This window comes from Ooceraea biroi, chromosome 12, assembly GCF_003672135.1.
Source record: "Ooceraea biroi isolate clonal line C1 chromosome 12, Obir_v5.4, whole genome shotgun sequence".
NCBI classification, from domain to species: domain Eukaryota; kingdom Metazoa; phylum Arthropoda; class Insecta; order Hymenoptera; family Formicidae; genus Ooceraea; species Ooceraea biroi.
In genome coordinates, this window is record NC_039517.1 from 3,307,662 (window position 1) to 3,378,365 (window position 70,704).

The 70,704-nt window shown below is 46.4% G+C and overlaps 5 protein-coding genes and 1 long non-coding RNA gene across 16 annotated transcripts in view; 2 read left to right on the forward strand and 4 right to left on the reverse strand.

Moving 5' to 3' along the window:
- Positions 1-10,934, reverse strand: part of LOC105280521 (nesprin-1) — a 92,841-nt gene extending 81,907 nt beyond the window's left edge. For 4 of the 11 annotated variants that reach the window (XM_026974429.1, XM_026974433.1, XM_026974432.1 and 1 more), the window contains exons 1-10: positions 9,726-10,925; positions 2,993-3,054; positions 2,115-2,210; positions 1,951-2,034; positions 1,782-1,874; positions 1,325-1,348; positions 956-1,134; positions 477-879; positions 158-304; positions 1-70 (exon numbers count right to left, since the gene is read on the reverse strand). The exon at positions 1-70 is cut by the window's left edge and continues 471 nt beyond it. In XM_026974429.1, the coding sequence (XP_026830230.1) occupies positions 1-70; positions 158-304; positions 477-879; positions 956-1,134; positions 1,325-1,348; positions 1,782-1,874; positions 1,951-2,034; positions 2,115-2,210; positions 2,993-3,054; positions 9,726-10,419 (1,852 nt within the window). In that variant the 5' untranslated portion in view covers positions 10,420-10,925. Of the gene's footprint in view, positions 71-157; positions 305-476; positions 880-955; positions 1,135-1,324; positions 1,349-1,781; positions 1,875-1,950; positions 2,035-2,114; positions 2,211-2,992; positions 3,055-9,725 lie in introns of all 11 variants that reach the window. The other 7 variants (XM_026974434.1, XM_026974431.1, XM_026974437.1 and 4 more) reach the window with 5 other exon arrangements.
- Positions 10,935-14,507: 3,573 nt separating this feature from the next.
- LOC113563154 (proline-rich protein HaeIII subfamily 1-like) lies at positions 14,508-18,669 on the reverse strand. Its single transcript, XM_026974441.1, has 2 exons — positions 17,796-18,669; positions 14,508-15,112 (listed from the first exon to the last, which is right to left on the reverse strand). Exon 2 carries the CDS (start codon positions 15,057-15,059, stop codon positions 14,640-14,642), a length of 420 nt encoding a protein of 139 aa, XP_026830242.1. The 5' UTR covers positions 15,060-15,112; positions 17,796-18,669; the 3' UTR covers positions 14,508-14,639.
- LOC105280519 lies at positions 15,013-15,778 on the forward strand. Its single transcript, XR_894136.1, has 2 exons — positions 15,013-15,102; positions 15,370-15,778. It is a non-coding gene; the product is annotated as an uncharacterized LOC105280519 (long non-coding RNA).
- On the reverse strand, positions 18,670-25,067 carry LOC105280518. Its single transcript, XM_026974440.1, has 12 exons — positions 24,123-25,067; positions 23,483-23,763; positions 23,196-23,399; positions 22,544-23,104; positions 22,286-22,461; positions 22,121-22,199; positions 21,729-22,052; positions 21,137-21,645; positions 20,829-21,061; positions 19,585-20,720; positions 18,996-19,082; positions 18,670-18,797 (listed from the first exon to the last, which is right to left on the reverse strand). The coding sequence occupies exons 2-10, from the start codon at positions 23,687-23,689 to the stop codon at positions 20,467-20,469; spliced, it is 2,547 nt and encodes an 848-aa protein (XP_026830241.1). The 5' UTR covers positions 23,690-23,763; positions 24,123-25,067; the 3' UTR covers positions 18,670-18,797; positions 18,996-19,082; positions 19,585-20,466.
- A 103-nt stretch (positions 25,068-25,170) lies between these two features.
- On the reverse strand, positions 25,171-27,451 carry LOC105280523 (mannose-1-phosphate guanyltransferase alpha). The gene is made up of 5 exons (XM_011341130.2): positions 27,127-27,451; positions 26,351-26,927; positions 25,997-26,273; positions 25,660-25,924; positions 25,171-25,586 (listed from the first exon to the last, which is right to left on the reverse strand). Exons 1-5 carry the CDS (start codon positions 27,164-27,166, stop codon positions 25,486-25,488), a joined length of 1,260 nt encoding a protein of 419 aa, XP_011339432.1. The 5' UTR covers positions 27,167-27,451; the 3' UTR covers positions 25,171-25,485.
- A 531-nt stretch (positions 27,452-27,982) lies between these two features.
- LOC105280524 lies at positions 27,983-43,765 on the forward strand. The gene is made up of 8 exons (XM_026974439.1): positions 27,983-28,710; positions 35,224-35,256; positions 35,690-35,755; positions 36,956-37,203; positions 37,403-37,658; positions 37,953-38,334; positions 38,458-38,661; positions 40,355-43,765. The coding sequence occupies exons 1-8, from the start codon at positions 28,633-28,635 to the stop codon at positions 42,265-42,267; spliced, it is 3,180 nt and encodes a 1,059-aa protein (XP_026830240.1). The 5' UTR covers positions 27,983-28,632; the 3' UTR covers positions 42,268-43,765.
- The last annotated feature ends 26,939 nt before the right edge of the window (positions 43,766-70,704 follow it).

A 70,704-nucleotide genomic window follows, 5' to 3' on the forward strand; every position in this document is an offset into this window, starting at 1 on the left:
CCAACCATCTGCCAACTTCTCCCAATTCACCTGGTAACATCGAGTCCAACAACCAAAGCCAATGCAGCATCTAGAAGAAAATGATATTTCCTGTAAAAAATTTCTTATAACGGCACAAAGTTTCTCTTCGTTCATTTATCCTTGCTGGAAGACTTACAAAGAGTTCCATTTTCTGCCACAACATTTGTATGTGTCTCCAAGAATCCCGTGTGATACTTATCATGCTGGGTGTATCGACCAAACTTTGCATTTTCTTGTATATAATTGATTTCTCATCAGTCTCCGCTCTAAATAGCATATATTCCTGAAAGAGAAATTATATCATATAATAAAATGATAAAAAATAAAAACCTGTCATAATATAATTAATTAGAAGAATTTCTACATCCATTTTTCCAGTAATCCAAATAATAATATTAAAAGCTTCATCAAATTTGTAAAATCTATTAAAGATTAGCGTCTGATTATAAAATTACTGGGTAGCTTGGCGGATACGCGTTGGCTCTGTCAAGTTGTTCAAGATGCCTGACTCTCGCGTTTAACCACTTAAGAAGAGCGTCATATTCCTCTTGTACAGCCGCGAAAGAATCGGGAGCCGTGTTTCCCGGTTCCGGATACTTGTGCAAAAACTGGGCGACGTATGTCATGATCGATTTCTCGTCAGGCTGCGGCACGTCTACGTCCTCAGGATCCAACAGCCGTGCGATGCCCAATTCAACCTCGGCCACCTGGAAGGCTGTCTCCAACCGAGCTTTGTTCGATGCTTCTCTCATAGCTGCTATGTTCACCAGGTTTGCTTTGATGGCGTCGATGATGGCTAAGAAGGCATTTCCGTCTCTCCAGCTTTCGCCGAAGTCTCGGACTTGAATGCCAACATCCCTGGGTAATATAACAAACGTTACGAACAATTCCGATTGGACCTACCGTGCAAAATGCGACGCGACGAGACACTCACTTGGGCAGAGCATTGGTGACCCATTGCAGCAGAGTTTTCCGTGCCCCTTGTTTCCACTTTTCGCTGCTGATGCGTTTTCTTTCGCTCGCCGCCGAACCCTGAGTGCCGAGGCTTTCGAGGCTGCTCTGGCTGCCCCAAGTATGACCAAGATACTCGAGGGCTCTTGTGTTCTCCTCGATCTAAGAAAAATGATCAGTCAAGATCGAGCGCGATCCTGGGACGTTTTTATCGTATGTAGAGCTAGAATTTCGATATAACGTGCGTAATAACGGAATGCGCAACATGCAAGTGCACTTTGCTCGTTCTCTTAGAGCGATCGAGATCATTCGCTGCACGGTTCACGATCTTTTTGCTACTGTCGCTACTCACCCGCTTGCGATCCTTCGATCGTAGCTTGTTCATTGGAATACATACGGTTAGCAGAGTGATATAATTGATTTTACTCCCGAGAATTAATTTTACGTGCGATCACGACTCGCAAAGCAAGACGATACCGATCTTCGCCGATTAGAATTGGCATTTGAACTTATTCCTATCACGATCAGAACATTAGCTTTTCCTTTATCAAATCTCGAGACGAGATAACACGTGAGCCGCGTGAGCTCAGCGCCTTCGAATTTTGAGCAGACGTGAAACGCTGTATAAATTAATCCTCGTTGTGTTAGAAAAATGTGATGCTGCTGCCTATTTGTTAAAGTACTCTTTGTTACGTGATACGAGCGCTATATTTAAGCAGCTACCGCATTCTAGGGTACATAATGGTGCTCTTTTGCATAATTATCATTTACGTACAAACTGAAATATCTGAAAACGTGACAGTAGTTACCTGGAAATACAGAATGATAGTCCATATTAGGCCCAACACTACAGGCGGTCGTCCATCGACCAAATCGGATGAATTTATATTCACTAATTTGATCTGCGAAAGTTATAGAGCAGGAATTAACCATCAATTTCTCAGGGGAAAACCTGCTAGTAGTATAGAAGATACTCACTTTTTTGCTCTGTAAAAATTGTAGCGCGGTATTGGCGTTACTGAGGAAATGCGGTCTCTTTAAGTTACGACCTCGCTCCACCGGCTGAAAGATTACACGCAATTTAGGAAACGACTTGTTCGAACAGTACTCGTTTCAGCTTGACAGCGTAAATATCTCATTACCAGTTTCTCCCCCGAAAGAACTTCGAGTAGCGCAAGGAGGCGCGTGCCATCCTTCAGGTCCTCGATTAGATCATCGATACGGAGCGGCGAGACTCTCTGGTAAAAGAATCAATGGAGTAAGTCCGATAATTCGTATACTAATGCAGCAATAAAAGTTCGATATAAATATGAGAGAGAAAGAGAGAGCCTGCTGATAGAAAAAATAATAATAATAATAAAAACAGTTCAGGGCTTTAAAATTCGAATTAATTACATTTCGATTTATATGTAATATTAAATTCGACTTTAAATTTATCTTGCTCATGATTTTCCAAAGTCTTTGAGACAGTTCACGTGAGGATTTACATGTTTCTCGCTTCTCGGTTCAATGTTTGAGATGGGCCGTGCGTATTCACGTCGACCTGTTTTCTTTGTTTGAGGAAAATATAGATTCGCCCCTTATTATTCCTGTGCCTTCGCCGGTATTCGATGCAGCAAGACTTAACGACTTTACTGCTTTCGATGCATGCATGTCACGACGAGTGGAGGTTCCATGATCGAGCCAAGTTCTGAAGGATCCGGAAGTAAGGGGAGCATCGAAACTCGAGAGCCAGGCACGAGCTAGATCAGCGGCCGTTCAAGTTTCGGTGGCATGACACGATATCGTCCGCGTTTTATTACGCGTCACGTAAGGGTCGAGACTGTTACGTAACCACGTGAAAAAGAAAAATGCAGAGAAACCGGAGCCAGCCGTCGAGACTTCTCGTATCGCATTATCGTTATCGGGCACCTGCCGGCGTAACAAAGCGCGGTGTCACGACGCGATTTGTCGCGCACTCGTGCAAAATTATTTCATCGGCCGTTGCCGAACATGATGAGATGTTTCTAGGCATACTCACTTTCGACAGATGCGAGTTGATCCAGTTTATGAAGGTCTTCTTCTGCACACGTTCCTGCTCGTCTGAAAGAGAAGACGACAAAGTAGATCGCGATCTCTGCGCTGTGATAAAACGAAAAAGAAAAAGAAATAAAATTCTCGCATCGCGTTCTGTTTATTCTGACGAAATTAAGGAGCTATAATCCTTGAGATCGGGATACGTAAATTTTTCAAGAGGTGCATGAATAATTATTTAAATGCGTGGATGATGTCTTGAGGCATAGAAGGCTGCTGGAAGCAGTTTTTCGTGGTCTCCTATGTGCAAATCGTCGAAATCGATACAAGGATTGCGCTGGCGTTGGCGAAACACATTAGCGTCGTTTTATTTTTAAATCTGTCGTCACTTTTACCACCTGCCCCTCCAGCTATGGCCTGCGTATACGTTATATACCGCGAGGCATACGCGCGATAATGAATGTGCAGCCGGCACATGTGAGCTGCACGAGCGGAAGGCAAACAAAAAGTATCACATAAATTATTTACGCCATATGCCGGCTTATTCTTTATCTTTAATACGATCTGGCTCCAGAAAAGAAATCAATTATGCAAATCGACGGACGGGGAAAACCCATCGACGAATTGCGCTCCTGCTGTAGCACGGAAGCGCTTTTAAATTCAACTGCTGTACAAAGTGAGAAAAATTAACGCTTGGCGTTTTGCACGTACGTTTTGACTTGTCATCTATTCTCGGTGACACGTATTTATTTTATTTATTGTCGCCTGAAGAAGTAGCCTTCATCTTAATTATAATCGGTGTCATTTGAGAGGTTCCGTGAACCCTGTTTTTGATATACCCAATTTGTACCGGGAGATTCGTCCTGAGTGGCGTTTTACGAAACGGTGTTGCGATGATTCTTGGAAGCAAAAATCCACGATCCCGAAATAAAACGGCGTTTGATGTCACCAAGAGGCATCTGCACCGTTGCGCTGGGACAGTGCTCCTTTTCATCGAATCTCATCCATGATCTCATCTCGACACGGTTGTTACTTTGTCGCGAATTTCTCTTTCACACGGATTTTTAATTAAACAAATTGAAGAATTAAAATATTAGAAAAGCTCTCGCTCAACTGCGGTACTGCGTTCCACGATTCATGCTCGTCTTGATAAGATTAATGAGGACATATATTCTCAAACTCGTACGCACATGCAAAGATAAGGAACGAGGTGATTGAAGGCGACCCACATACATGTGCACACATACGAGGACACAAGGAAGCTAGAAATAGCGTTATAAAAATAATTTCAGTGGATTATCATGATAGATCGACAGTGTTTACATATCTCGTGAAGATGACCAAAAGATCGTTAACTATTCTGCATTCTCGCACACTGCAAATATTTATTATAAAAATGAGCGATGACGCATTTTATGGAGAGAATTTATAGAACATAGCGATACGCGATAGCGACATCGCTAGATGTGAAACACTGACCTATTGAACCTCCGCGATACGCCTGGGAAATTTGTAAGAAATTACTCTCGTTCTTTTATCTTCGCTTTATTCGCGAGAGAGCGAGAGATTGAGAGTGAAAGAGAGAGAGAGAGAGAGAGAGAGAGAGAGAGAGAGAGAGCGAGAATTTGATCGTGAGCATGGGCGAAACTTCCAAGATCACATCGCGTTATGGTGCAGCGTTACGGTAACATTGAAAAGGAAGGCAGGATATTCCCACGCGTTCTCATTATCATGCATCACGAGTGTCATGGTTACGGGAAATTGTTCCACCAGCAAACACAAGCGGTGTGCCTGCGATGTGCTCGATCACGCCATTTTCGAGAGTCCTTCGGAGCTGCGTTACGTTAATTGCGTTTCTAAAAATACAAAATTTGCAGAGAAAAGACTCGGGAATGCCGAGAGCGACAATACTCAGCTGTCAATGATCAGCACTTCTTGAAGAAAGCTCTCGCTACGAATAAAGTGAGTCATTGATAAATATAATTTTTCCGACACTTCCCAGCACGTTTCGAAGTCTGAAAGTATTATAGTTTCATAGAGAGACAACTACACGTTGTTAAAAATTTTTGATTATTTGCAAGGTATTTATGCTTACGACATCTCTAATTTTAGTCCGACGGACCAAGTGTGGTACGCGCAAAAAAGTCACCAAGCGCGCGCGCACGTTCTCTCTTGCATACGAAACATCTAAAATTGCATCGCGTGAAATGCACTTTGCATAATGTTTGTTGCGCGTTTGCGTTCACCACATCCAAAATAAATACCGGTTTAAACGAGCGAGAACGTTATTTTGCAAAACGAGCGCGTTCCGAGAGCATGCAGGAGTTTCAGATAAGATAATCACAATTATTATCGGTCTTGAAAATTGTCATCCGCGTAAACATCGGACTGACACACAGCTTTGTTTATGTTTTTTCTATTAAATTTCACGTAATAACTTATCCAATTACTGCGATCGAGATGTATCGATATCGAAGGATAATATTTGAATAAGAAATAACATCTGACCCGTTCGAAAAAAACTCGTTTTTTGTATTTAACATTGAAGGTGCGTGAACACATGTACGCAACAAAGATACAATCAACTGCGAGACTTCGTTACATTACAAAAGAATAAGAAAACAGAAGCAGCGGCTCACACGTCTCTGAACACGTCTCTTGAGAAAGAGCTTCAAGAGACTCTTGGAACAATTTATTCAATTTGGTAAACATATCATAACAAAGCGCAAATTTATTTTTATGGTAATCAGTTGAAACTAGTAATATAGGAAACAATGAACTTGGACGTAGAAAAGATTCACTTCGTGTAATTCTCATTATTGCATAAGAAGGCGCGTCGTGAGATAATTTCGCGATTATGTGATTATCGGACAATACTAGAAGACCACGCAGAGTAGCAGCGTTTGAGATGTCTGGTTTCCATAGGAGAGGAGAAAAGGGAAATCAGTAAAGTAGGACAAGGTCTCCTTGGACGAGACGGGATGAATTATGAAAAAGATGAAACTGGAAAGAAACAGTCGGACGATTCCTACGATTTGCTATTTTTTTTCTTACGTCAGCGTTTTATATCGCTGGATTCCTCATCAAAATCGATTTATTAATACGTTCAAGACGCCGATCGTAATCGTGAACATGAATTATTCCTACCGGTCTTTCTTGACAGTCGGTCACGAAATTATGTAATTATATAATAATGATTATATTGGGTTGGCCAAAAAGTAATTGCGTTTTTTTTTATATAAATAAAAGGCGAATTTTTCATGGGAAACAAAAACTTTATTAAACAATATATTGTCCATTTTGTTTGATTATCTTTTGCCATTTTTCAGGCAACTTCAAGATTCCGCGCTCAAAAAAGTTCTTATCTTTTTCAGCAAAAAACAATTCCAAGAACGATTTGATATCCTCATCAGCAGTCAAGGTTTTACCATTCAAGGCGTTTTGCAAAGAACGAAACAAATGGTAATCTGATGGTGCCAGGTCTGGCGAATATGGTGGATGTGGTAACATCATGGTAACACATCCCATCCAAGCTGCAACAATTTTTCACGAGTGACCAAACTTGTACGTGGTCTAGCGTTATCATGGTGAAACACAACACCTTTGCGATTCACCAATTCTCGACGTTTCTGTTTGATGGCATCATTTAATTTATCCAGTTGACGACAGTATACGTCTGAATTAATGGTTTGATTCCTTGCAAGCAGCTCAAAATACACAATGCCTTTAAAGTCCCACCAGACTGACAGCATAATCTTTCTTTGATGAATATCTGCTTTTCAAGTGCTTTCAGCAGGTTCATCACGCTTGCTCCACGATCTTTTTCGTTTGACGTTGTTGTAGACGATCCATTTTTCGTCGCCTGTTATCATACGTTTCAAAAATGGATCATTTTCCTCACGTTTCAAAAGAGAATCGCAGATGTCAGTACGCTTAGTGAGATGAATTTCTTTGAGCTCATGTGGTACCGAAATATCGAGCTTACTAATGTATCCAAGTCGTTTTAAATGGTTTTCAACACTCGATTTCGATATGTTAAGATTCTCAGCAATCTCTCGTGTCGTTAAACGCCGATTCGAATCGATCAGTGCCTTTATTTTGTCATCATCAATTTCGATTGGACTTCCTGAGCGTGGTGCATCTTTCACATTAAAATCTGCAGATCGAAATTTAGTAAACGAATTTTGACACTGCCGCAGTTTTAAAGCATCTTCGCCATATACATCAGATAACTTTTTATGAGCTTGCACAGCGTTTTTCCCTTTTCGGAAGTAATAAAACAAAATATGAGGAAAATGTTCTTTTTGATTTTCAATTTTGAAATCGACGGCAAAGAAACAATTGTTAACGAAATCGTGTACTTTCTTTTTCTAAAACAAGCTTGAACCGTGAGTTGTTAACCTACATAATGAATTTGCGGTTTAGAATGAAGTTAGTTACATTTCAAGACATGTATGTCCATCTGTTGGAAAAAAACGCAATTACTTTTTGGCCAACCCAATATAATTAAATAATTGTAATTGTGGTAATCTTTCATCTCAGGCATGAATGCCTGCTTCCAAGCTTCGTTTTTGACCATTCGCAACCACGATAGCTTCCTAAACGCCAGACGTTCTGGTGAAATCCTGTTCTTTTAAATTAATGACCCCGTAAACATTGCCATAAAAGCTAACACAGCCGATAAATTTTAACTGCCAGGAGGGAATAAAAAAGAGGAAGTTATTAAAGTTTTAGTATAATTCCACTGTGCCACGCATAAAACTCCGAAGACATTTGTTAAACGCTAGGATATCGATGTAATAACACAGACACACACGTGAACGTTACACGTGCCGTTGGAGTTCTCGAAGCAACCTTCGGTAAAAGGCAGAGTTCGGCCGACTGCACAAGATTGTTCTCATTATTTGAAGTGTATGTGGGATATGTTACATCATTACGGCAAGGAAGCCTTTTGCCCGACAATCTGATCCAGCCACGTCTGATCACCAACCACTGACCTACTTCGCGTTGACCAGTAGAGCGGTTTTAACGACTCCGTGAACCAATCAAAAAGGTAGCCCTGAGAGGAGAGATAGCTGCGCACGGCCTTGACATTCATCGCACGATAACTCACCGGCGATTTATCAGACATGCGAATAGATATTTGTAACTCTTTATGGAAAGGTGCTGTCTTATCGTAGCATTTAATACAAAACCTGGCGTGTCGAACGTTCATCGATCGTCACATGATACCGTAAATAAGATTAATGAGTATCTTCGTGATGAAAGCGAAATTTATAACGTACGTGTGGAAATGTAGAATTGATAGAACAAATTCGTAAAAATGGAAACTTGCGAGCAAGCTTGAAACGGATGTAGAATCGGCTTATCTTGGATCAGCATAGATCTAGAGCCTCAATTAATTGAACTTTTACAATTTTGACATCAGATCTCGTAGCATCAATCTGAAATACAAACTTCGTCGGCGCGGAATCACGGTTTCCGGGATTAAGTCGAGGATCGCGTTACTAGTGGAACATCCGCTATTTAAAATCGAAATTCATTAGTGCGGTCGTATCACTCTCCATTAGCCTCGCGGGCTCTATATTTGCACGCGCGAAATTGTTTCTTAATTACTTGATAATTGCCGTTTCACGAGTGATGAGGTAAGCTCGCATGTTACGGAGCACGTTACGCGCACGTGGCTTGTCAGGCTAAATGCAGAAGTTGCGGCATGCGAGAGCGCTCGCAGAAATCCTCGTTTTCCGTGATTAAAGAGCTGGACAACCTTTCGCTGCATGCGTGGGCGCGATGTGTCTCTTCGTTAATGAGTCCGTTTCGCGAAATTTGGCTCGCTTGATTAATTTGTCACCGGCAACAGTCAATGTGACGACAGAATCCCCCTCGTTTTGGTGTCTCGCCGCCGCGTGCGCGAGAAGTAATGAACGTATGAGAATCATGTTGAATCACACCTTCAACGGGCGCATTTAGCATTAAACGTGCCTGTGCGATCTTGAATTTTGGGTGTGCGTTTATAATTGAGAGTACTTGAATGTCTCGTGATGTTGCGACCGTTGGATGCTTCCTCGGATTTCTCTTTAAAGCGTTTTAGGAATAGGAGAATGGATGAGACGTCACGATGGACCAAGATGAACGGGCAACCTTGAACCGACGGTCGTGCGAGCGTCATCGTTAACTGTTATATGAGCACGCATTACGACGCGCATTACGCTTCATATACGCAACTCGTCGTTAAATCAATACGAATGGCAATGTTACGCACGTGGAAAGCTACGCGATAGTCCCAGAAATAATTATCGTCTCGTAGATTTCGTGTCGATTGTTGGTAGAATCAAAAAGATTTTCTCATTTAAAGGAATGAGTTGAAACAAAATTTATTTCGGTGCCTCCTATACTTTCTCCTGAGAGGAAGATATCGTTGCTGATCGATCCCGTGCCTCATAATTCCAGATATACTAACGATCCCTTCCTGATCAGGCACAGAAGATGTTGCAGAGATAATCGATATCCGCAACTGGAATGTTTTGCAGCAACCTAACAGCAGCCATTCGCAGAATGTCCACTTATCCTTACTTATCAGAGGTGCCTGGCGCAGGTATCATGAGAATTGAGAGATTATCGAGGGAATCTCGCCGGTTGATCCTGGCCGTACAAACGTGGACGGACGTAGATGGACAACAGATGGAGAGTTCAGCAGCACCTCAGAGATTCTTGATCATCAAATCAAGTGACAGCTGTACCTTTGATCTCGGCGATGTGTGCGTCGTACTCGCTCCTGCTGCGCACGTAGTCGATCCTCGCGGCGACATTCTGGAAGCTCTGATTGCGGTACTCGGCATACCATTCCGAGGGTGGCCGATCATCCGGACCCAGTTGTTGAGCCCGAGGGCTGCTGCATCTCCTCTGTGACAGACTCTCCTCCGAGGGAAACCTCGTGAACGACGTGGCCGAGCTGGACTTGCTACCGTGGCTGTGCACACCGTGGCTGTGACTTTGATAGGCCGAATCCTCGAGGGCGTGCTCCTCGCTGGGAGTCCTGCTGGACTCCGTCAAGGTGCGTTGCTGGGCGAGGACGGTGTCGCTGTTGCTACTGATTTCTCGCACGCTTTTCCTCACGGTGATCTTCTCGAACTTCACGACCTTGGCGCCATTCAGCTCACCCTCCTCCACCAGTCGCTCGAAGCTCTCCTCGAACGAGGAGTCACTCGCCCTGGAGGACGATCGCCGGTGCGTCGGCGACCGGAAGGATGATCTGCGTGCATCCGCGTTAGCTAGAAGGTCCTCGGCACTGGGACTGCGTCCGGTAGACCAGACTTGCTCGAAGAAGCTCACCCGGTCCCGCAGCCGGTCACCACGTGGCGTCCTCGGACTGCCACCGGGGCTGTCCACCCTCGGCGGAGTAGGACTCCCTCTAGGCGGGGTTGCCCGTGACATACTCGAGGAACAGTCCTAGCTCATCGTCCCTATCTAGGCATCATCAGCCAACACGTTCCGCTCATCGAGTTCGCGCGACAGCCCCGTTTCTCCCTTTTCCTCCGTCTTAATTTCACGTCCGAGGACTCCGTTACGTCGACACCTGTTCCCCCGACACCACACCCCATACACCAAGCTGCATATGCCGCGTTACCGTTTCTACGTCGCCCGGCGGCGGCCCGTTTCGATGAGTATCAGCGCGCAGGACTAATGACGGTTGCGCCGACTCGTCCTTATTAAACGTGGCGTGCGAGATACAACCCTTCGGAGAGAAGCAGACGTCTCTGCCAGCACCCACGTACAGTTTGCGTCGGAGGAAAACGCGCGCGCGCGAGCCGGTACTGTACAACAGACTGTATAATATATATACAGAGCGCATGCATGGAATGCACGAATACGGAATGTACGCGGTGCCGTGCGCGACGGCCGCCGGTTCGATACTGGTAGTAACCAGCCTGTCGAGGCCTCCTCCGTTGCTCCACTTTGTACCGCCGTTCCCACCCGACGATGACGACGACGACGGCGACGCGATTATCCCCCTCCGGGGAACCCGTGACTCTTGTCCTCCTGGCGTTCTCCTACTCCTTCGTCCGATCAATTCCCTTCATCCTGCTTCTTTCTCCTGGCCCTCGGCTATCCGGTCTAGGTGCGATGCCGGCCGGCAGGTCGACTGCCGGTGCGGTCGCTCTGGATGTCGGTTCTTTCACAGCAGGCTCAGATCATTCATGATTGATCAATGATTAATGCAGTTAAATGTTTTTGTATTGCATCATGGCACATGCGATTTGATGCAGAAAGAAATAAATGTTTTTAATGTAAAATCTTATAGTGTGAAAAAAGGAGAACTGAAGTGCAAACGTAGACATGTATGCATCCCTCGCTGCAGTTGAAATACTGCATTCTGTCTTCTTATTGTGTTGCTAATGTATTTCGAATTATCTAATGAAGTTAGGATAATGTTATCTTAACTATGTGTGAGTGGTACACTCCTCTCACTTTCCCTCTCTCTTTCTCTCGGTATTTAATTGATAGCTATGCGAACTGAAAGAATTATCGTCTAATTGTCCATAGTAATTACTGCCAACAAGTGATCAATACCACAATTATCTTCATTGAACTCTTTTTCTTTGCCAGTAGCGAGCGATACGAATGTAATCTCTTTAACCGATTAAAAGACAGACCGTTAACGCCGTACGCTATTCATCAGCTTCATTCATACGAGCATCATGCTGACACGCTGCAATCTGCAGCGGAGCGTAATTACAGAGCCTCTCGCGTCTTAATGGAGCACACGATATCCAGCTTGGGATCGGCTCGGAAACTGATTAACCTGACATCGGATCTAATCGACCGGCGCGATGTCAATTTCATGCCTATTTATTTGCCTGAATCGTGACCCGCTCGCGCTGCACACTATAGCTGCGAGATTTATTAAGCACGCACGAGCGAGTACGCGCCACGGATTTTAATGAACGCGATCTATTAATAGCTAAATCCCGATTGACATCATTCTGTCATGCTTAAAAATTGGTTTCGCCTTAAGGGGGGAGCCTGCTTTAGAACGCTGAAAATAAGGTATATTTTACGAATTGTTTTTGGAGAAACTATACAGCGGATCATTATAAAACTTTGATGCATTTATTAGTACATGCTTAAACATAAAAAAAATTATTTTTTTATTTGAATATATCGCTCGTAGAGGTCGTCCTGGAGAAATCTTAGTGCAGCCGCGTCGCCGGCATTGCAAATTGGTGAGCATTCTCCTGCCTCCAAATTTCGTCCAAACTGAAAAATTGAAATATCTTCTCGTTATTTATGAATTCCCATCGTCGATGAACCAAAGAGAGAAGAAAAAAGTTGAAAAGTGCCAAAATGGTGGAGCTTAGAACACAAAAGTACGATTTTTAGGCGAAGTTGTTGAACTTTTTCATGCAAAAGTAATTGTTTAACTTAATGTTTTTATGAATATTAAAGGTTCATCGACGATGGGAATTCATAAATAACGAGAAAATATTTCAATTTTTCAGTTTGGATGAAATTTGGAGGCAGGAGAATGCTCGCCAATTTACAATGCCGGCTGCACTAAGATGCCTCCAGGACGACCTCTACAGGCGATATATTCAAATCAAAAAATAATTTTTTTTATCTTTAAACATGTACTAATAAATGCATCAAAGTTTTATAATGATCCGCTGTATAGTTTCTCCAAAAACAATTCGTAAAATATACCTTATTTTCAGCGTTCTAAAGCAGGCTCCCCCCTTAATGCCACCGTTCGAAACGCGTTAAGGGGGGAGCCTGCTTTAGAACGCTGAAAATAAGGTATAATTTTACGAACTTTTTTGGAGAAACTATACAGCGGATCATTATAAAACTTTGATGCATTTATTAGTACATGTTTAAAGATAAAAAAATTATTTTTTGATTTGAATATATCGCCTGTAGAGGTCGTCCTGGAGGCATTGTAAATTGGTGAGCATTCTCCTGCCTCCAAATTTCGTCTAAACTGAAAAATTGAAATATCTTCTCGTTATTTATGAATTCCCATCGTCGATGAACCAAAGAGAGAAGAAAAAAGTTGAAAAGTGCCAAAATGGTGGAGTTTAGAACACAAAAGTACGATTTTTAGGCAAAGTTGTTGAACTTTTTCATGCAAAAGTAATTGTTTAACTTAATGTTTTTATGAATATTAAAGGTTCATCGACGATGGGAATTCATAAATAACGAGAAAATATTTCAATTTTTCAGTTTGGATGAAATTTGGAGGCAGGAGAATGCTCGCCAATTTACAATGCCGGCTGCACTAAGATGCCTCCAGGACGACCTCTACAGGCGATATATTCAAATAAAAAATAATTTTTTTTATCTTTAAACATGTACTAATAAATGCATCAAAGTTTTATAATGATCCGCTGTATAGTTTCTCCAAAAAAAAATTCGTAAAATTATACCTTATTTTCAACGTTCTAAAGCAGGCTCCCCCCTTAATGGCACGGAGTATTTTGTTTTCGCAGAGTTAACAAGCACGCGTCGTTATGTAATCTAAGATATAGATATACCGAGTGAATATATCGTGAAATGCGCTAGCGGAACTAGGAAAGTTGAAGCAGCGCCGACACGTTATCGCACTCTGATAAAGACAGTTTACGTTCCCTTCATCAGATTCATGCCAAGAAAGAGTCGGTGGTCACGTTTGCCAAGGAACCACCCGAGAGAAATCTTGAGGCATAACTTCTCAAACATGTTGCAGAGATCAAAGTTGGTCTCCCAACATCCGTCGTATCGGTCTATCGGTGAACTGATCATCTATCCGGCGACCGACAACCGAGCGATCAGGAAAAGCGAACGTAACGATTGCGAACAACGCGGCAGGTGTTCGTCATGTCTATTTATAACTTGTTCACGTCTCCGTAGATTCTATCCTATTTCCCCTGCACCACAGTTTGATTCGATGAGCATGCGGTGCGACGCACGACGCGACGCAAGTAGGAGCCCGTTACGCAAGATGTGCAAATTACGATTCTGCGAATGCACGTTGCAGTTGTGTAAAACGTAGCAACGACATATCCTCCTTACACTTTCCTCTTTACTTTCCCGCGATATATTCAGAAGTGCGAACATAGAGCCTGCGTCTAAGTAATTCAGACATTTGCCCATTTTTCAATGTAAACTTGAAACCCTTTGTAATTAGTAAAAATCGTGAAAAACTCGATATCGCACAATTCTCATCTTTTTGTAGAAAAAATGATATGACTCGTCAGATTCCATCATGTGATTGAGACGAATTGATCTTGTTGGATTTCATCAAACTCACCCTGCAATTGTTGAATAGTGGCTTGATACTCGGCCAGCTTCTCATCTATGTAATCCTGACTCTGATTAGCGATGATCTCTGCCGTGCTAGGACCACTGCTCTCTTCGTCGGTTTGCGTATGGTCTAAGGGTACGCCGATGTACTCGTAATCCCCAGCTCTGTAAGGCGCGATCAGATATTCCGGCGGCGCGCATGGTATCGGCGACGCCGAATCACTTCTGAAGGAACTCTAAAGATCGAAGAAACAGTTTCTCGTGCAGACACATTGTATCAATGCCCATGAAAAATCTTTATCATTAAGTTAGCAAAGGATTGATCATTCTCACATTAAAATCTGAAGTTATTCTGTTACTTCTGAAGTTACTTATTAATGTTTATCATTCTTTGCAGATGCGGAAATGAGTACCTGCAACGGTATGAACGGCCTCGGTGCTGGACTGCTTGTAGGAATCGGCGAAGGCCACCGTGGCCTTGGACATTGGATGTAACCGGAAGTGGGGCAGCCGAAGACGGGCGACATTCCGGGAGAGATGGGCATCCCGATCGGTACCGGGCTCATCGGGTGCATCATTATTCCGGGATACGTGAGCGGTGACATAGGTCGAGCAGCCGGATGGACCGGCGTCGGGGGTCCACGGAGGGCCCGTCCTTGCGGATGCGGCGATGACGAGGGCGTGTAGGGCGAGGCAGGTCTAAAAGGACTCGGTGCACTCGCGTTAGCTCGTCCTGACCAGCCTCCCGGAGGCCCGTGGCCCCCAGGTGGCCTCGATGGATGCTGTTGTGACATTTCGGGCTACTTCGAACTGCTTTTCACTCCGCCTCGGTCACAGGTGAGCATTGCTGTAAAGAGGAGCGATCAGATAGACGAGGGAATAATTTAAGGAACTGCTTTCTGTCGGATCTCGATTATTGCATCACTGTTTAATTATTTCATTAAAGAAATGGACATTCTTGGCTAATCTGTTACCTTGGACATTAAATCTTAATTAGATTTCAGTTGCGACGAGGCACGCAAAAGTGTTTCGAAAAACAGAACCGCATATTGATAAACAGGATGAAAATGTAACGCGATTGCAAAATATTATATTTGTTGACAGATTTATTACGTTCACGTAGCAAGCGGCATGAAGTAATAATGCTGTAAATTGAATGCCAAGAACGAACCATGTCTGGAACGAGGCGCAATCTAACGTTTGATTGACAGCGGTGAAAGATATTTTCAGAGAAACCTTTCTACGGATGAACTTAAAGACATTAACCGTACTTTGGGTCGCATAATAGCGTTTGCTATTCAACGTTTGGCACACGGCCAAAAGTCTCTCGAAATAGGTGACTACCATACGATGCATATGCATGTACTTATGAACTTTTGCACATTGATGCAGAAAAGAAGATGTATATTTGCACATAATCGTCAACATATTAAACATTATAAAATGACGACAGGCAAGATAGCACGGCAGGCAATATACATACAGCAGCATCTGAAATAAAATCTCGGCAGCAGATTTCTCGTTTCTCATAATTCTTTTAATGTCCCATTACTTCATTAGCTTCAACAACAGGCTTACTCAAGCATCGCTGTGCTCTGCATTCTCGGAGATATATCGGGAAGCATTTCGAAAGATTTCGGCCGTGCTAGAGTTCGTTGATACCAGAGATCTTGGCAACTGGAAACGACAGTGTGCGTCTACGGACCTATTTAATTTCGGTGATGCATCAAGGCGACCTTCAATCGTAATCCTCGCATTTATCATATTCAGAGAGTCGCGGCAAACGATATTAGGTTCGAGACCGACTACAATGTCTCGCCAGGTAATTTTACGCATCGTAAAATCGAAAGAGGAAGCGCGTCGCGCCCCGAATGCCCGCAGACCGAAAAGTTTTAAGCTTTTTAGCCGGATACCGAGTGTAGGCCGGCTAAATATAGCGCTATTTCTATTTTCGACCAGCGCGCCGTTTATACACGGTCGTCCGACAGACTGGCAGGTACATTCGCAATAATCGCGTCCGGTATTTCGGAAACTGACACGGATATTAATGACTCGTAGTCGTCTCGCAAGTTACTCGTCCGTGCACACGTGGAGCATGGATCGTGGAGTGCGGGATGATCATCCGATGAACGTAAGCGCAGAAGCATTATCGAAACGTCGCGGTTGACATAGTCAGAAGATACAAATCTTGAAAAGTCCCGCAATTTCCCTTTGAATCGCGATCTGTTGTCATCCGAGGAAAATCTCCAGCTCGTGCTTCGACATCGACATAAAAGCGCGCACGAATTAGCGGCGGACTTTAAAATGTTAATTTAAACGCAGGATCGCATAATACCAATGTCTATTGTCACTCTCACTGCAAAACCAGCACTAACTGGCGTGGTTCGTAAGTAAATTTATGTCGTTCCATGAGAATACGAGGGGATTCGTGGAGACATCGTTCTCTACTATCTGTCAGTTAGAATACATTTACAACAATTAAGACGCGTGAAGCCAACGGGACGGCATCATTGAATCTTTGACTTCTGAGAATAATCATTTTAATTGCAAAACTATTAGTTTCAAGATTCAAGATGCTGCAATAACGGAGCATTTTGTTTGCCAAATGAAACACCGGAATCTTGATCTCGCTCAAGGGACGAAAAGCTAGGACTCGGACAGACCGCTGGAATATTTAGCGCGAGGAGGGATCATCCGTAGACGTTACAGTGAGACGTTAGCGTTTCGCTGGATCCTGGACCTCGGATGCTGCGTCCAAAAATAAGATCTCTCTGCCGAATTGATGATCAGAAATAGTCGGTGTTCGGAATGGATGTCGCTGACAGAATCGTTCGCACCGACTCGCCGGTCAGCAATTATTATTGGAGCTCACCCTGTCGACCCTACGACATAATATCACCGGTGTCACGCTGTAAATGCAGAAGCTGCACATTGTTGAACGAATTTTGCAATGACTCAACTTTAAGAGCTCATTTGTCGCAATCGACTTTGATATTTCGAACCGATTCGCTGCTGATAAAGAATATATTTTAGATCCCTCCCCGTGCTGATCTAATGCTAATCAATGTAACGCTAGCAAGGATGTTACAACACTTACCGTGATAATGTATCATGTTAAATTAATAAGATTCTTATAAATTACGCAACAGTCCGTAACTATTGCACACGCGCAAGCAAACAACCACCCACACGAGTCATAAAATACATGACGTTCCAAGATCTCCGGTCGCAACTTGAACTATTAATTCTTTTTGCTTTGAATATTAATTCTGTAGGGCTCCAAGTTAAAAAGCTTTCTGAAAAGATCGTTCAATCCTTACAATGCACCTTGGCAATTATTAGTATCCTGACACCGTAGAAAACATTTATTTAAAATCTGAGAAGAACTTGTATCGCAAAGTTATGATGGAGTACCTCGGAGTCGGTACCTCCGACACGAACGATCGATAAATCCAGGTTCTTCTCGACAAGATTAAGCAATCTCGATGTCCGATTGATCTTATACGCACGAGAACGTGAACTGATCGTACCTCCGTACTCCTTCGCACTTTTTTCGCTCGTTTCCCCTTTTGCCGGGGATTCGCTGCGGAACTCGCGATTGGTGATGAACCGATCGCTCGTGAGGAACTTGATTGATTGATTATCGGGGTGTGATTCGGGGGTGGCGAGAGACAGAGGGAGGGTGATCTCTGTACCGGATCGCGACGCGGATCACGGAGAGACTGGCCCCGGTGCTGGATCATCGATCCAGGATGGGGCGTCGCGACGCTCTCTCTCGCCGCCCGCATTTATATTTAACTTTGGCATCACTCGACATTCGACTTAGCAGCGCTGCTCGTCCTCTGCATCTCGCCCTCGTTCTCATCCCTTCTCTTCTTTCGCCGGTCCGTTTCTTTTTGCTCGTTCGCGCCTCGCACGTCAGGGAACGTGCGCGCGAGGGATGGTGTACCGTTGCCACCATCCGTTACGCTATTATCACCGATGAGCCAGCGGTGGTCGCTCATCGATAATTTTGGTCGGTCATTACGAAAATGCGTCCAATGACGCGCGACTGAGTGACGGTCCGACGCGTTCCTCGCGAATGTGATTTCGCGGGGCGACGACCCGATCGCGCATTCCCTTTCGTTGAGATGTAGCAAAGGTACCACTTTTCGTTACATACGATCCGGGTAGCGTTTGCTATCTAATATTTTGAATAGCATCAGTTAAATTGTACGATATAGCGATGCATGTATGTATCATGTCTCATATTGATGAATCTTGATATCTCAGATTGATGATTGATAGGTTTCTTAAAGAAAAAGAATTTTGGGTATTTAATGTTTATTTAATTCGATATTAATTGGAGCTCTTCACTCTCATTTTCATTTCACATTTTTAACTATTGTTTTTAATCATTGTTAATTTGGATATCCTGGAGGAAAAGGTCCATCTCCAATAGGTCTGTCATCATTCGAAATTTTACCGGGAATACATTTAGCCAGATATGTCAAGCATACCAAGTTACGACAGCAGTCGTCAGTCAGGTGGCACTGTAAGTATAAGAATTTATTATATACTAAAATCATTCAAGTTGAAAATGACATGTACATATATGTACATGTTATGAATGTGATATTATAATCATAAATGAGGGTCTAAACATATTTTCTTTTTGTAAAAGGGATCTCAGGGACACTAACATGTACTTTTATTTTCAATTGTACTTACAAGCCCCAGCCAAGGCTTACATTTATCAGAAGCAGCTGTTACGGCATTAACAGCGAGCATTGCAATTAAAACAATCACTAGACACTTCATTTTAACGAGAAAATATACTGCAACAGAATTAGACAACAATTAGATAAATAATGAATCATGTAACATAATGTAATAAACACTGGATTATATAAAATAACTTAATATAAGTAATATTGTAGTAAATACCAGAGATTCTCAGGATTTAAAAAACGTTAGTGACTGCTTAAAGAAATCAACTCGACTACAATTATCTGACGTTTTCCCGTGCATTTATAGAACAATCGCGATAATCTTATTTGAAAAATCAAGCCTAACGACAATTGATAATGTTTTAATCATCGGCACATTTTCTCTCGGGAATTATATTAGTATCAGTTGCGATATCTTGACACAGATACGAATCTGATAATTTACTCAATCTTATTAATACTTATTATTTGCGCAGAAACATTTCGCTAGCGTGAAATGTTACAAAATACGTTTCCAATTAGAATCTGTTCACACAAGTCTCAACACTAATTTTATAAAATACAAAAATCAATGTGTGCAAGGAGAAATTGTGCAGATAAAGTAACTTACTATTTTCGCGGAAAGTAACAAGATGTTCGCAAAGTAGGACGTTAATAATGTTCTGAATCAGTCCCGGAAAATGCGTCCTATTTATACAAATCGCAAGAAGCGAATATCATGCATAAAGGTATTTATAATGCACATAAAACTATTTATAACATATTTTATGCATATGTGTCAAAACAACACGATAAGCGTACACGCGTTACAATTGATCATGCCACAATATCCATAAAATACTTCAAGGTAAAGAATAAAAAATTCAGAAAAAAGAAAAATAAAAATAAATTGTAAGGAAAATAGAAAGAACGCAGAAGAAATATCGGAAGATTGTATATTTACAAATGTATAACAAAATATGAATATATCTCTTTAAATAGCTTATCATAATACCTTAAATTCGTTATTGCGAATTTTTATTGTTGCGTATGCGTTGTATAAGTACGAGAGCAAGAAGTGTACGCGCGATTTCTAGTATATTCAGGTAACTTTATGTGTCATGTAAAACATTCACGTCGTACACTAATTTTATTAAAATAAGGCACTTATTACTTATCCCCTATATGTCTTCTTCTCTAAAATTTATCTAGACATATTCGATCGATCGTGATATTGCATATTTGCACAATTGCGCGACATCACGACGAAATAAGATTATTAAATTAAGTTTTCTATTGCGAGTAAAGTATCGTATTGCAAGCAGGCATACACTCCCAGCAAAAGAGATGCTTTTAAATATACGTTTACGTGTGAGCGTATTACAAATTATATATTTACACGTCTCGAGGCAACGGCTTTTCAATACTTAAAACATCGAATTTTTGAAGAGATTTTTCAACGCTAGGCGTGCGTGTCATGGCGAAATTTATAATTATGCGTTACAATAAAAGTTCAAAGTTTCGTTTCATGTTTCACTCGAGTTCTAAGCAACTGATTCGGTCGTAAGGCACCGTGAGAATTATTTGGATAACAATTATTGGACGCGCCGCATTCCGGATTAGTATCGAGAACGTTGTTCCCTTCGTTGTTTTCGTAGATGTGACGCCTCTGCAAGGCCTCATCGTGATTATGAGCGTGACTGGCCTTCGTTCGAATTTGCGCTTCCGAATCCGTCTCATCCTCGTTATCGGCACTATCTACATCACCTGAGAACGATACAATCAGCGTTAAGAGAAGCATAATCCGTATCTGATTAGCTTGAGTTGTGTATGAAGATAGATGTACATGAAACTTTTATGATATTAAATACTCACCATCAGAGCTATTAGTGGACGGCAAATAAAAGCGTGAAGGTGGCACTTTATTATTTCCCGCGCGACGCTCTCGTTCCCTCACGGCGTTGCTGGGATGATTATACTTAAATTCGCGGGGAAGCGTGTAACTTCTGGGTAACGAGACCTGACTACCCTCCATATCGCTGACCTCCGCCTCCCCCTCGCCTTCGCCCTTGGAACTTTCCTCAGCTCCATTTTGATTCGTGTGCAGTCTGCCGGAGAAAATTCGATCCAATTAATTCGTCCAGATTTTTTTTCTCAGTAGATTTTGATGGATTTTTCATTACCTATGACTGAGATGTCCAGGCGGAGACCAATGAGGATAATGATGCGGAAGGCATCGCGGTGCCAGCAGTATCTCCGGCGTGTCTGCTCGCTCTCGTTGAGGCGCCACTCTCCATGGATTCGAGGGGTGTGGATTGTGATAGTACGGGGAGGAGGGCGGCGGCGGTAAGAGGCAGTGCATCTTCACGGGTGGCCAGGACGACAACGCGCCACCGCCGTTCTGCTCAGAGAACGACGGCGGGGACGTGAATAACGGTGAACTCGGAGAGGTATGCAGCTTCGTGTTCGGCGGTGGTTGCTGGTTCGAGGCGGAGGGGGAGGACGAGAAGGAGGATGTCGATGCGGACGGAGGTGGGAACAATTTGCCCTCCTTGATCTCCTCTTGTATGGCCCGCAGTTCGCGCAGTTGCTGCTGCTTCTTCTCTTTCAATTTTTCCCGTATTAAGGTGACGTTTAACGAACCACTGATCGCTACGTCAGTTTCGCTTTTCCGCTCATGGGAACCGTCGTTCTGAAAAATTAATTGCGTTGTAATTATTATGCTAACGCAATGTAGAGTACGTAAATCTAAAACTTCATCGCAAATGTCTATACCTGCACTATGTTAGTCGACAGCGGTTTCTTCCAAAATGGGATCAATTGCCGCGATCCATTGCCCACGTTCAGCCACTGCTTCGGTTCTCCCATTGCCGTCACGGAATTCATCACCGTGCCCGTTTGCGGCTGCGGCGGCGGCGGAGGTACGAAGGTGGTCGGCTTCTTCTTCTTGCGATTCGGATTCACAGCCGTTGGATTCGCGAAACGACAATTGAATACGCCTGGTATACCACCGTTGCTCAATTTCACTTTTCTCATGCCGATGCTGATGTTGACCTTCTTCTCTTCGTTGTAATCTACTTGCTTCTCTTCCGCATTGTCCTAAGCAATTAGAAGATGCGTAACAGTGCTTTTCAGAAAATAGGACTGAAATCTACCGCATGTTATACCTGATTGGACAACGTCGTGAGATTCGAGCCTGTCATCCTTCCGCCAGCTTCGTACCTTAATCTTCTCACGTGAAAAAATCTATAAGCAAATTTTTAATTAAAATTGTAACATTGGAAAGTTAAAGCTCAATTGGCGTCAAGTTCGTTCCTGTAAAACTCACTCACCTGTAATAGAGACCCATGAAAAACATGCCACCGAAAAATAAAGCTAGAAGAGTCAGTGCTAGAGTAAGTGGATGTAAATGCTGCTGCTGAGGCAAAACGTCAGCGCGGTTAACACCGGTCATCCACACGCCGATGAGCAAACTGTTTTCCAAGAACATCACGGTGTAAAATATCACCTGCACAGACATCCAATAGATATAATGAGCTAGCTAGACCTACTAATCGCAAGATTTTTCCGTGTGCTACGCGTGTACTAACCATTTTCTGACGATGATTTGTTTCATGTAGATTAACGTATGCAAATATGTACACGAAGGCGAGGAGAGAGGCGAGAAAAGTCTTCCTAAGGAGAGGCAGGCGCTCGCCGCCGTGGAAGAGTCCATCCGGCGTGAGCAGTAGCCACGTCAACATGGTCAACCAGTGTAGGGCCATGACGATCAACAACCATTGTCCACCGTACAGCGAAGCGTATGCAACCAGTGCTCCGACACGAGCGCTCACGGTTCCCAGACGCCAGAATAGCTGCGCCAGCACCCCCAGCCACGTCAGCACTAGGCGTTCTAGATTGCGTAGGCGCGCGGCACCTTTGCTGAAACTGGCCACCGCCCAGCACACGCTCCACAAGGAGAACCCTGCCGACACCAGCGTCAACTTGGCCAATTTACTGACGTCCTTGTCCTCGCTTTCCTTTGGTTTCCCGGCCTCTATCTCACCGCCGTCAGTGGTGTCGATGGATAGATAGAGATACAGCTGCAGCAGCAGCATCGGGGCGGCCTCGCAAAACGCGTGTATCAGCCGTAACACACAGAGTTCCCTCACCTGCGGAATAAAATAATAAAATTTGCATAAGACGGGAGACCGAGTGGAGACTTCTTTCTTGATGCGTGAGTAATCTGAAATTCCTTCGTACCTCATGCTTCACATAAGTTAAATTGACTGGGATAAATAACTTGAAATATCTCCATAGCACACCAATTTGGGTAGAATGGAGCAAGAGAACGTAGCCTACAGCCCAGTTGCCAATTTTCTTCACTGGATTCACGTCGCAGTCGGACGCATTGCTGTTTGTTAGTTTACCCCTGGCTCCCCAGAGATACCACCGTAAGCTGACAATCTGCAAAGATCATAAAGACATGAGTTAGCAGGTATAAAGACCTTTTTCTTTTTAAATGCTTGCTTGCTCGTTTAGATACTAACTTGAGAGATCAACAAAGAAGTAGCTATGAAAGTGATGCTCAGTGGAAAAAGCACGGGTGGTGCTATTGCTTGATGGGCGAGAGAGTATATCATCGCAAAGTCAAAGACAACATCGCAAAAGTAGGATGCTAAAGAAATAATGTTGAATAGGACGTCGCACAGGGGCAAAAATTCGTGCTGATGTTGTGATTGATGACACTGGGCCATAATGGGCTTTTATCGCCCATTTGGAATGCCTAGCAATCTTTTTATGTTGCTTTTATCAATCCACTCTTCACTTCCTGCGAACAAAATATCGCATTAAATTATGCAATACAATTATTAACATTACTATATAGATACTTATATAGATAAGAAACAAAATATTTTAATTTAAAAAAGTTTTTTGCACGACATTAGTTTCTTACCAAGAAAAATATTGATTTCAGTCGCAACATTCAAGTTAATATGTAAGCATTGATAATAATGCTTACATATTTTTATATTTTTCCTACGTTTATTATTTACTATTCTAAATTTTATGAAACAGATCACACATTCTTCTCTGAATTATTATTAAAAATAAATATATTTCTATGATTTTTGACATATAAAATTAAAAAATGCATTGTTCCAGCGTCGAAAATACAGTTGAAATTACCAGAAGAAATTTGGCAGAGAGGATTATAAATATGCAACAATGTTCAGTGTCACGAGGAGCGGGATCATTTGTCCGTTATGCACCGGGACGAAACGCACATCGCTCTAACGACGTCGACGAGTCTCGCGTTCGTTCTGCGCCGCATTCGAAATTCTCGCGCACTCTCGCACTTCACTGTCGCGTCCGGACGATTTTTAAATGGCCCAGCGTAACGAGGCGGACGCGCAACAATGTCGGCGCGTACAGCGCAGCGTGGGATCGCGCGCTCGCTCAGCGCATTCCGCGCGTGTCATTGACGAGAGCGGCGATCACAAAAATCACTCTCCCGATGCGGCCGCCGCGCCGCTCGCGGGGAAGCTGGACCAGCGGCGTTGGTATGCGCGGAATCCGCCCGTGCGCGAGCGAGCACGCGAGTTTAGAGAACGCGCGTCTCCACCCGGAGCGCCGCTCCCTCCCGCTGTCCGTCGGCTGCCGATCTCAAGTCGCCCCCTAAGACTCGTCGTCGTCCTCGCCGCGGTGGCGTGTCGTTGCGATGCTCGCTCGCGCACTGCATCTTTCGCAGGGACCCGCGGCGAATCCCGGCGCTACGAGAGACCGTGCCGCGCACGACGTCCCACGCATACCGACCCGCCGATCTACCTGTTGATTCAGCGCGATCCAACGCGGCTATTTTACGCGCGCGCTGCGCACTCGCTCTCTCGCTCGCTCGCACACGGCCGCGGCCGAAAACACCTGGCGCCGCCGGTGAGGAACGCAGGAGCGAGCCTCACCTTAGGCGGCCTGGCCGTGCGATGCTCCGTCAGGATTTTTTCCGGTTATCCTTCCTCCCGCGTACCGATCGCCTCGATACGCGGCTGCTGGTGCTAACGTGTGCGAGTTTGCCGCACCGTACCCTCGCGCGATCGCACATCCTTGGACGTGCATGCGTGTTTCGAGTAACGTTCCGGGATAAATTGTTAAATGAAATGATTTTCTGACGTACTTTTTGACGCTAGACTAAAATATCAGAGTAACGATATATATATATATGTCTATACATATATGTATATTTCATAATATATAACATGTACATAGGCAATTATATAATATATACAATATAAGCGTCTATAAGATATGCCTTAAAAAGGTTTTGTGCTTCGCCACACTGCTCCTATGTACAAAATTTCCATTTGTAATCATGCATACACAATGTACATAAATATCTTACGTCAATCTTACAAAATTATTCCAAAAATTATTACAAGATTATCGAAACCCTTTATAAATCTAATTTAACGTAAAAATCTTTCGAAAAGTATATTGTACTTAATGCTTTATCATTTGTGCAGCTTGTGTGTTAGTCTCAGTTGTAACGGACAGATGATTAAAGAATTATTTCATTCTTATAGTTTCTCGTGAGTTCCTTGTGGGGCAGAACAATCGAGTTCAGTAGTATTTTCTCGGCAGCCAAACTCACGCTGGTGCCTGAAATCAAATGTGCAATTGCAAACAGCGGACCATTATTAGGGGGCACGTTGCAAGTATCTTATTTCTTTACCAAGTATCGTGATGGAAGGATTCAGCTTGCCATTCGCATTGAATAGCGGCAAATTGTCCATTTTCGCGAACGGCTTGTTAGGATTGGGATCGCAAGGAGTCCCTTCAACGCGTGCCCATTCACCCACGTTGGTGCCGGTTCCTATGATGCTATGCAGGATAAGAGAATGTGCCTGTATGTGCGCATTGGCCAGTACAATCGACTCTCTAATTCTCACACCGGGCCCGATAGTCGTGTTCGGACCCACGCTCACGTTTGGACCCAGCTGTAAGAAACGGGAGTTCAGTAGGTCACGCGGATGATCCTACAGACCGCAGCGAGAGATTTATCCTCGTACCGTGGAAGTCGGATGTATAGTAGCTGATGGATGAATGTATACGTCCCCTATAATGTTACAGGAAGCGTTATTCGTGGAAGCAAGGCGGTCCGGCTGCTTCTGCTTGTGGACAGCCAAGTAATGGCGATTGGCGTATATCGCGGAGCCCGCGGTCTTCACCTGCGACCACCATCTGAACACGGGAAGTGCGAACAACCTTCCAGAGCCTGCCAAACGTGTAAGTATGTCCTGCTCGAACGCGATGTGCGCTGGATCTCTGCCGTTGCAACATAACTGCCTGCGATGCGATGACACAATTAAGAGAGGTAGATAATTCATGAAACTTACTCGAGGCAGACACTTTGAGAACTTTACATCATGTGATCCTGCTGCTGGTTCGCATAAAACACATCCGCCATTGTTTGGAAAATGTCCGGAGAGGCAAGGTACACTCCGCAGTTGATCAGGGTCGACACGAAGGTCGAAGGCTTTTCTACGTAATGCGCCACTTCGCCCTCTCTTCCCAAAACCATGCACCCGTAATTCAAGGATTGCTGACGTGTCGCCTCGGTGGCCATAATCGTGAGCAGCGCCTGTTTGCCGCTGTGAAAATCTAACATCTCCAGGAGGGGAAAGTCAGCACAGACGTCTCCGTTCATTATAAAAAAATATGTCGGGCTGCCTGAACGGATCTGGTCACGGAAGTGGTACATGCCTCCCGCCGTTCCAAGGGGAGTAAATTCCTGCAGGTATCTGATAATGATGCCATAAGTGCTCGACATCTCCTGCACAAACTGAGCTAAATCATTCTTTGGGTACGCGCCAATTATCAGCACTTCGTTGAGCCCAGGCACTTTGGCACATGCCTCGATGTGGTGTTGTATCATAGGCAATCCAGCTACTGGGAACAACGGCTTTGGAATATCCAAAGACAGAGGCCTAAATCGCGTTCCTACAGGATAACAATAATATAAGTTATTATAAATATATTAATATAGATAATAATATAAATATAAATTATATACATCAAATCTTGATATGCATACAATTGGGTATACAATACAGATATACAATCACACCGTTACAATTAAGGTGATGCTCGATTTAATTGAAGTTTCACAATTTGAACTGGCTTCGATGATGATACAAACCCTTCAAGGGACTGCCGATGAGAATAACAGCCTTCAACATGACGGTACGAGTTGATAAATGTTCTTCCTTACGAAATAATTTTTCGTTTTCGTGCGACGATGACAGTCATTGAACGAATCGTCCAAGGTAGCGAGAAGTTTAACGATAATTATACCACGTAGATTTATTCCTACACTCGAGACGTGGACAGACGTGTCATTGTAACGTTATCGTAAAGTATTCAAGTTTCGATGAATCGATTACGCGTTAGCAGACGACGCGCAGTCGAGAAATATCCACCTTCGACTGTCACCGGCTAAAAAGAATTTCAACGTCACTGATATTATATTTACTAGAAGAAAACTCGCTGAAACTGTCGGCATAGTAACTTCTAGTAATATAGTTCACTAGAAAGAACCCAAGACGTAGCGTGCAATGCTAGTGAGACACTAAGGAATAAATGCGCGATTCACGCGGCAGCCAATCGATAGCCCGCTTTTCTCGCAGCAGCGGTACGCGTGCAAGACTATTGGCTGCCGCGTTGTTTTCCGGTGTGCGGCAAACTTCACCGCGTCTTGTCCACCGAAGCCATTCGGGTATACGTCCTTGTCGCGATACGTGCAGTGCGGCGGCGGTGGGGAGGAAGAACGCGAGAAGAAAGAGTAGAATAAGAGATCGCGGGATCTCGTCACGAAGCGAGGCAAATTGAACCGAGATCTCGCACGCTCGCTGCGAGAACTCGCATCTTCCGCCCGGCCGCGGTTCCGCCGGCCGCCGGAGGACGCCGATTAAAAAAAAGTCGAGAAAAGCAGGAACGCGCGCGCGACCAACTTGGCGCGGCTGGCCGTGCGCACTGCGGTGCGCACTCGGGCGAAGTCGGGGACCAGCGCAGCGCGCCGATGGCAGCGTAAAGCGCTCGCGTGCCGCCGCTGTGCCGGACAACTCGAGCGAAGGGCTTTTACTTCTGGTGCGTGATCCGTACATCGACGCGGCGTACGCGAGCGAACTACGAAGTGCAAGGGAAAGTGCGAAAGGGCCGTACTACGCGCACCCCCTCTCTCTCTCGCGGCAAGCACGGCAATTCGTACTTGGGCGAGCTGTGCGCGAGAGAAAGAGGCAGGCGAGAGAGACAGGCGCACGGGGTGCAGGGGAGGGGCAAAGGACGGAGGGAGGAAGCGTAGGAACGAGCGAGACGGAGAGACGCGATTGTGGCGCGTTCGCGACGAGGCGCAGCGTCGCACGGCTCCGCAGAGAGGAAGCGGCCGAAGTTCGGAGTGGACGGGGAGGCAGACAGACGGACGGACGGGACGAGACGCGCCGCCGCCGCCGCCGCCGCCGCCGTTGTTGCTTGTCGCGCGTTGCGGAGTCGAATTCGCCGATTCGGCAAAGCGTGCGAGAAGTCGGTTCTCTCGCCGCGCGTCCTCGCTCGTCCGCTTCCGTCCGACACGTCGGGGTTGCCGCTTGCCATTTACTGCTCTGATCCCCCGAAGACGAAGCTGCGAGGACGGACCACCTGCCGGGAAGATATGGAGATATCGAAGAGCCTGCAGGAGGAGATTATCGCCGTGCAAAACAAACTGCAGAACGCGATACTCGAGCACCAGGTAAGAGAGAGAGAGAGAGAGAGAGACGGAACGAGAATACGATGCTGCGTGGGTATGTGTGCGTGTGCACGCGTGTGTGTCGATAGCGATCGAGAGACGGGCCGTGGAGGGTTAAAAGGGAGCGAGGAGGCACGATGGAAGGACCCGCGAGAAGTTTCCTGTGATCGGTTGTCCTTTTCCACCGGAAGATGCATTTTGCAGTGGCGCGGCGGAAGGTTGTCCATCCGTTTACTCCGAGCAGACACGGCTCGTCCGTTCTCCCAGTTCCGGCCAACTTGCGATAGATCGATCGTTCGAGAAACTCGAACGTGGATAGATCCGCCAGCGTCTTCTGCGGATAATTTTAAGCGCGCGTGTCACTCGCGCGAGCAATTAGGGAATCGCCGACGCGCGAGGTGAAGGACGGCGTGCGGAAAGTGGATCTACACCGAAACTTTCATTTAAGTAATATAGTAAATAGCATCCGTGTTCCTCATGTACGTTTGTACGTTTCCATGCGCCCTCTCTCTGTCTCTGTCTCTGTCTCGTTCTCTCTCCCCCCTCTCTCTCTTTTGTCTCTGTCCCTCTTGGTGCGTGCGTATCTTATACGCGCGTCGCCGCTCGCTCGTTACGAGTGCTCGAGCCGAGAATTTCCCCCCAATGTCGACGCGTTTCGCGAGCGACTCGATCGATCGCTCGCGGCGGATCGCCGCTCGTCTTCGAAAACTTGTTGATCGCCCTCATCCGACGAGATCGTCGACGGACGAGAGCTCGTCGCGGAGTCTCCCGCGTCCGCACGCCTCCATCTTTCCGCGTAAATATATCGATATGCACGGGAAGAAATCCCGCCACCATTTGCACCGCCGCTCCGCTACCACCACCAGCTCGCTCTCGCTGGCAGTTCGCGGTAACCTCGTCGCGCGCGGTGACGATAGTGCATCGATACGAGCACATAGGGGAATTGCGATCGCGGTCGCCGAAATTCCCCCGGTTCGAGTTCCTGAAAAATCAGCTTCGACTGCGATCGCGCTCAACGGCCCTGAAGTCGTTGGCGCATTTGGTCGAACGGTCGCCCGAAGAAGTTCGCGAGCGACTTCTCGACGGACGATCGATACCTCCAGCGCGATCCAGCGCGCATTGCTTTTTAATCTTCTCTCTCTCTCTTTCTCGTGCAAGGACGAAGATTATCTCGGCGATACAGCACATTTAACGGATTGAAACCAGCAAAATGGCCAGCGAAGCTGCTCGTCACCTCGATGCGAGGTATCGATAAACGATACCGTCGATCCTTGTCTTTCTCGCTTCGTTATCTCGCGTTTTTCCTGCGCGGGGATCGCGAGCGGGTGTATAAAATGGTCGTGCAGCTTTTGTGGGACGCGTCAGCGTGCGGCACGAAGCAACGCTCGGCGTCGCGTCGCGCCGCGCTGTTTCGTAATCGTTTCGGACGCGATTTATATAATCAAAGTTCGACTTATTTCGTTGGAGAGTTGCGGGCGGGCGGGGGGAGGAGAGGGGGAGTCAGGTGCAGTCGATACTTGCTTCCACCGAGGAGGAGCTTCCCGAGTCGTCGTCGAGTCACGCTTTTGCAGCGAGAACGCGCGTACATGCCGAGCGCGCCCCGTGCAGCTTCGATTGATCCGTTATTTGCCGAGTCCCGCCGAATTGTACGCAAACTGACAGATCGGCGAATTGTCCGCGATGACTGCACGATAAAGCGTTCGCACTCGGTTCTCGTGTGTCGCGTGACGAGAATCAGCGTTTCCCGTTCTCGGAGAAATCACTTTGGGATTTAAGTAGAATACAAGGTAATAACGCAAAGTTCCGTAAAGCCCGGTGTCTACGATGCTAGAAATCGGTCCGAGTTCTCGTTATTGCATCTATTGCTATAATGCTACTAAATGTCATGGATAATGTCAAGACTGTAAGAAACAACAGTTATCGAAAACAGCTATTGGAACAAACTAGACACTAGCCATCCGTTGCAAAACCCTCAAAACTAAATCACACTCGTAATAGAACTAAAATTTCGACTCGGGCAGTCAAGCCCGGTGTCCACGATGCTAGAAATCGGTCCGAGTTCTCGTTATTGCATCTATTGCTATAATGCTACTAAATGTCATGGATAATGTCAAGACTGTAAGAAACAACAGTTATCGAAAACAGCTATTGGAACAAACTAGACACTAGCCATCCGTTGCAAAACCCTCAAAACTAAATCACACTCGTAATAGAACTAAAATTTCGACTCGGGCAGTCAAGCCCGGTGTCCACGATGCTAGAAATCGGTCCGAGTTCTCGTTATTGCATCTATTGCTATAATGCTACTAAATGTCATGGATAATGTCAAGACTGTGAGAAACAACAGTTATCGAAAACAGCTATTGGAACAAACTAGACACTAGCCATCCGTTGCAAAACCCTCAAAACTAAATCACACTCGTAATAGAACTAAAATTTCGACTCGGGCAGTCAAGCCCGGTGTCCACGATGCTAGAAATCGGTCCGAGTTCTCGTTATTGCATCTATTGCTATAATGCTACTAAATGTCATGGATAATGTCAAGACTGTAAGAAACAACAGTTATCGAAAACAGCTATTGGAACAAACTAGACACTACAGCCATCCGTTGCAAAACCCTCAAAACTAAATCACACTCGTAATAGAACTAAAATTTCGACTCGGGCAGTCAAGCCCGGTGTCCACGATGCTAGAAATCGGTCCGAGTTCTCGTTATTGCATCTATTGCTATAATGCTACTAAATGTCATGGATAATGTCAAGACTGTAAGAAACAACAGTTATCGAAAACAGCTATTGGAACAAACTAGACACTAGCCATCCGTTGCAAAACCCTCAAAACTAAATCACACTCGTAATAGAACTAAAATTTCGACTCGGGCAGTCAAGCCCGGTGTCCACGATGCTAGAAATCGGTCCGAGTTCTCGTTATTGCATCTATTGCTATAATGCTACTAAATGTCATGGATAATGTCAAGACTGTAAGAAACAACAGTTATCGAAAACAGCTATTGGAACAAACTAGACACTAGCCATCCGTTGCAAAACCCTCAAAACTAAATCACACTCGTAATAGAACTAAAATTTCGACTCGGGCAGTCAAGCCCGGTGTCCACGATGCTAGAAATCGGTCCGAGTTCTCGTTATTGCATCTATTGCTATAATGCTACTAAATGTCATGGATAATGTCAAGACTGTAAGAAACAACAGTTATCGAAAACAGCTATTGGAACAAACTAGACACTAGCCATCCGTTGCAAAACCCTCAAAACTAAATCACACTCGTAATAGAACTAAAATTTCGACTCGGGCAGTCAAGCCCGGTGTCCACGATGCTAGAAATCGGTCCGAGTTCTCGTTATTGCATCTATTGCTATAATGCTACTAAATGTCATGGATAATGTCAAGACTGTAAGAAACAACAGTTATCGAAAACAGCTATTGGAACAAACTAGACACTAGCCATCCGTTGCAAAACCCTCAAAACTAAATCACACTCGTAATAGAACTAAAATTTCGACTCGGGCAGTCAAGCCCGGTGTCCACGATGCTAGAAATCGGTCCGAGTTCTCGTTATTGCATCTATTGCTATAATGCTACTAAATGTCATGGATAATGTCAAGACTGTAAGAAACAACAGTTATCGAAAACAGCTATTGGAACAAACTAGACACTAGCCATCCGTTGCAAAACCCTCAAAACTAAATCACACTCGTAATAGAACTAAAATTTCGACTCGGGCAGTCAAGCCCGGTGTCCACGATGCTAGAAATCGGTCCGAGTTCTCGTTATTGCATCTATTGCTATAATGCTACTAAATGTCATGGATAATGTCAAGACTGTAAGAAACAACAGTTATCGAAAACAGCTATTGGAACAAACTAGACACTAGCCATCCGTTGCAAAACCCTCAAAACTAAATCACACTCGTAATAGAACTAAAATTTCGACTCGGGCAGTCAAGCCCGGTGTCCACGATGCTAGAAATCGGTCCGAGTTCTCGTTATTGCATCTATTGCTATAATGCTACTAAATGTCATGGATAATGTCAAGACTGTAAGAAACAACAGTTATCGAAAACAGCTATTGGAACAAACTAGACACTAGCCATCCGTTGCAAAACCCTCAAAACTAAATCACACTCGTAATAGAACTAAAATTTCGACTCGGGCAGTCAAGCCCGGTGTCCACGATGCTAGAAATCGGTCCGAGTTCTCGTTATTGCATCTATTGCTATAATGCTACTAAATGTCATGGATAATGTCAAGACTGTAAGAAACAACAGTTATCGAAAACAGCTATTGGAACAAACTACACACTAGCCATCCGTTGCAAAACCCTCAAAACTAAATCACACTCGTAATAGAACTAAAATTTCGACTCGGGCAGTCAAGCCCGGTGTCCACGATGCTAGAAATCGGTTCGAGATCTCGGTCCGAGAAATATGTAGCCAATCAACTTGCGGCTTTTCCGTAAAAGTGCAAGTTGATTGGCTACATATTTCTCGGACCGAGATCTCGAACCGATTTCTAGCATCGTGGACACCGGGCTTGACTGCCCGAGTCGAAATTTTAGTTCTATTACGAGTGTGATTTAGTTTTGAGGGTTTTGCAACGGATGGCTGTAGTGTCAGTTTGTTCCAATAGCTGTTTCCGATAACTGTTGTTTCTTACAGTCTTGACATTATCCATGACATTTAGTAGCATTATAGCAATCGTGTTTATATCATCGTAAAAATGCAACTTCCGAAACAGCATTTTCGACATGCGTTGCTTTTGTTTTTTAATCAAAAGAAAACTGCCGCTGACGGTTATAGAATTCTTGTGGAAACTTATGGTGATTCTGCCCCATCAATTAAGACGTGTCAATACTGGTTTAGACGCTTTAAAAGTGGTCATACTGATGTGAAGGACAAAGAACGCTCGGAACAACGAAGAAAGCTTGAAAATGCAGATTTGCAAGCATTATTGGACGAAAATCCAACACGATCCACTTCAGAACTTGCCAGAGCATTAAATGTTGATCGTACAACAGTTACGAAACATTTACATGAAATGGGAAAAATTCAGAAAGAAGGGAAATGGGTTCGACATGAATTATCGGAAAGTGCCATTGCGAACCGGTTGAACATTTGCATTTCGTTGATCGCCAGGCAAAAAAAGAAGAGTCTTGTCTCGGATTGTTACTGGGGGTGAAAAGTGGATCTATTTTGATAATCCGAAACGCAGAAAATCATGGGTGGATCCAGGCGAACCATCAACATCCACTCCGAGACGCAATATTCACGGTTGAAAAGTAATGCTCTGTATTTGGTGGGATAGTGTACTATGAGCTGTTAAATCCGCATGAGACTGTCGCGGCTGATCGTTATCGACACCAATTGTACAAGTTGAAGCAAGCGTTGGACCAAAAACGACCACCAATTGCGAGTAAACGACGGAAAGTGATTCTTCTTCGTGACAACGCTCGACCTGACGTTGCGTTATCAGTGAAACAAACACTGTTAGAGCTTGAATGGCAAGTCTTACCGCACCCCGCGTATTCTCCATGCGATTATTATTTGTTCCGGTCGATGCGACACGCTTTAGAGGATACACACTTTCATAATTTGGAAGAAGTGCGAAAATTCGTCGACGAATGGATGAACTGAAAAGAAGAATGATTTTATCGTGGTGGAATCGATCTCTTGCCAGAAAGATGGGAAAAAGTTATAGAAAACGAAGGAAAATATTTTGATTAAGGTATTCATTCATTATCATATTTAAATACATGCGTTTTTGAGCAAAAAAACCCTCAAAACTAAATCACACCCCTAATACATTGAACCTCGAATTCTTCATTTGAAGCGTTATTCAGCGTCTATTTAGCTACTACTTTAACACTAAAATATGTCCGAAATTTCCTTTTTTGCCGCTAGAGCGTCAAAGCAGGTTACGATCAAGGTTACAGCCGAATGTTGCAGGGTCAAAATAGCATCTTAACATCTGTTTGTAGGAGTTTGAGTTTCAATGTAAGAGTTTTAGGTTCTATTTTCCTAAAAGTAGGTTCGCACGACTGCTAAAAGCATGAAAGTAGGCGCAAAATTTCGACTCGGGTGTTGCTATTGTTCAAGGGATACCTTGTCGCTTGAGATGTAATAAAAGACCTCGAGATAATCGCGGATCATGTTTGCTGTTAACAACAAAATGTTAACTTGGAATAATTCGACGGCGTTGTCAGAGTTGTTTTCTGCGAAACGGCGATCGGATATAATTTACGGTGGCTCGGCTCGGCGAACGTCAAGTACGAAATGTAAATTTATGTCCTCTTATTAATTAATAGCGATATTAATGGACTTAAGAGCGTAATGGGGCGTAATGGCGCATCGTGCTCCATTTGGTCATGTACGCGGGTAGCCTTCACCGAAAATCAGCGGAATTATTTATCTCGCTCGATTCTGCCGCGTTCTAGCTGAATTCTGTTAAACGCATAATTTTTTCTTGTTAATACTAATCACGCTTGTTTCGTAACGTTGCAGATTCACGTGGGGAGATTGAAGGATGATCCAAATGTAAGTATTTTTAATTATTATATAATTATTATCATCCAAAAAGCGCTTTCCTCTTTGTTATTAATGTTTTATAAGTATAACGTGAAAACGGATCTTTCGAAATAAATTTAAATATATATATATATATAAAATTATATAAATTTATATATTGTGTCAAATATGAATGATTTACTAGATCTTTTCGTCCAATATAGTTCTTCCTTTGTAAATTTTATCATAATGCTAGTAAGAAGGTTCTTTTGATAAGAATAACTTATCAAAACTTTATGTGACTTCTTCGTATGTGTGTTTTTCTAATTTCACATAACTATTTCCACATAGATCTCAAGCCACATCTGTTGTCTTAACTGTCTTAACGTCCTAATTCTGAAAGTTGCATAGTTTCTGTTTGAGCTATTGGAACTCCGTGTAATCGTGATGCACTTTGTTACAGAACACAGATATTCTCGGCCAGATACAAAAGATTCAGGTGCACATCGTTTCCTTGGGAAGATGCCAGGTAAGAGGACAATGATTGATTTTCTTTCACGTCGCGTGCAAGTGGCAGTTCGCCATGTATCTATGTATTTTTCTTTTTCAAGTTCTCTTACTACAAGTCTTTGCAATGAGACCTTGAACGCGAAAATGGCTTGAATTTACCTCTAACCAAAGAGTAGATTAGACGCCTTTTCTGTGAAAATTGAGACAATACGTGAAAACGTTTTTTAATACATATATTTATACTATATTAATAACAATAAAGTTGCAAAAAGCTAATGAGAAAACGCGAAATAGATTTGAATCGCAGTTGCAAAATTCACAGTCGAGTTGGCCTCATTATTTCCAGATTAAACTTTATTTTCATTATGTTCAGACGAACCGAGCACGATGGTAATGTTTATCAGTCGTTTGTGAACGCAGTTGTACTCGCTCGTCCCTTTTTAACGCTCCAGTGCGAGCCTCTTTTTTTGCTTCGATCAACACGACGTCGTTGATAAGAAGCGAGATAAACAGTTGGGATGCAGTGCGTGAGGATGGATAGATAGTACATAGAGCTCGTGTATGGAAGTGAGGGGGGGGGGTGTGCAATCGCGCGGGGGTATGCGGAGGTGAGCGGATGAGGCAGGGAGTCGGGGAGGAAAGCGACAATTCCGAAAGAAAAAGCGAGAGCAAGTCGGAGCGAAGGAGAAGCCAAGAGGCAGGCGGAGAGACGGAGGGGCTCAAAATCAATAAAATGTCCTGCGGAAACGTTTCGGCTCTTTATAAAATTTCCGCGTCTTCTCCATCCGTTTATACCTATTCCCAAGGTTTCGTGCCGCTCGCAGCTTTACGAGCTCCTCTCCTATTTATTCCGTTTCAAGTTCTTTCTTTCGCGAACAATTATCTCGTTCCCGCTTACCTCGAGAGTAGTGACAACTTCTTGCAGAAGTCGGCTTTTAAATGTGAAATAAACGCGTTTGTCTCGTAACTTCAATCTCGTGATTCACGTTTCGACGTCCAGTTTCTCATCGCGTCGCGTTACAATGTATATTTGTCCGAATGTTTATCCGTGCACGCGTTGTATCTCGTTGAGGCGCATTGAAGTTGCGCCTAGTTTAATGCTTGTACGCACGGGCTGCTTCTAAAGTTTTTTTTAGAAATTACCGATAGTTAAGCGTTGCACCGTGTGTGTGTATATATATATATATATATATATGTATCCCTGCTTGTTCATACACAGAAGCAGATCGTGCAGCGACTGCGCAAAGAGGTGGAAGCGTTCAAGGCGGATAACGCGAACGGGTCGAAAGTTTCCATACCATCTTTCCTGGGCCTGAATAACAACAATCATATTACGAATAACAACGAGACGAAGCGCGAAGCGGCTGCCAATGGTTTCGAGACGAAGCCATCGAAGGAGGATTACGAGGAGGTTGTCAGAAATGGCGATGTTCATCATTCGTCGCCGCGAGATAACGATTGCGCAAAGTAAGCTCGTGAGATAGACAATCAGTTGATTGAAAAGTTCGATTTATCTTGCTGTAAAATTTTTATCGTTACATACTAGCAACATGTTGTGAATTTTGTCGAGAATTAATGTAAAATTATATTTTACGAGACAACGTTTACCGTTGAGACACGTTTAACGGAGGTTCTGGAATTCTTTCAATTGGAAGTTTCTTTGCAGGATACGTCCGAGCTCGGTGGAAACTATTTCCGGCGAAGATGACATCGTCGAAGTGTCAATGGACGAAAACTCGTGCGAGAAGCAGGAGGCGCAAGAGGAACGCAACGCCGAATCACCGGAGAAGCAGAACTTCCTGTATGCCCTCGGGCTTATTACCAAGTCCAAATGCATGGAGCTCCAGAACAGGAGAGTGGAAAGGAAACGGCGCAGTACGGCAAACCCGCAATTCGTGTACTCCATGCTCGAACAGCCATCTGTAAGTGTATATTAAATATATTGTTGCTCTACGAACACTTCTTCCAAGTGCGTGTGTATCGCGCACACTAATGCATGTGCAAATGTGTTCCGTAATATACAAGATAAGCGATACAGTTATAGCTTTTCATATCTAGAAATACAAGTTATTCAAGCAGTAAAGTTGCAACGTCCTTGCCTTTTTCCGCAGTTAATTTTTTTTTTTAATGGATTCAAGGTTTAGAGGTGGATTTTTCATGTACAAAATCGGCGTCGAGGATATTTATTAACTCTGACACTCCGGTGCATGTTTCAGAAGCGTAAGAGGCATTCGTATTTGCAATCTGGAAACGCGCCTCATACTCGACAGACGACCGCCCGGTTGAACGGACCATCGCCACCGCCTAGCAAAGCTCAGCCAACGAAATCAATCTCGCCGCCGGTTCAAACGATAACAAAGTCGTTGATTCCGGTCCAGAAGTCCACCACGAGGCCGAATATCCTGCGAAACGCGGACAGCAAGGTCTTCGTGAACAAAAGCAAGATCGAAGACAACCAAATGCGGTCGTCCGTGTCTAGTGCCAAATCCATTCAATCGATAGGCAACAAGGCGGTCCATATACCCGGATTACCGTCTAGTTTGACTATTGAGAGGATCGGGAATGATTCTGTAGTGTGTATCTGTTGTAGAAACCCAGGTGAGTAAAATCACGTCGCTCTCAGATTAATTATGAATTTTTTAACAGTTTGTTTCTTGGAAAAGAAGTTTTTTTTCTAAAACGGGAAGAATCGATTGCGAATAATGGTTTTATCATTCGTAGGGTCGTTAACGATATGCAAGAATTGCTCAAGTAACTATCACGTCTCGTGCCACAGTCGATCGCCGGCTCCATTCAGGACTTGTCCAAAGTGCGTTCTAGCAATGGACGAGGAAGACGACATGGAAAAGGACGAGGAAGCGGAGGTCAAGGGCCAAGCGGAAGGGGAGCGCAAATTGGCGCGTTACAGAAAGGATGAGAAGCTCGGTAAATCGTCCTCGGTTACTCAATGGAGAAATCCTCTTCCTACAATAGCGCTAAGCGTGTGATTGACAAAAAAGTTCTTGTTCCCACAAGCCTAGTTGCGGGATGTTCGCGGTAGGCTTATTCTCTTATTGCGCGGCAGCAAACTCGGTCGAGAATCGTTGACGTTTTCCGATTGTGTGGGGTGGGAGGGGAATCGGCAACTTTTCTTGCTCAGTTGGCAGATCAAGTAGAGTAAATGGCGAGGCGCAAAGCGCGTACGTCGAGAAAACTTGGCCGAGATAGAGGCACAAGGGACCGATAAACCGGCGCAGGCACACTATTCTAAATAAGCACAGAGGAATTTGTATAACATGAGTCCATAACTTCTAGATTTAACATACAACGAGGTATCGCAGCGTTGCCGCAGACTTAATTGAGCGTAAGCACGCACGCACTGCGAATAAACGGGAGAGGCAGCCCGCCGGAAGAAGTGTCCGCGTGTGAGAGACCGGCTTCTCGAATACGGCCGAAGAATTTGCAATTAAGAAGAACTTTTTGGTCGATCGTCCACGATAGGGCACAAAAAACAACCTGTGTATTGAACGCAAAATATCTTGCAGAGGAGAAAGAGAGAGAAAGATATGAGCTGCGCGAGCGAAACTCGGATCTGAGATTGCAGGTTTATGAGTTGGAAAAACGCTCACAACTACTCGGCCAGTCACTCCAGGTTCGTCCTGTGGCCTGCGTAGAGACGAGTTGTACATTACAAAGTTCACTTTCATTTTGGAATGTCTTTAAGTTGGCCGGATTATAAATTGCAAACGATTTTCGTCCTTTTGTTTTATCCGAACGAACCTGCAAGATCTCTGCGTTTTCGTTGTCCCTTTCTCGTTTCTTCCTTTTTTTTAAATTACACGGTGCTTTAAGGATCGACCAATCTTTAATGTTTTATCAGCTACTTGTTATTGTCGCATATACATATACGTACGTATATTAATTTCGTTTCCCTAGTCGTCAATCTTCTTCGTTGCATTAGTGATTTGTTCACTATATTTAGAAGGATGTAGACTGCATGATTATCCAGATATAATATCTGTGCTTTATTGTTGATACTGTTGAGAAAAGCCGAGAATTCTTTGTATGGTATCTTTTCATTTATTTATCAATTTTATAGTAGAAAATCACATTCGAAAAGCGTCCGATTACTGCATCACGTATTGTTGGATCGTGCCATATGAAATGTTGGATTTCGAAAATCAGCTCTCTGGATTATTCCTATAAAGCAAACGTTTCTTGATAATCAAGCTAATTAATATTACATCAAGATAGCTTGACTTTTTTATAAAACTGCTTAAACTCCTGCGAAATGTTTGCGACTTTTCAAATTGCAAGTTATGAATTTATGCAGCATTGAGAAATTTATATGAATTTACATGAAATTGTACAATTTGTCATGTGAACGGACTACTTTCCGTCTACTTCCGCTACAAGTAATGCATGATATTAATGATTTATATTATTTATCCCTTTCTTTTTATACATAACGAAAGTTTTTAGCAAACTTTTATAGTGGTTGCTTGTGCATAACAGATGTACGATGAAAGCCACTGTAGTAAATGTTTCCTTGTTAATAACGAAACGTTTAAATGCTCGCGCTGTATCCCGAAGCGTCTGCCTTGGAAAAGTGTCTAACGTCAATTCAATTCTTTTATAGCTGCAACATCGTATGCGTCAGGAGTTATTGGGAAAGCAAGAGAAGACTCAGAGATCTATAAAACGGCTGGTGGACTTCATAAAATTGATACAACTCAGAAAAAATGCATCCTCTCCAACGCCTTCGGCATCAACCAGTTGCCCGCCTCGACCTTCCTCATCCCAATCACCACAAACAATAACTCCGCCTCAAACCAACCAGAAAGCAGCAAATCATTCACCTCGATCGTCGATGTCGAGCAACGAGCAGACGGCGTGCCTCGCAACTCTCACGTCGTCTTCAACCAGCACTCACGATCGGGTATCGCCTATGTCCACCAAACAGCAGACCAGATGCCTTACACCTACCAGCTGCCCGGCACCACTGTCCAGCCAGAAAAGCACCAATCATACCTTATCGTCAAGAAAATCACCGAGTCGAGTGGAAGGCCCGATCAGTCTACTGGCGGTGAAGTCGAAGACCAAAACCGCTCGGCAGTTTTCAACTACCAACTGTCTGCCGGTAACTCTACCGTTGAAAGCGACCGCCACTCCCTCGTCACCCACTCCTTGCTCTTCAACAGTGGTAACAACCGTAAGAAGCAAAGCAATCGTTCAGTCCCAGCGCTCCACCGCGTCACCAACGTATCAAAATTGTCAAATTCTCCTCACGCCTTCTCGAGCGACTATCAACTGGATCGAGCGACCCTCAATGGCAGAAAACCCTGGGCCAAGCTCACACGCGGCAAACTCTGTATCAATCAGCCAGCCAAACGTGCCACGGAAACCCTATTGTCGTTCTGCGGCGACTCCGAGAACGGCAACGAGCAGTTGCAGCAACGACCAAAGTCAGCCGGATCAGCCGAGGAAGCAGCAACTGCAACAGCGAATCTCAGCAATCGTGGCAAGCACAGGTCAAGAGCCGGCACCCTCATCCACTCGCTGTTCCCAGGCCATAACAAGCCCCATATCGTCGCCGGTGGTGCACGCGAGTCACGAAGCTTCAGCCCAAACGACCGAGACTATCCGCTCCTGCGGCAGCAGCTCTGCCGCGCGGAGCACGAGCTGGAGCAACAGCCGCGCGAGCAGCCAGACAAGCCAGCAACAGTCCAGCTCCAGCGGCGCGCCCTTACGAGATTCTTCGAACACGTGAAATTGGAAGAAGCGCATATACCAGCGCCACTTAGAACAAAGCTAGCACACAAGGACGACAAGATCGGCGATGACGAGGAAGATGCCCGGGAGGAGGGTGCCGCGCGCGACCAACAGTACGATGACGGTGATGCCGTTGCTGAAGCTCCACTGTTGACGTCGTGCGACTTGGACGGAAATCGGCTGCTGGTAAGTTTCCCTTGGGTAGCGCACAATGCGAGAGACTCCCGCGACGATGATGACGACACCTCGAACAACCAGTCGCCAGTCCATCATCCTGCGGACATAGCTCCCGACGATTTCGAGAGTTACGAGCTCGCGCGTGACGCACAGTCGCCGTGTATGATGGCTTACCGGCAGTTGGCGGAGAATCCTGATCGACCTGACGGCCTATCGAGTGACGCGTATTGTGCGAGACGACAAGGAGATGACGGGGCGACGATAGCGACGCTGCGTATTTCACAAAGCAATCTGCCGGAGCTTCGTAACCAGGTCTCAGTTCCTGACGATAAGGCTGAAACCGAGAGACAAGACTTACCCAGTGGTAGGCGGTCGAGGAGCAACAGCAGCAGCAGCGATAGCAGTAACAGCAGCAGCAGTAATAGCACCACCAACAGCAGCAGCAGTGGCCCCAGCGACACCCCGGAGCAAGCGATGAATAACGTCAATCACTTCTCGAACGATTTCGGAATTTTCTCCGCAAAAGAAAGCGAGGACGAGCTGAGGCGACACGAACTGGCGATGTCGTGCGAAGCCGACTGCAGTGACGCTGCCACTGGCTAGACATAGATAGGCTAATTACGTTGTCGTTGACTGCGTCAATCGTGGTCATCGTGATATGCTTAACTCCCATTCGTAGACGCGGTATCTCGATGACACATTCGTTTTTCTTTTCCTTCCCGTTTTTGCTTTTCCGTTTTTTGAAAGGGAGCAGTGCGTAGCAATCGAATCATAGCAAGTATACGATCGCGTTGTATTCTATAGATTTTACAACGACAGTTCAGTGACATCCTGAAGGTTTTTATCAGCGGATCGTCAGCTCGATTACGCCGCATCTCTCGATGCACTGTGGCCCACACAACAGCGTTGGTTAAAATCGTTGCTACAACTGTATCGATTTTCTTTTCATTCACTTTTCATTCGCTCGATATCTTTATCCAGTTTTCATGAGGAAAGATTGAAGACCAGATGTCTTCTGTCGTGAAACAGTTGAATTTCTTCGTTTCTCGTATTTATACGCAATATCAGTTTTATCGCTGCTCGATCGAGAATTGATCAAGAAACACGATGTTTTTGTTAATGTGAGATGGCGAAGATAGCTAGAGAGAATTGGCGCGTGTGTATCCGCATTTGTTTGAATATGAAACTCATCAGTATATCCTGATACATGTCCTCGCAACAATTGTGATGACGTGACTAGAGAAACGAGCACATATCCGAGATGTTGCGCAATTACGTGAGGAGCAGGCACAGGCGAGGAATAAAGCCTAACTATTACGTAAATTAAGTCATATTACCATACTGCCTTAATAGTGATATAAAAATGGTAATTTCTAAACGCAGATCGGCAATCGCAGAGAGTGATACGTACACCGACTGATCCGAGATCTGCGAAACGTGATCGGTGATTGGAAAATGTGCAAACGCAGTGAAACAATACGACTAATCAAATTCTTGTTACCATAATCGAAAGTAGATATTAAGAGTCATCGTCTGTAAGTTTCATAAAGCGACGCTTAAAACAGTGAAATGTGAAATCGATCGATTCATTTCTCACGAAAATTGTACATGAGACTACTTGGTGGAAAGCAGCTCTGCGAAGAGGGAGAGAGATAGGAAAGAAAGAGCGAGAACTACCCTCTGGTAGCGATAGTGATTATCATATTTCGTGAAGATAAACGAGAACTTTGACGACGTTCGACGTTTCCTTGATTTTAATCGGTTTATCATCGTTTTTTCATCGTTGGATAGAGCAGAGTTGCGATCTTTTATCTGCAGGGAAACTGAAGGACGATAGTTTGAAAGAAATTTAGTTTGCCACGAAACTATTATCGATACTATTATCATTATCTTTATTCCTTACGTTATAAAATTAACTCATCTATTTATTTCGTGTTAGTATAAAATTTCATTTTCGTCGGGCATTATCGCTGGCTTGCCCAACACATTTATACTTAACTACTGTATAAAATTAAGGAAAAACTTGTTATGCAGTATAAGCAACGAGATATTAAGATCGAAATTCGTATTTTTTATGAAATAAAACCTCTTAAATAATATACTGATCTGAATACATCTGTGATACTCGACCGATACATAAATAATCCCACGATCCCTTTGTTGCATTTTTATTATATTTTGTACATTTCACTTTTGGACTAATTATCGGGAAAGAGAGCACGGCTTGCGGAGTACAAGTATGGAAGAAAACTCGCCGTGCTTTCCAGATACTAAAATGATAAAATTGTCCGAAGTAGATACGCGGAGATTTATTCAGAGAATGTCGAAAATGGATGAAATCGATACAACGTCAAGAAGGAAATTGTTACATTTTGGACGTTCAGGTTTCCAAGTTCTTTTCTATGTTATGATACAGTGAACGACCCGTTCGTCGGCGCGAATCGCGGATAGGATTTCCATGGAAAAAGAGCTAAACTGCGGTGACGCGAGGGAGAGCGCGCCGGAGTTACCGACATGGACAAACAATCGGCTAATGACATGTAAATATGGTGGAGCTAATCAAGCGGCTGTGCCAACAGGCCACGGGAAGAGACGCTCTACGCCCGCACGGCTCTACAGCCCCCCGCTTGCGCTCGCGTGCACGCGAGAGGGTGGGACTATTCGATACTCGATGTATTTGCGCCCGAGCTGCGTACATGCATCACGCTGTAGCAATGCGCGCGTACATATTTAATGGTTGCACGTTAATTGCGCTCTGTTTGCCCATTCCCCATTCTACGCTCCATCTACACGTCCACCTACATTCTCTTCACCCTTTCCGTGCCGCAATTCTCCTTTGTTAGCGTGCGCCGCGCGCGCGGTTCGATTTTAATCAATTCACCTCGAGCACCTAGTCGGTTTACGCTCGAAATCCCACAGAAACCTACTTTCGCGCATCATATTGACTGCAGTCATTTCCGCGTTTACCATAACAAATTTCCAGCCCGCCCGCCGATAAACGCGAAATTGCGTAATCACGGTGGCCGGCTAATTTTCGACGAAGGTGGAGGAGGAGGAGGGCGGATTAAAGCAGTAATAGAAAGTCAGACTCGATTCATTGCGCGAATCGACGTTGCGAGATTAATGCAACGCGAAATAGCGAGGCGCAATGAATCGGCTCAAATGTCGGCTGCTACGGTTAATTGTTCGTTCGATTAACATTCTTTTATCAGATTCCTCCGTATCGCGGTCGACCCTTCCCAGCTTCCCCCGTGCGAGAGGACTCTATCGCGCGACGCTCGGAACCGCGAGAACCAGACGCCGGGCGGGCATCGAATTTTTCGGAGACTGTGTGCTCGTTACGTGCCCCGCTGGGATTCCGACGTTAATTGTCCGTTAAGCGGGTGGAAGCGCGCGTCGCTGTTCTGCAGGGGCCCGCATTGAGGTTGACGAACATCCCCGGATCGAGAATAGTACGCGTCCAGAGACAAACGAACGCCATGCAGGATCGGGATGCGAGAGAGAGAGAGAGAGAGAGAATTCTAAAGAAATTTTAATCAAGCCCTTCCGCGTGTGGGTGGACGCGTTTCGTCGCGTGTACGCGTGTGTGCGAGCGTGCGCGCACGCCTCCAGTTCCGCGGTAAATTACACATACGGGTTCCATTACCGGACCTCGTTACTTTGGAATCGAAAGCCTCGGTATCTCCCTCCCTTTTCCTCTTCCCCCCCCCCTCTCTCTCTCTGTTGGCCACCGATGCTGCTTTCCAGCTACGAGGAATCGATATCTTCCAATAGCGGGGACTATCAAGCGTCGTTTAGTGACGCTTGGCAATTTTGCGAAGAGCGCGTGCACGTTACGGAGCTACGCTTGTTTTTTCTTCTTGGAATTCTGCGTGGAGAATTGATAAAAAATAAAATCCCGTTTAGCAATTAAATGTCCTACTGTCTAATAAACTTCGGCTGAGATCATTTACCGCGGTTTTACTAGCGCGGCGCGCGCGGCATAACGTTCGCGTCCGCCCACAAAAGTTAAAGTTCTTCCGGAGAAGAAGAGCGTAACGGGCGTAACGATGGGAGAGACAGCTCCCTACATCCTTTACAATCCTTTAACGATGACACATTACTTCCGAGCCTTCCCAATGGTCGCAATTCCGGCTACGTTACTGTCACTTAGCGAGCGGAGTCGCGAATCTGTCTCGAAGGAGACCGGCAGGTAATCTTCTCTTCAGACTCGCTACGAGAGGTTCTCGCACGCGACGCGAGAATCTCGTATTTATTTGCATCTTACACTCTGACAATTTATATCCTGAAAATAGAGGCATTCGGGTTGCCAGAAAATGAAAAATACTCAATAATCTCTCTTTTATTCATTAATTTAGTCAGATGTTACGGTACGATATACAATAGAATATAAACTCATATATATAACTCGCAATAAATATCTTTCGGAGGAAAAAGTGAACAACGTTTCGCGGTGTTGTCTCCACGAGCACCCCCGTCGTTTTTAAATTTTCAATACAAATTTCGAGCCTTCACGCACAGATTGCGAGCACCAGAAGCAAAGCAAAAGTTCTCCGGAAATAATGCTCGCGTACCTTGCGCGCGGCTATTGCAAATTGCGAGTGATAGCCGAATGAGAGCGTACGAGCAGCGTCTCGAGGCCATTTGCTAAGTTTTTCTGGGGATAACTGTGCAGCTGTGGGGGTGGCGGACAAGAGCGATCAGGAGATAAGGGTGTGGGCGAAGATACGGAGGTCCTTAGTGGTGTCGCCGTCGTCCTCGTCGTCGTTCTCTCTTTCTACAACGGTTCTTTCCCGTTGCAGGCGAGTGCGAGCGATGAGACGTCCGGAGGATCGGCGAACGGTTAGTTAAGGAACACGAGAAAGCACTTCTGGATCACTCTCGGCGCGCGCGCCCCTCCTTCGCGAGCACCGTCTCGGGTACGGGAGATACGATCGGCTCTCCCCATAGATATCATCTCGTGCATATAATACGTCAATTTCACACCCTCGTCTGCGCGCTACCGTGACACACGTGCGGCGAAAGATCTATTCCTTTTTTGATTCTTTAACCCCGTCGCGCGCCTTGAGGAGAACGCTCTCCCGTCGACGAAAAGTCACCGTCTCTCCTCGCGTGCGCGTCTCTCGGAACATCCAATTCAATCAACAATTTCCTTCTCACCCTCACGCTTTTACAACCTCTCCCACGCGGGGAAGTATAATCCATTATCGCGCGGCCGAATAAATCAATACTAATTAGAATCGCGACGGCGCGCGTCGTTCGCGTCGGAAACGCGATACGAACTCGGGCGATTCTGTATTTTCCGTGAGTCATTACGGGGTGCATCGGCGAGCAGCTTGAGATAAATCGCGTGGAGTGATTCTCCGCAGGAGGATTTTCCGGAAGGCATTCGGCTGCTCTCAGGTCTCAGGCTTCGTCTCATCCTTTCTCGTTCTGCCGCGTCGACGGGTTTTTCCACGGTGCACGCCTTTTTCGCGCGAAACCGAACTCAGGAGCGATGCATCATAATCAGGCGGTCAACTTACTTAGCCCGGAGTGCTGCGCGCTTAAGTTAATTAGCTAATTACTAATTTTAATCGGATGACGTATGCGCATCTCGAGGGATACAAGCAAACCCTCTTAGCTGGGGATAGCTCACCTCCCCCTCGCACACTCACACAAACACGTATATACGTAGTCTCTCGCTCGCTTTCTCTGTGTCTCCCTCTCTCTCTCTCTCTCACACACATTCTCTTTTCGACTTCGCTATCCCCTGTCGTATACATCCGACGGGGCAATCCCACAGTCTAAGTAATTTAACTAAAACTTCTCGGACATTTTTCCACCATTTTCGACCGTCGGAGCCATCTCTATCTCTTTCCCCTTTTCCCTTCAACCTCTCTTTTCCCGTACGTTGTGCAAACGTTTGCAAAAGCGTGATTTCTCAGAGTTTGTTGACCGAGCAACGTTTTTTCAGCAACAAATACATACATGTTTGAGGGCCACCAAATGTTAGCAATAAGAACTGTCTCGTCTTTCATGGAAATTGCAGTAATTATGTTACACTCGGACAACAAGAGAGACAACATGAGGCATTACGCGAAAATCGGAGCGCGTTGCGCAATCAGAGCATCACAAAATTTCACATTCTTTTTGGTATTTTGTTCTTTAGACCAACCGAATTTAAAATCAGATACGCTAAAGCGCGTTGAGCGTTTGGTTTTTATGTCACCTCGTGTACATGAGACGCGCATATGAAACCCATCCTAGCAAATTCACTATTCATATCAATAGAACTTCGACATGCAGCGGATGTGCCACGCCAGCCAGGGTCTTACTTCCTCCAGCTGCATAACGACGCAGCAGGACGATAGCGTTCCGAGAAAAAAAGGAGTTCTGGTCGCCGGAGAGCGGTCGGGCGAGGAGATAGTAAAATCTAGACTCGTTCCGTTAACGAGACACGGGTACGATTACAAGGGGATAACGACCGCCCTTGAAAAAACATCGGGCCAGGCTGCTGCTGCTGCTGGCTGGCTGGACATCGCGCGGTCTTTTATCACGGGCCGCGCCGATAATGCGGCGTTGTTAACGCGGCTGAATCCAGTATCTGTCGGCAAATTGGCAGCGAGGGGGAAAACAGAAAAGCCGTCCACGAACAGTTGTTATTAATAATATGCAATATGCCGGCCGCCCGGTATCTGCGGCCCGTAAGCCTCGCGATATCCGCCGCCACTTACGGCGCGCGCATACGAGAGGAGAACCTGGTCCAACCGCGCTCGCTAATGAGGTAGGAATTAATTAATCGGGCTTGAGAGTGCGGGGCAAACGAGCCGAGGAAGCGGAGATTGCAAAGAGAACGATGGTAGTGAGAAGGGGGTGGCTCCGGGATGACTCTGGAAGAGCAGAATGCTGCGCTGACGTATGAATAGCGTTCGGACTCGGCGCGCGGATTCTTTCTTGCGGGTCTTCGATCGAGTCAGCAGTAATCACGTTGTTATAGTCGGTCATCGAATTCGTTGCGAAATCTTCTGCGCTAATGATCGTTCCACGACGCTGTAGATGCGGCAATCGCGTCTTGGAGATACGCCGCCGCGGAGTGCTTCGATCATACACACACACACACACAGGCTCTGTAACAAATTTGAAACAATTTTTTTTTCTTTAATAAGGACTCGATAATGGAGCATCGAGTATTCTTAATTAAATGTCCCGGCAATTAGTAGATAACTACGCGCACGATTCTGACGGGTAACATTGCGTAGGACGCGTCTATCCGTTCCGTTAATGAGGCAGATTATTCGCGTCGACTCGGCTGACAAGAAAACTAACGAGAGTGTGCATAGGAAATGGTTTGTCGTTTGCATGCTGATAGCGGCAGCGTCCTCAGCTGGAAAGATAAGTGCATCTGTCGACGACGACAGGCGGCCCCGGGCACGTTTGTCAGCTTTGAGAGTGAAGACATCTGAATCTATAATTTGCTCGTTAATGTACGAGAAAAAGAAGAGAGTGCTAAAGAATACATGGGGAGGACTGCGTGTAGAGTCGAGACGTGATCCGTCACGATCAAGCGGAAGGTACTTCCAAAGGTACTTCCAAAGGGACATTTACGAATCCGGATTGACCAAGAGACGTGGGAGCTCGACGTCCGTACACAAAAATAAAACTGTGACTAGCCGCCGTCAGCAGAGAAAGAGAGAGAGAGAGAGAGAGGGAGGGACGAGAGACGAGAGAGGGAGGGAGAAAGAGCTTTCTCGCGCGAATGGTGCTTTCTTCGGCTTGGCAATCCTTCACAGTTAACGCCCCTAATCGTATTCATTAAAGTGCTCTCAATGCTTTTACACGGCTCTCAAGCTCCGCCACCACTTTCTCACTCCCGCTTTTCGCAAACGCTTCTTCCTTACCCCCTTGCGTTCCTGCCCGTCGCCCCTCTCGTCGTGGTTCTTCCACCTTACCGCCTCCACTTTCAACACCCAAGATTTCGAGCGGATTCTCTCTCACTCACCTTATTCTATCTCCTCTTTCATTCTCTCTCTCTCTTGCTTCTGTGGGTTAAATAAAATTCATCTTTCTCTCACTTCCTGTTTTTCTCCCTCCCCCGCGACCAGGTTCTCCTCGTCGTCCGGCTCGCTCTTTCTTTCTCGCTCTTCGGGCCCGGCAGAGTCGGGAGAGCTTTTAAGTTGGCAACAATACGCGGATTTATAAACCAGCGGCACCGGGCATTGTTATCGGCGAGTGATTGGAAGGCGTCGTTTCGACACTGGCCGAATACCAACCATCGGTTGCCCGGCCATTGTTGACCCCTTTATCTTGGAAATTCGTGGTGCTATGGTCTCTCTACCTTTTGCGTGCCCGCCCGTCCGCTCGTCCGGGGACTCGCTAAATCACTCGGTTTTATTGATGGACCGCGGGCAGAAAGGCGCACGACCGTGCGGGCCGGGTGCTCCGGTATCACGACTCCTGATAAACGGCCCATTGTGGCCCGTCTTTTCTTCATGGTTCCTTGGTGTGTCGCGCGCGCAGTAGTTCCGATCGTTTCCCGTTCGAGAGGGGGTTGCCTGGCGAATCGGATTTTACCCGTTCCCGGTCACCGAATAACGCCACCATGCCGTTGCACGTCAGGGTCCAGATTGACACACCGTAGATGCACGGCGATCGATGCTTCGTTGAATTCTACGGGACATTATTACGTCTATCATGGTGCTCCCCACCTGTAGAAACAGGAAATTGATAAAGCCGTAGGCTTCAGTCTACTATCCAGTTAATATTCTACTCACCCTACTAATTCTACAAATTCTATTGTAGAATATTGTAAATTTTACTCATTCTTATTTCAAATCTTGCTAATGTGAGACAAAGGAGCAATCTTGAACTCGGGGAAGAATCATATTATGATTTACTAGTCTTCACCGTACAGCGTCTACCCGAGGAACATTGCTTCACCGCATGAAGCTGACTCAAGAGGTGCTGTTATTCAAAACTGTCTCGTTCAAGACCACCTCTCTCTCAACCCCTACGGCGCCTGAAGGGTCAATGCCGGGCTGGACCCATTCGCGCTGACGAGAGAAGCATGACCGCTCATCGGAATATGCATATCGGATTCTGAGCCCGCATTTAACCGCCTTACATCGACGTCGACGTGTGTCGCGTCGTGACCCGACGTTCTCACCCTAACGTCTATGTTTCACGTTTTCTATACCGCGGTGTAGCTTTAATGCCGAGCACGTGGACGCGCGCGGATCTCGCCGAATTATACGCGTCGCTGACAGTCGTCGTACAATGGGGTAGCGGGGTGAATCGCGCGTTTCTACCCCCGACTCGCAAGCTGACTTTCCCATGATGTGCTCGTAATCAGATCATCTCTATCCTACACACCCTACCGTACCGATACCATGCATCGCGCTGTGCCATACCCTATCCCGTCCTACCCTACCCTACCGCATTATATTGTCCGCCAGCACCGTCAGCCTCTCTTCTATCGGCCATGTCACACACGTCCGCGCGCACGCAATCTGTGCTCCGTAATCCCTGCGAATTTTCTAACTAACTGCTTTTTTAGGCGCCGCTCAGCCGAATAATCAATCTGATGATTACTCTTTGTTGGGGATAATACTGAATATAAGGGCGAATGTAACGGTGACTGCATCGTGCCATCGCGTAGCTTCTGCTTTCTCTTACTCGCAGCATTTTCAACGAAAATGGATTTCCCCGCTTTTTAAAAAATGTTAATAAAAAATTAAAAATTTCGAGACTGAGCTCTGAGATTACTGAGGCATCATCTTGGATTGTTTACCCTCGCAAAAATATCAGCCGTGTGAGGTGACGATGCTACAATCATTCGCTCGGATTTGCGGTATCGCGTGGATTAATGCGCGAAGGTATTGTGCGGCGCACAAAGAATTATCGATTTTCAAGAGCGCCCGGCACGTGTGTCAAATACCGGGGCCACGTGCTGCCTGCACGATTCCGGGGAACCGCGAGATGAAAGAGAGAGAGAGAGAAGAGAGCGGTATCGTTGCACACCGATTCAGCCGCACGCGTCTCTGCGTTTGCATCGCGTGTACGTTACGCGCATAAATACGCTGCGTATCGATCCCACGCGCGATTTCGAGGTTGCCCTTCTCGCAGTCTGCTGTTAGGCGCAATCTGCCATCGATCTAATCCGTAATTACGTCGCTGAAAGAGCAACCCGGGAGTCAGGGACACCTCGATAACGGAGGAATCGAGTACCCCAGTCATTTTTCAGACGGCTAAGCTGTCTCCCTGCGATCGACTGTAGTATGGTGGACTCCCTCCACCATGGAGGGATGACATCTTTTATATAAACGCCATTAAGGCTGTCACGGCCGTTAATATCGTTAATAACGTACTAGTTCATCGATTTATCGCAATTATCAGCGATAATTGCAAACGATATCAACGATTGGCAAGCGTCTGCCATCGGTCCAGGCTACTCAAAGATTTTTCAGGAATTTTCGATTACGCGATCCAGACAATTTCGTCCGTTATACTCGCTGTTGCAACGGTTGCAACAGTCCCGGGTGTTATAAGCCGCTCACACGCTTCTTTGCCGCACTGATCTGTCCCTAATCGCGTAGCGACTTTGTCACGGCGTACCGTTTTCGTCAGCAATTCAATGCGAACCACCACCGTGAAGGATGCCCGCCGCACCCCTCGCAGCCCTCTTGCAACACGACGGTAAACAAGCGGCCGGGTTTTTCTTTGCACAATATGTTGCAGGACCATTACTTAGTCGTGGCAAGCTCCGTTCTCGCGGGGAGAGTGGCTCTTACCTAAATAACCACTCAGTCACTCGCGGACTTAGCCGGAGAGGACGGCGGGGAGGTGAGAGAAGGAGAGAAACAGGGGAAGAGCGAGCGGCCAAGAGAGGAAGAGGAAGAACGAGAGAGCGGATAAAGGATGCGAGGCGAGGGGTAGGCGAGCAGCCCGGCCGGCGGGGGTGGCCCCGATACTGTTACGTGATGTAAGAGTAACCGAGCATCCAGAAACCACCCCGTCAGATTAACGAGGCCATTCTCCGATTGATTTCTCGAGGAGCGCGCTCCGACCGTTAACTTCTATATCGCGCTCGCGAAGGTGGAGCGACTGCTTTTTGCGTGATCCGATATACAGAATGATATTGAACTCCGACCGCGCGATGGACTCTCAGCCATTAGATGGATTATTTGATCAATTTCGCGAGCGAGTGCCTCCTCGACGAAAAGTATTGGTATTAATATTATAGCACCCCCTCCCATTTCGAATATTCACGTGTTGCAACGCAGAGGAAATCAATCCCCTCCTCGAGCAGATGCACATCGAAATGAAAAGATGGCGACGTTTCTTCTCAGTAATTAAAAATATCGGCAGATATCGTTAACGCATTACGGGGAATATTGCAACGGGACTTCACAGCCGGGACTTCAGCTGGTCGATCCCGCGCGAAACGCATCGAGTTTCCGGCGTTATCCGCGTCACAGAGAAGCGGAACTCGAGACACAGAAGGGACCGAGAGAGCGTGCGAAAGGAGGCGAGATGAGATGGGACGAGACGAGACACGTAATGGCGCGTCGGAGTTAACCGGTTGATAAGCATCGGCTATAATTAACTCGGGGGAACCGGCGAACGAGCCCCGCACCCGCTAACTGCACCGAACCGCAACTACGAATTTACGATACATACGGTATGCAACTACGTGCGTTGGGACTCCTTGCCCTTTTGGGCAATCGCGGGGTCCTTGACGAGCTCGCAGCATCCCTTAGCGAACCAGCTGTAATCGGAATTATCGTCGAGCGCGAGCAACGTGCGAGCGCATGTCTGTTTTGCGCAGTCGGATGATTTCAACAACCGACAATGACGCCAGTCGCGCATGGATGGGACGATTTGGCGAAACTGAAGAGCGAGCAATGCAAAGAGCCGTCGCAAAGAAATCGTCGGAGATCCGACGTGCTGAATCTGTGCATTCGACGAGAAGATTCGGCAAAAGGGTGAAAAAAGTGGCTCATGGGTGCAAATAATGAACGAATCGTATACAGCGAGTGTGCAGTGATCGAAGCCGCAATTTTCGTTAAGCAGCAATCGCTTTTCCTGCTTTTCCGCGGAAACTCCGACTCGCCGCGACCGGATGGGGGATGATGCTCGCTCGTCGCCGGGAGGAAGGAAGGCTACGGCGCACCGCGCAATCATCGGCCAGTCTTTTAATTTCCTATATTGGCGGGAAAGGGAGCACGTGTATACATGAATCCGAGACTGGTGTGCGCGACCACCGTACGTATACGTGTGCGAAAGACACGACGTGACCAGTGGCGGAGGTGTAATGAATGTGCGCCTAAGGTCTCGGACGTGGAGTGAGTCGGGCCTCGATTTCTTGCGGGCCATCGGCGTTCCCTCTCGACTGCGAGCCACTCAAAGAGAGGAAGAATCCGTTATTACAAACTGCCCCGTTTGTTCTGCGACACCCTGTATAGATATATTACACCCTGCAGATTGTATTGCGCCTGGGGCGTCAAGCTGTCTTGACCCGTCACTGACGCGAGGACGGAGGATCAGCGACGAAGGGGAGGAAAGGATGGCGGTGAACAAGACAGAAAGGGTCGGATAAGGTGGAACGAGGGAGAATGAGAGGGCAAAAGGAAGGGAGAGTGGGGGGTAAGAAGAGAAAGAGAGAAAGCGAGAGAAATGGAATGACGAGGAGGGAGAGAGAGAAGAGAGAAGAGGGAAGAAGAGAGATGGAATGGTGGCTCGTGCGCGAGGGTCGGCACGGAGTGGTAATTGGCTGTCAGTGCTTCCCAGTCCTACCGACCGCCCAACAACCCCGAGAGATTGGTATCGCTTATAATTAACTTCTCCGTGCCACGAAGCCACCGTTTCCATCGGCGTCCACGAAGCAGGGAGGAAGGGAGGGAGGGTGGGTGGGTGGGTGGTAGCGGGAAAGCAGAAGTATAGAAGGTCGCCGAATCGCGGCAAGACGCGAGAGGGTTGTTCCGTATACGAGGTGGACGCATGTTCCTGGACAATCGAAAAGATGACTGGACGCGGTTACCGGATATCCGCGGAATCTCAGTCTTCTCGACGTTATTTGTTACACCTAAGCCGCTTGAAGGAAAAGTATGTTAATAAGGTTCGGGTAATAAATAACTTTGCTTAGACTTTTTCTAAGCTTGAGATCTACTAAGTTATTACCGGATTATTTAATAATTCTACAAATATAATATTTTACGAAAAGAAATATATTATTATTAAATAAAAGTGTTTTTTAATATTCTTGTCGATGGGGGTCAATTTCGTGAATTAAAAAATCCGATTCTCGCTGCTGTCCTCCCAATACCCACTACCACGCGTTTTTTTCTTAAACGTCAGTGTCACCCCTCATGCGTCGCGACGGCGGGCGGCGTCGTCGCGACGCCGGGCGACGTCAACGGCAGACCGAAGCTAAACGCGTGCAAGTTGCATCAAATCAGCGGGCTAACGAACTCGTGCAGCATCCGCGCGCGCGACGGCGACGGCGGCTTGGTTACCCTCGTGGAATACGACGTGAGTCCGGGGCATCAACCGCTGCGTCGAGCGTGTACCATCCGCCACACATACCCCGCCACCCCCTTCACCCTTCTCGACCGGCACATAGGATCCACGGAATATCAGTGCAACCCTCCGGTAACTAGTTTCTGAGCAGGTCACCCCAATTAACGTTTCCACGTACAGCACACGACCACCCTATCGTCTGCCCCTCTCAACCTCATCATCTCTCCCTCTCTCCCTCGCTCTTTCTCTTTCCTCCCCCTGAGCTGCTCCCTCCCTGATTCCGAGCCTCCTATGTTCCACCGCTTTCCGCTATACGCCGCGCCGCGGTAAGTCTCCCAGAAACTTATAATTGCGAAAGGAGTCGGCAATTATAATTGCCTCAGACCGACGGAGACGGCTGTAATTATCCAAAAAGTCGGTGCGCCACGCCGCTACGAAGAGCGCTCGAGCGCTGCAGCCTCGCGCTGGCTATTGCGCGAGCGCGCTCGCTGGCTGCACATAGTTTTCTCCAAATCGCGGAGATTAAGGAGAATAACGGACGAGGGTTGAGGGGGATGAGGGAGATGGAAGTACGTTTGCGCCCGGCGGAAAATTTCATACAGCTCCCGGCACGGTCATGGTGCGGATAGATGGAGGCTGGACCCCGAATTAAAGTTCGTTAATTATTTGCATTCTTCGGGTTTAACTCGGCCCCCGGATCGGGACCTAATTCGAAGCTATTAATGTTGAGAAATTAAGCGGGCGGGAATTGTCTCCGCCATATTTACTCTACCAATCTGTTTGCGGTGCGGTATTCATTTTCGTGGACAATGCGTAAGTAAATGATAAGTAAACGACTGTATGCAGCCTTCTGTCATAAGCGAGTCGTTGAGCTGTTACCGGATTCTGATTGAGCGATTCGTATTAGCTGGATGTCGCCTTGCATCATAAAAAGTCAGCAGCGTGGTAGCGGCTGGCTGAAGTCCTCATCCGCTCGGCGGAAAAACGCTCGCGATGAAATTCGTCGCGCCAAATCGAATTTCTCCTCTTGCCGGGCTTGGCGGCACTTTTTCATTAAGTCCACTCGAGCGGAGGCATTTAACGGAAAGGCATCCTGTTCCGGCCGCAATCGGTAAACTGATTAAAATATAATCTCGCTCCAGCGGACAAACAATCGACACGATCGCGCGTATTGACTGGTCGGTCGTTCGGACGAGCAAGGAAATTTAGTCGGCGAGATATTCGATTTCACCAGTGACCTCTTGATATTCATCATCGCCCCGAGCCCGGAACGAAATCAAACAAAACCAAACTAATTTTACGCTATTCGATCAGCGCGACTTAGATCCGCGACGCGTCTCTATTTAGCGGTACATTTCGCGCTAATTGCATAAGTCGCATTTGAATTACCGCATTAAATTTGATATGAATATTATTATCGTGCCCGGGGAATCAAATAGCTGCGCTTAACGACAGATGCGCGTCGTAAATACGTTCTCGCGCGTTATCTTTATAACGTGTTCCATCGTATCGAGTTTCATCGCCATCGCACTTGCCGCATTAAAGAAAAATAGATACACAAGTGTGAAACGGGAAAAACCGGAAAAGGGGCAAGCGGACAAAATGCGGCAAATGAGATCGAAGCGAGCGCGGATGTATTTCCAACTTTACCAGACTCCCATTATTCAATTGTTAACATCATCCATCGATTAATCGAACCGGCAAATTTTTTATCGCGAAATTCGACAAGCATCCGTCCGCTCTCGCAACCGCTTCATCACACGAACAGCTCAGCCGAGATAAATTTTCAAACACGCGCTCTCAAAACGCCATTCTTGAGAAATCATCATCAGACGCCTAGGAGGAGAGAAAGCCGCTGTCGCTCGTTGGCCGATTGCGGATGCCTTCTTCACGGCCCCCGATGTAATTTTCTGAATGACTGCGTAATTAAAACTCTAATTTCCTGCGCTTAATTGACCGGAGTCTTGGTTCCCCCTTTGCTCGGTGTCTCCCGCCACCCTCCCGCGGCCCCCGCCGAGCCGCTGGCTCATCCACCAGTCACGCCGCTCGCTCGCCCCTTACGACCTCGTAAAATAAAGACGCAAGGAGGATAGTGGTGGGTGGGACACATCTTCGATGCATCTTGTCGTGAAGATCCATAGGTATTTGCCGAGTTGTACTCTGAGCATTGGCGATCCGTTGGTGCCGACATTTGCGAGTCGATTTTTATCTTTGCGCGAAAATGCGAGGTGTATACGCCACTGTGATGAGAAACACGATTTTTGAAGAAGGAAAACTGTTTTGCACCGTGAAATTTCCACGTCTGACATAATGCACGCGTCCGCGAAATGGAAAATCAAGGGGAGACCGCGGCACGGTTGCAATTAGGGAAATAGATTTTAAATCCAGAATATAGCGCTAAAGACGGACGGTAAGGGTCGACGCGAACAGCCGCGAGGGGGTTGCGCGTGACAGAGGAGGACGACGCGGGAGGGGGGGGGTGAGACAGAGAGGTGGAGGACTCCAATGGAAATTAATTCATTACTCTAATGCATTGAGCGAGAGAGAATGGGCCAGGCGCTGAAGCGTCGAGCGCCAGGCATTTCGCTAAAGACGGATGTCTCGTTTTCATTTCGAAAATTAACACTCTTCGCCCCGTTACTTTTCGTGCCGGCGAGCGACCCCCTCATTCCGTGTCCGTCAGCTCGCGCGTGCAGCTGCGTGCAAAGAACTTTTACAGAAAAGGAATTTAATATCATAAAGAAAGAAGATACGACTTTAACGAAAAATTCACACGGATCGTAATGAAGTGGGATGAACGGAACGACGCGTTAATCGGTGGTGCCATCGATTTTGCGCAAATCCGCGCCTTTGGAGTCTTCAAGTAACGGTCCCTCGCGGTGCGTGCTTACACGCTTCCTGCGACGTGCGTGCCCTCCGTTTTCGCGTCGACGTCGCGACTTCTCGGCCGTTGGCGATTCTCGCGAGGCGAGTAGCGCGCTCGTTAACGTATTCATGGGTTTATGGGACAATTAACCCTTTGAGGGACAGTTTAATTACAGAAGTGATTAAACATCTCAACGTACAAACTCGGTGGGCTCCGGACGACGTATATGCATTCGCAACGCGACGTGGCAGGCAGGCGGGTTGGCTGGCGGTATGGCGAGGGCGAGAGTCGGGGCGAGGGAGGCGAACCAGGCAGGCTGTTACCAATTAACATACTAATGACACGAACCGCTTTTCGAGGGCCGGTGTAACCGGCTGGCCCGGAGAGCCCCGCATGTGTGCGCGTGTCGGCGCGAGGGTATTCGTGCGTACGTGCGAACACGCATGTCTCAAGAATCATCGTGATCATCGATGATGACGTTGCACCGATTTTATAATTGAGTCGATTGAATCCTGCAAACCTCGCGCAATATCGCGTAATTGCGTGATCCTCATTCTTTAATAATCGGGATTTTTAAGGTTGTACTTGGAGCAGATGTGTGCGGGGACGGATTTTGTTTGCAAAATATAAAGTATGTATAATAAAATGGATTGTTGTAAAATAAAAATCGTTTCCTCCGCCATTTACACGTTAAGTAAAGAAGATATTACACTTGTGGAAGTAAGTTCTCCAAGTGCATCTGCATCTTGCGATCTAAATTTGTACTCGACGATTCGTACGCGTGAAAAATGTAAAGCCAAACTTTTCCGGGTGGCGGATACATATACAGGGTGTCCCGGGTTTTAACCGACAAACTGCGGGAGCATATTCTACTAGTGGAAATAAGAAAAAATTCTTATATCGAGTTGGCTTAGAAATGCTTTATTACAAAGTTATAAACCAATATTGAAAAGAAATATCAGATAAGTAACAACGGATTTTTTCACAAAAATAAAAATTATCTACGCAATGATTTAGCGACGCATTTCAAAATGTTGTCCTTGCGCATCGATACAAGCTACACATCGACGTAGTACAGAATTTGTTACGGTACGACATTCCTGAAAATTTGGTTGCATCTCAGTAACTGAATTAGTAATTCGTTGCTTTAAATCTATCTGGTACTCTCCTGTTAGGAAATCTACGTCGATACTCTCGTACGGCAGCTCGTGCATTTCCGTCACAGAATCCGTACACGAAATGAATATCGGTGTATTCCTCATTTGAAAACACTTTTGGCATTCTGATAGTAATTGCTAGTTCACACGACGATTGAAATCTAACAGCTACTGTTGTGAAAGTAACAATCATACTGAATCGTTTCAACATAGTGAACATGAATACATGTGAATACACGTAACATAAACATCCTCGACCTTCCAAATTCTACACTATGTTCCGTTGGTACTTATCTCATATTCCTTTTCAATATTGGTTTATAACTTTGTAATAAAGCATTTCTAAGCAAACTCGATATAAGAATTTTTTCTTATTTCCACTAGTAGAATATGCTCCCGCAGTTTGTCGGTTAAAACCCGGGACGCCCTGTATAACATGGCGGCGCGATATCCGTTGTAATTAAACAGAGATTTGCGCTTTTATGGGAAGGTATCTAATTAGAAAGTAAACGTTAAGCGGCGGCCGCGCAGTTTTCCCGAAGATATTTCCGCGAACGTGGTTGCCGGACCGCGCTAAAAAAAAGCGTAGACTTTCTTCACGGAGCTTAATTAAACGTTTATCGGCAAGCAATTACGCGCCGAAACGCCGGGACGAACCGCGCGAGCGATTCCCGATAGTAAATCTTGCTCGACACGATTGAATTTCACGATATTGTGTATCTTTACGGTGAAGAGGGTGGTGCGGCGCGCGCGAGGCACGGGGCGCGGGTTGAGTGCGCTAGATTTAATTAGCTGATTATAATGTTTATTTAATTAATATAATTGGCAAAGCCCCCGCGAGCGTGTGTATAGACTTACACGGGGCGCCCCGCGGCCATTCCGCCGGCGTTGCATTTAATGACGTCCATTAACGAACATTTACATTAGCAGTAATTATTATCGCGAGGGCAACGTCAGTGCGCGCGAACCGACCGAGAAATTTTCGGGCGCTCGTTACCGGGTATGGAAGCCGATAAAAGCGACGATTACTCCTCCCCCTCCTTCCGCCCCGCGCGCCCAAGCCCGCGCGATTATTAACGATATTTTGTTAAACTTTCCGCGCGCGCCCCGCCATATAAAACCCGAGCGACGCCAAAATCACTGTTTAACCGATATTCGTTACTTGATATTAATTGACCGTTTATACCGACGCGCTGTTTGTTGTTCGATACCGCTTCCGGCGGCAATATGGAGCGCAAATATATGCGGCGCGACGGCTAGCGGGACAAGTACCGGACGTACAATGTTTTTCTCGCGTTGCAAATTACGATCTCGCCAATTGCTCGCGAATCATCGCGAACGACGACATCTCCCCTGAGACTTGATGCGAACGTCCGCCCGACTCCATCTTGGGGGGGGGGAATTCCCTCGCGACTTGAAGTCCCAACATCCGCGGAATTCGCGTGCGCGGTCTGCCATCATTATTAATCATTTAAGGGGGGAGCCTGCTTTAGAACACTGAAAATAAGGTATATTTTACGAATTGTTTTTGGAGAAACTATACAGCGGATCATTATAAAACTTTTATGCATTTATTAGTACATGTTTGAAGATAAAAAAATTATTTTTTGATTTGAATATATCGCTCGTAGAGGTCGTCCTGGAGAAGTCTTAGTGCAGCCGCGTCGCCGGCATTGCAAATTGGTGAGCATTCTTCTGCCTCCAAATTTCGTCTAAACTGAAAAATTGAAATATGTTCTCGTTATTTATGAATTCCCATCGTCGATGAACCAAAGAGAGAAGAAAAAAGTTGAAAAGTGCCAAAATGGTGGAGCTTAGAACACAAAAGTACGATTTTTAGGCAAAGTTTTTGAACTTTTTCATGCAAAAATAATTGTTTAACTTAATGTTTTTATGAATATTAAAGGTTCATCGACGATGGGAATTCATAAATAACGAGAAAATATTTCAATTTTTCAGTTTGGATGAAATTTGGAGGCAGGAGAATGCTCACCAATTTACAATGCCTCCAGGACGATCTCTACAGGCGATATATTCAAATAAAAAAATAATTTTTTTATCTTTAAACATGTACTAATAAATGCATCAAAGTTTTATAATGATCCGCTGTATAGTTTCTCCAAAAAAATTCGTAAAATTATACCTTATTTTCAACGTTCTAAAGCAGGCTCCCCCCTTAACGCGTTTCGAGCGGTGGCATTAAGGGGGGAGCCTGCTTTAGAACGCTGAAAATAAGGTATATTTTACGAATTGTTTTTGGAGAAACTATACAGCGGATCATTATAAAACTTTTATGCATTTATTAGTACATGTTTGAAGATAAAAAAATTATTTTTTGATTTGAATATATCGCTCGTAGAGGTCGTCCTGGAGAAATCTTAGTGCAGCCGCGTCGCCGGCATTGCAAATTGGTGAGCATTCTCCTGCCTCCAAATTTCGTCTAAACTGAAAAATTGAAATATCTTCTCGTTATTTATGAATTCCCATCGTCGATGAACCAAAGAGAGAAGAAAAAAGTTGAAAAGTGCCAAAATGGTGGAGCTTCGAACACAAAAGTACGATTTTTAGGCAAAGTTGTTGAACTTTTTCATGCAAAAGTAATTGTTTAACTTAATGTTTTTATGAATATTAAAGGTTCATCGACGATGGGAATTCATAAATAACGAGAAAATATTTCAATTTTTCAGTTTGGATGAAATTTGGAGGCAGGAGAATGCTCACCAATTTACAATGCCTCCAGGACGATCTCTACAGGCGATATATTCAAATAAAAAAATAATTTTTTTATCTTTAAACATGTACTAATAAATGCATCAAAGTTTTATAATGATCCGCTGTATAGTTTCTCCAAAAAAATTCGTAAAATTATACCTTATTTTCAACGTTCTAAAGCAGGCTCCCCCCTTAAACCCGGAATTATTCCGTAGCAATCGCGACACGCGGGACGGACGAAATGCAGCAAAAATGAAGATTCCGCTACGCGTCACGTGATCTCCGCTATGACGCCACGGGGTGGAAGGATCGCGCGCGGAACGCCGGGCGATCCCGTACATCCTGTATATCCTGCCCGCGGAGATACGGGGGAACGAGGGAGAGAGAGAGAGAGAGAGAGAGAGAGAGAGAGAGAGAGAGAGAGAAGGAGAAAGAGAGCGGAAGCGAAGTAGACACAACGCGCGAGAACGCGGGCGCGCGCCGTCGCGCGGCGCTCGCGGCGAGGTCCCCCGGCGCAGCGGAGCGCGGTGGCTTTCATTCCGCGTCGGACCGCCGTTCCGCACGCACGGGAGTGGGGGAGTGGTCCAGGTCCCAGCGCCGGCAAGCGCGCGCGCTCGTGCGAGTGACGTAAGGCCGGAGCGGCCGAGGGGTACACGCCTCAGTGCGCGATTCGACGCAGCCGCGGGTGACACGGGGCAGATGCGATTCCGCAACCGCCGCAGAATGCCGTGAGACGTCGTCCCGTGCGCGGTGTTGCTCGACTCGACCGAGCGGTCGCTGACGACTCGGCGGCACGCGTGCAGCGGATCGATCGTGACGCAGCGGGCCCCGAGTGCCTCCGGATATCGGGTATCCTTTTGCCGTTGCTCCTGTGCGCGGAACTACTTGCTACCCGCCCGCGAGTCTCGCGGTACACTCGCGCGATACGGCGGGAGGAGGCGGAAGGACCGAGAACGACGTCGACGACGAGTTTGTGATGTCCACGAGTGCTCTGTATCGCGACGCCGCGCTGTGCCGAGCGGACAACCGTCTGTCACGAGGATTCCTGCGCGCGGATCATCGGCCGGTGGCCCCTTCGCCCTCGCATTGGTGAGTGAGAAAGTTTTGACTGGCTATTTCGGGGCGCCGCGGGGTGGAGGAGTTCGCACGCGTGCATGTGTGCGCCGAGCCAGTCCGGTCTGTCGTACGTAATTAACGCGACCGGTAATGAGCGAACGAAATAATGCGATGTGCATGTTTCGCGGAAAGGATGACGGCAGTTTGCGGAATAATGAGAGCGATAAACGGTGATAAATGATGATAAATTAGTCGCGACCATCGTTCGCGAGTAATGGAATCGCTGGCGCGAATGAGAGAGATCCCGGTCGTGCACTCTCGCGAATGGAGGGAAGGAAAGGCTCGGGGATGATTGGGAAGTGGGGCGCATCCCTCGTCGAGGTGCCGTTGCTGCGAAATTTGAAAGCGCGGCGATCGCGCGCGAGTTTCGCGCGTCTCGTCGCGCGTCATTTGCGCTTCGGTTTCGCACGTTTTCAGTTTTCGTCCGCCGCGTCTTCCGAAATTCCGCGCTCGATTGGAACAATACGATTTCGTCGTTACCGCGGTGTTGTAATGCCGAAAATCGCATTACCGATTTATGGTTGTCATTACTGTTGCGCGTCCGGCGGAGCGCATTTCGTTAATTTACGACGTGGCCCCGAAAATTGAGACACCCGCGCAATTTGCATTAATTTACGCGCGCAGCAAGATGCGTCGCATCGAATTACGTTTTCGACGTTCGATCGATACAGCGTGCCGAGTTCCCCATTGTCCATCGTGAAAATTATATCGAGACACTTCGAAACTGATAAAAGTCTGTTCCACCTCCGTGAAATCTCGCCGACAAATTGAAACTCAAGTCACATCGGGACGTGATTCTCAATAGTGAATGTCCATTTCACGTATTTGTCGGACAAAGTTTCGAAACAAACTTTAAACAAACGCGTCTTTCAAACACGATCTTTAAAGTTCGAATCGCCCTCGGGTGAAAAAATTTATTTTTTTTGAACAATCAAACGTATGCTTGAAAATTTACGCGCGCAAAGCTACGTTTCTACGTGTGCCGCAAAAGTCTTGGAGATCAATCTTCCGATTTACGTTATCAACGGGTGGAAATAATAACGGGAGAATCCTACAGGAAACGGATTAATCTTCGTTCTGCGCGCGAACCATCGGTGCGACTCTCGAAGCTCTCAATAAGATGAAAAACGGGCGTATAGCCGACCGGATGAGGAATCAGTGGCGAAACGAGGCACTTACGAGGAGAGGGCACGTCACTATATAGAGAAGGTGGCTCACGCGGAGGGCACGCGGGGGTGCGGAGGACGGAAGAATCAACGCGCGCGCGTGTGCATCCCGTGCATGCGTGCGTATACGTATTCGCGCGTGCGAATCGACGCAGGCGCGTTCGCCGAAATGGAATAGTATGACCGAACTCGAACGAGAAAAGGGAAATAGCGAGGGTGTGAGGGTGCGGGGGACGAGAGACGGTGGCGCGGAGGTGGTGGAGAAGGAACGGCGGCGGGGTAAAGGGGTTGAGAGAGCGCGGGGGTGGCCGGGGTGGCGAACGCGATGCGCAGGGTGCGGAGGATGGTGGAGGGAGGACGAGGGTGAGCGCGGGTCCAAGGCGTTGCTTGCTTAATTACTAAAAGCTAATCAATTCCGGAGGAAGTAAAGTTTAAATTGCAAACTAAAGTATAGCTACCCCACACCACCCTCCCTCCTTCCGAACGTAACCCCGCAAAGCGATATTACCGCTCGCTGCATTCTGCAATTAGCCCGCGGTAAATCATTGAAAGAAAATTATGGCCGGCGCGTATTCGCTTTTGAGCGAGTCGCAGTTTTCGCAGTTGGAGAAACTCGCGACGCACTTTTTTATTGCCGTCTGTCCTGCATTTATTTTTCCTTTTTAATGATCCTCTTGGGCGTTTATTTTTGATGAGCCACCGCGATGCCGAGATTACGACAGCACTCTCGAAGGAACGGATTCAGATTAAATACGACATTCTCGCGTGAAAATTACTTTGTATGCAGTAGATCGATACTGGAGGACGTATATTGATATCCCCGAAAGCGCGAAAGCGAGGCAGTAAGGATTGCCGAAATGGCAGCGGAAAATGTGTCGCAGTTCTGAGCGGAAGCGAGCGAGGGGGTGGCGGCGCGAGCGGGCGAGCGGGGGAGGGTGGGTGGAAGATGGAGAAGAGGGTAGGATGAAGTATACAGCACTGGAAACAAGCAATAAAATCAATGTCGTTTCCGGCGATTCAATTCGCAAGACACATCGCACAATTTCACATACAATTTTACGGCAGAACGACCACGACTCCTATTTACTTCACGGCCGCCATCCCCCGGTTCCCCCGTCGGCCGTTCGCCAGTTCGCTCGTTTTACCGTCCCTTGAACTCGCCTTTACCTCCAGTTTTCCTCCTTGCCTTTTTCTTCTGTAAAATAATTCGGGGTTTGCTTGTTGACCTGACCGGTAAATAAGAAAAGGGCTCCGCGGGGGTGGGATTCCGCGAAAGTTATACGAAAAAACGGTTAAATCGTGTCATCACACTTGAACTTGAATCCGACGTGACTCGCGCACGGATGGAAAATTGGAAATGCAGTCTGGCCGTATCGCACGTTGGGATCCGCATCGGAATACTCTTCGTCTCTGTTGCTCTATTTTTCGCAACGCCTGATACTAAACTCTTTGCGCGCAAGCTCATTCGTGATTTCCGAGTTTGGATTATCCCTTGCTCCTTGGCCGGGATCGGATTCTTAATCGGTGAGCACTGGCCGGAAAATAGCCACTTTGCCCTGGCACGAACGGGCGCGAATCTACAAACTCTCTCTCCTATCGCCCGTACCATTGGTCGCGAGACAACGCAGGGGACGGACGGGAGGAGACCTTAATTCGAAAATCCTTTCTTTTTTTTGGTCGGAATGAAAAATTAATTGCGTCCCCGCGCTCAAAGAGGAGAAAAAGGCAGAAAAATCTCCCGCGGTGCCCGTACGCGATTGCTCCCCTACGTGCCGCGTATAATTGTTCAATCATACGTTCCTTTTGGGAACGCGTTTGCCGGATGATTAAAATCCACCGGCGCGCCGGCAGCTTTTTCGACCGCCTGATTTTTTGAGCTCCCGGAGCGTTAATTTTTGCAAATTAATATCACGCTTTGGCGCGCGGCGTGATGCGATTGTGCGTCGCTCATTCGGTCGGTCGCGTGTTAAAACGCGCACGGGGATACGCGCATGCCGGGGGGATGAGCGTGTGCCGGCGCGCGACACGCCAATCGATATCGGCGGCTAATAAAATTTGAAAGAATGCAATTCCGAGAAAAGCAGGGAACGCAATAACGCTTAATCGTATTTGCAATCTGCGTCCGGCATCCGCGAAAGTCGCCGAGGCGGGCTCGGCCGAATGCGCGCGCGGCCGTTTCGATCCGCGCATCATGCGGGTATCATAATCGCGGCGTCATAATATCATTTTTATCTGGCTTCGATATCGATTACGCACGCCCGCATCTCGCCGCGCGCGTAATCGTTGCGCGATTATATGTACATACGTGTGCGATAATAATGTAACTGAATACGCGTGTGCACGGTATGTTCATTACGAGGCTGGTTACCTCACCGCGTGCACGCACGCACGCACGTCTGTCTCTCTCGTTTGGAAATGTTTCTACGCATACGCGTACATGTACATGATGTATTAATCGGCGTGCATCTTTTCAGTAATTTCCGAATTTTAGCGAGTCTCCCGTAACGAGCAGCGATCTCCTTTTCGCGGCGGTAATTAATCGCGCATAAATAACGCTAAGCGGACTATCGTTACACCCGGCAATATTAGCGTATTACGGTATTACGTATCGCGGTATTACAATATCGCAATATGAATATTAATCGCCGACGTATTGTGCGTTCGTGTAATTAAAGTGGGCGTTCCATCGAGCTCTCTGGATATTGAATCAATCAATACGGAGCTCGCCTAATTATCTGCTCCCGTTTAGGCGATTTTTTCCGGCTGCGAATCAGATTATCACGCGTCTGCCCGTTAATCGCATAATGACGCAACGTCATCGCGAGCGTTCCCGCATCGACGCTTCGATGCGCGTCGAACGGCAACGATTCGCGTGCGGAATCGTCTTGCGATTCCGCGATCGCGAATTCCCCGTCACGCCGAATCACGTTCGTCCGATTTATCGTCGATCTTCCGGCGCGATGCGCCTTGAATTAACGTCCTATATTATCCGGAGAGACAAAATAGCTCGCCGCGAGGATAAATGGCGGCGGCGACGCTCGGTGCACGGAGTAAATTTTCGGGATTTCATTTGGAAAACATAACGTGCCCCGCGCGGTATTTACGGGTTCCATTAGGGAGCTGTCAGTCGGTGATCCCGCGGCGCATCTTCGTGCCGCACGTATCCGGGGTGGAGACTGGAGAGCGCGACACACACTGCAACGGTGCGCAGTCCATGCACCAGGCCACGAGACACTGTACGTTCCGATGGGGGACGAGCTTATGGGATGGAACGTTCATCCGTGGTGATCCTCGGAGCACCGTTTCCTTCGGCTGACTTCCAGTTCGCCTGCATAGGCGCCGATCGAAGCGAGACGCGAGCTCGCGAACTTTGCGACTGCTTATTTGCACTTTGTCACTTCCTTTTCTGCTTTTTTTTTGTTATTGTCACGTTCGCGGTGATTGTGCATTTTACGGAACGGTGAGTGCTTCCTCTCTCTCGCGGAAAAAAGAAATTGATTTTTGACGCTGCGGACTGCGATCCAAATTGCGATTTGTCGTCGCCGAGCTTCCTCTATGCATGAAACATCTCGGTCGAACGATGGACGCGATTTTCCTGGAATTTGAGAGACGACTCGCTACCAATTTGCGCGGCAAATCCAATTACGGTTACGAACAGGCAAAAATAACACTACATGATGACACGTGTGTTTTTGAGCGTTTTTTGCCCACCTGAAACAACTCGGCTACCAATGGCCGGGTTGTACGAAATTTGATATCTCGCGGAGAGCTCCGCCGTGGTTTCAACGTCACGAGATCGAAGGTATCGCTAATAAAAATGTTTCCAGGATGGCCCCAATTCGGACAGCTCGATTGTCTATTAGCGCATCGTCCCTCTCCCTCTTCCGCTCTTCCTTTTTTTTTATTTTTAGTGACGTGTTACACGCGAAGTTGCTATCCGATTGAACTTAAATTAGTCGCAAAACAATTTACCGCGCCAGTGGATATCTCTTTTTCGTTTGACACGACTGTAAATAGTGTCCACAGCTCTGCTTTGTAGATATCGATTACTTGGTATCGTTGGTTAACTGCACAATCTTTATTGAAGGTACGTAACTGCTCGTCGATATCACGAAAGCATCATACGTTTGAATTTATGTGTATATACCGTACACATGTATATTTAGAGTTTATAAGATTTTTGAAAAATATTTAACGTGTGATAAAAAGAGCAACGGATAAAATCTACGTTCGCCCGGCGTTCCGTATCGAATTAAAACGGTTCAATTTTTTATCAAACATAAAATAAGGCTACATTACATAAAAGGAATATCTTTAACCCAAATTTTGCTTCTTTACCGATTTCCCATCGTTGCGTCTCATGCTACATTTCGCCACGCAGAAAAATGTGTTTGTCTGTGCGATGCGGATTACCGTAATCGTGCAAGTCCCTGAAATATTCACGAAAATGCAATCGATTAGCCAACGGGCTATTGTGCGATTGTCGCGTATTTTGGACAACTCTGTAATTAGGAATTCGCACGACGAGCCGTGACGCCGGTAGCGAAGAACCTTTGCGAGATTGGTGGTTCACGCGTGCGCGCACATGGCTGACGTTAATAATATTATTAATTTACGTAACGATTAATGCGACCGCGAGGAATTAGTCGGCATATTGCCCCGCATCTGTATCGCGCCTGCCACGATGCAGACGCACACGAATATAATATTACGCAAATCGTCATCGGTTTCCCGCTGCTGTTGGAAAAACTCACTTTTTGTCGCGCGAGTTCAGGTCGATCGTCGACGTTGTCGGATGCGATGGCCCGATATGGAATATTAATTTTCGCTAACTCACCAACCTCTCACCTCTCTCCCTCCCACTCTTTCTCTCTCTCTCTCTCTCTCTCTCTACCTCGCTCTCTCGTCGATCCATCGCCCCTTCTCCCGCAATGTCCCTCCACTTCTTCGTCACAATTCCGCGTCCCGTCCCGTCCCGTAGTACAATGTTTTCCAATTAACTTTATTCGAAATCGAGCGAACCGCCGCGCCGTTTTCCACCCCCTTGCATCCCCCCGGCCAATCGCACCCCTTATTCGCTACACTCGGTCGTAATAGCCGGATTCCATGTACGGAAAAATTTACGAAACACTAAAATATCGAAAATCCAGTATGTGGTATTTCGTAAAAATGCGCTTAAATTTTGCGCACAGGAAATAAAAAAAAAGCGCCGGTGCAAACTCCCGCCCCTTCCGCCCGTCCCCGTCCGTTTTATATCTCGCGTGCGTTTTCCCGCGCGCGGTTCCGCAACAAACTGGGACAGGAGAGCGAGCGCGTAGCGGCAAACGCGTTCGTCGCTTTTAAAGTTTAACCAACGATTGTCTTGGATTGTCGCTGCTGCGATAACACTGACGGCTGCGTTCAGCGATCGGCTTTAAACTCATCAGTTGATTAGCACGTTCCACCCGGCAGAAATGCGTCATAGTTACCTCGGCTGGAAGTCCTGCGTTATTTCGCTCGCGCGCGCGCGCGAGGTGATATAAAGTTAATGATATTTGGTGCCGTCACGTTCCGAAAGTTAATTCGTTCTCGGTATTAATACGGAGAGTGCATCCCCGATAATGAGATTGCGTTGTGCGAGGGGACGGATATATAAGAGGTAGGTTATAAAGCTGGATCGTAATAACGTATTGTCTGCCCAGGCAGCGCGCGTGTCCATCGAAAACGAGACGACTCGCCGCGCACCGACTCGCCGTGATCCAATATATCGAGCGAAGGGATCGGCACGAGCCAGTAGTTTGCTTTGTAGTTTTATCCCGTGTCTTCGTCGTAATCGTGCACGCGTGCTCGTACGTATACTCTCTCAAAAGTGCTGCGACTTTCGTACTTCGAGAACGCCCTTGTCAAACGATGCACCCTGGTTCGGTTGCGTCGAGAACCGTCGCACTTCGTGGCGTAAGCGTGCGCCATGCTGACGCCAGCGTCGATGCCGTCGCGGAATAAAAGTCGCGTGATTTAATGAAAAATTGTTGCGTCATGCTCTTCTTCCCTCGCGCTCGATGAGTGAAACGAGGCGCTTCGGATTCAATAGACTTGCAAGGGAATGAACAGCTCGAGCATGCGCTTGGAGTGTTGTCAACACTCCGCGCGCGACTGTTAAAGTATTAATAAATCATGGCGGCAAGTCGTAACCGCAATTTCTTTCGGAGTCTCGGTGACGCCGGCTCGGCGAAAAACCGCGCCTTTCAAGTCTAATGCACGGGCCCCATAAATCGAGCTGGCTTCTTGTCGGTGGGCTAGGCGATGCGACGGTCCGGCCGTTTTTAGTTCCGCTCCGCTGCTATTATTGCGCTACGCTTGTAGGTCAGAAATCCACTCTTATATGGCCAGATATTTATACGCTACTCCATTTGAGGCAATCATGGATGAAACAAGTTGGAGAGACTCCTCGCATCGTGACATATAAATTATCCCGCACCGCACATTTTTCTGCCGGATACCTTTATGCAAAAATTCCCTGCGTTTCTTTCGTTTCTTCTTATCCGCC

What these genes read in the sequence shown, in the direction of transcription:
- LOC113563154 (XM_026974441.1), bottom strand. Translation starts at nt 15,059, where the DNA reads ATGTCACAACAGCATCCATCGAGGCCACCTGGGGGCCACGGGCCTCCG.
- LOC105280518 (XM_026974440.1), bottom strand. Translation starts at nt 23,689, where the DNA reads ATGGCCCAGTGTCATCAATCACAACATCAGCACGAATTTTTGCCCCTG. An exon ending in CTTCTTTGTTGATCTCTCAA is followed by an intron (nt 23,400 to 23,482) that starts GTTAGTATCTAA and finishes TGATCTTTGCAG; the next exon opens with ATTGTCAGCTTACGGTGGTA. An exon ending in TCACGACGTTGTCCAATCAG is followed by an intron (nt 22,053 to 22,120) that starts GTATAACATGCG and finishes CTAATTGCTTAG; the next exon opens with GACAATGCGGAAGAGAAGCA.
- LOC105280523 (XM_011341130.2), bottom strand. Translation starts at nt 27,166, where the DNA reads ATGTTGAAGGCTGTTATTCTCATCGGCAGTCCCTTGAAGG. An exon ending in CAGCAGCAGGATCACATGAT is followed by an intron (nt 26,274 to 26,350) that starts GTAAAGTTCTCA and finishes ATCGCATCGCAG; the next exon opens with GCAGTTATGTTGCAACGGCA. An exon ending in CTATACATCCGACTTCCACG is followed by an intron (nt 25,925 to 25,996) that starts GTACGAGGATAA and finishes CGTTTCTTACAG; the next exon opens with CTGGGTCCAAACGTGAGCGT.
- LOC105280524 (XM_026974439.1), top strand. Translation starts at nt 28,633, where the DNA reads ATGGAGATATCGAAGAGCCTGCAGGAGGAGATTATCGCCGTGCAAAAC. An exon ending in GATTGAAGGATGATCCAAAT is followed by an intron (nt 35,257 to 35,689) that starts GTAAGTATTTTT and finishes ACTTTGTTACAG; the next exon opens with AACACAGATATTCTCGGCCA. An exon ending in TTTCCTTGGGAAGATGCCAG is followed by an intron (nt 35,756 to 36,955) that starts GTAAGAGGACAA and finishes GTTCATACACAG; the next exon opens with AAGCAGATCGTGCAGCGACT.